This window comes from Schistocerca serialis, chromosome 3, assembly GCF_023864345.2.
Source record: "Schistocerca serialis cubense isolate TAMUIC-IGC-003099 chromosome 3, iqSchSeri2.2, whole genome shotgun sequence".
NCBI lineage: Eukaryota > Metazoa > Arthropoda > Insecta > Orthoptera > Acrididae > Schistocerca > Schistocerca serialis.
The window spans coordinates 193,834,919-193,907,007 of NC_064640.1; positions in this window are offsets into that span (position 1 = coordinate 193,834,919).

Genomic DNA, 72,089 nt, shown 5'->3' on the forward strand with positions numbered 1-72,089 from the left:
GTGTAATGGGTCTTCCCGGATTCCATGAAGAGTACAGGATGCAGCCAACTGCAGGTGGTTGCTCACGTCGGTATCAGTGATGTGTGTCACTTTGGATCAGAATAGATTCTCTCTGGTTTCGAGTGGCTAACAGAAATGGAAAGGATACCAGTCTTTCCTGCAAGATGAAAGCAGAGCTGACCATTTGCAGCATGGTCGACAGGACCGATTGCGGACCTCTGGTACAGAGCCGAGAGGAGCGTCTGAACCAGAGGCTCAAACGGTTCTGGAACTGTATAGGCTGCAGATTCCTCCACTTGCGCCAAATGGTGGTTGGGTTTCGGGTTCCGCTGGATATGTCAAGTGTCCACTATACGCAGGAGGTGGCTACACGGGTAGCAGGGGATGTGTGGCGTGGACTGGGCGGGTTTTTAGGTTAGAGGGTCTCGAAAAAAAAAAAAACAGAAAGGGCCTCAGTCACACAGGGTGCAGGCCGAACACAGGACTAATGTAGATACAGGAACCATCGGTATAACAGTTGTAAATTGTCATAGCTATGCTAGGAAAGCACGAGAGCTCCAAGCACTAATTGAAAGCACTGATGCTCAAATCATTATAGGCACTGAAAGCAGGCTGAAGCCGGATATAAGCCCAGCCGAAATTTCTGCCAAGAACCTAAGAGTGTTCCGAAAGGATAGGCTAAACACCGTTGGCGGTGGCGTGTTTGTTGCTGTTAGAAGTAGTTTAACTTGTCGCGAAATTGAAGTAGATACTTCCTGTGAGTTAGTATGGGCAGAGGTCATTGTTGGCAACCAGAATAAAATAATAATTGGATTCTTTTACCGACCTCCCAATTCAGATGATATAATTTCTGAAAGATTCAAAGAAAATTTGAGTCTAATTTCAAACACGTACCAGACTCATACGATTATAGTTGGTGGTGACTTTAATTTACCTGCAATATGTTGGCGAAAAAACATGTTTAATTCCGGAGGTACACATAAAATATCACCCGAAATTGTGCTAAACGGATGCTCTGAAAATTATTTCGAGCAGTTAGTTCACGAGCACACATGAATAGTGAACGGTTGTGAAAACACACTTGACCTCTTAGCAACAAATAATCCTGAGTTAATGACGAACGTCAAAACCGATACAGGGATTAGCGCACAGGGTTGTCGTAGCGAGATTGAATATTGTAACCCCCAAATCCTCCGAAAATTAACGGAAAACATACCTATTGAAAAAAGCAGATTAAAAATCACTTGACGGCTTTCTGAGAAACAATCTCCAATCCTTCCAAATTAATGATTCAAGTGTAGACCAGATGTGGCTTGAATTCAAGGAAATAGTATCGGCAGTAATTGAGAGATTTATACCAAATAAATTAACAAACGACGGAGTTGATCCTCCTTGGTACAGAAAACGGCTCAGAACACTGTTGCAGGAACAATGAAACAAACATGCCAATTTTAAACAGACGCAATATCCACAAAATTGGCCATATTTTGCAGAAGCTCGAAATTTAGTTCCGACTTCAATGCGAGATGCCTATAACAGTTTTCACAACTAAACTTTGTCTCGAAACCTGGCAGAAAATCCAAAGAGATTCTGGCCGTATGGGCAGTATGTTAGGTGCAAGAAACAATCAATGCCTTCCTTGCTGCCGGCCGGGGTGGCCGAGAGGTTCTAGGCGCTACAGTCTGGAACCGCGCGACCGCTACGGTCGCAGGTTCGAATCCTGCCTCGGGCATGGATGTGTGTGATGTCCTTAGGTTAGTTAGGTTTAAGTAGTTCTAAGTTCTAGGGGACTGATGACCTCAGAATTTAAGTCCCATAGTGCTCTGAACTGAAGAAACTGCAAAAAGGCGGGAATTTAAGGAGATGGGACCTGGATAAACTAAAAGAACCAGAGGTTGTACAGAGATTAAGGGAGAGCATAAGGGAGCAATTGACAGGAATGGGGGAAATAAATACAGTAGAAGAAGAATGGGTAGCTTTGAGGGATGAAGTAGTGAAGGCAGCAGAGGATCAAGTAGGTAAAAAGACGAGGGCTAGTAGAAATCCTTGGGTAACAGAAGAAATATTGAATTTAATTGATGAAAGGAGAAAATATAAAAATGCAGTAAGTGAAACAGGCAAAAAGGAATACAAACGTCTCAAAAATGAAATCGACAGGAAGTGCAAAATGGCTAAGCAGGGATGGCTAGAGGACAAATGTAAGGCTGTAGAGGCTTATCTCACTAGGAGTAAGATAGATACTGCCTACAGGAAAATTAAAGAGACCTTTGGAGATAAGAGAACCACTTGTATGAACATCAAGAGCTCAGCTGGAAACCCAGTTCTAAGCAAAGAAGGGAAAGCAGAAAGGTGGAAGGAGTATATAGAGGGTCTATACAAGGGCGATGTACTTGAGGACAATATTATGGAAATGGAAGAGGAGGTAGATGAAGATGAAATGGGAGATACGATACTGCGTGAAGAGTTTGACAGAGCACTGAAAGACCTGAGTCGAAACAAGGCCCCGGAGTAGACAACATTCCATTGGCACTACTGACGGCCTTGGGAGAGCCAGTCCTGAAAAAACTCTACCATCTAGTGAGCAATATGTATGAAACAGGCGAAGTACCCTCAGACTTCAAGAAGAATATAATAATTCCAATCCCAAAGAAAGCAGGTGTTGACAGATGTGAAAATTACCGAACTATCAGTTTAATAAGTCACAGCTGCAAAATACTAACACGAATTCTTTACAGACGAATGGAAAAACTAGTAGAAGCCAACCTCGGGGAAGATCAGTTTGGATTCCGTAGAAACACTGGAACACGTGAGGCAATACTGACCTTACGACTTATCGTAGAAGAAAGATTAAGGAAAGGCAAACCTACGTTTCTAGCATTTGTAGACTTAGAGAAAGCTTTTGACAATGTTGACTGGAATACTCTCTTTCAAATTCTAAAGGTGGCAGGGGTAAAATAGGGGGAGCGAAAGGCTATTTACAATTTGTACAGAAACCAGCTGGCAGTTATAAGAGTCGAGGGACATATAAGGGAAGCAGTGGTTGGGAAGGGAGTAAGACAGGGTTGTAGCCTCTTCCCGATGTTGTTCAATCTGTATATTGAGCAAGCAGTAAAGGAAAAAAAAGAAAAATTCGGAGTAGGTATTAAAATCCATGGAGAAGAAATAAAAACTTTGAGGTTCGCCGATGACATTGTAATTCTGTCAGAGACAGCAAAGGACTTGGAAGAGCAGTTGAACGGAATGGACAGTGTCTTGAAAGGAGGATATAAGATGAACATCAACAAAAGCAAAACAAGGATAATGGAATGTAGTCTAATTAAGTCGGGTGATGCTGAGGGAATTAGATTAGGAAATGAGGCACTTAAAGTAGTAAAGGAGTTTTGCTATTTTGGGGAGCAAAGTAACTGATGATGGTCGAAGTAGAGAGGATATAAGATGTAGGCTGGCAATGGCAAGGAAATCGTTTCTGAAGAAGAGAAATTTGTTAACATCCAGTATTGATTTAAGTGTCAGGAAGTCATTTCTGAAAGTATTTGTATGGAGTGTAGCCATGTATGGAAGTGAAACATGGACGATAATTAGTTTGGACAAGAAGAGAATAGAAGCTTTCGAAATGTGGTGCTACAGAAGAATGCTGAAGATTAGATGGGTAGATCAGATAACTAATGAGGAAGTATAGAATAGGATTGGGGAGAAGAGAATTTTGTGGCACAACTTGACCAGAAGAAGGGATCGGTTGGTAGGACATGTTCTGAGGCATCAAGGGATCACCAATTTAGTATTGGAGGGCAGCGTGGAGGGTAAAAATCGTAGAGGGAGACCAAGAGATGAATACACTAAGCAGATTCAGAAGGATGTAGGTTGCAGTAGGTACTGGGAGATGAAAAAGCTTGCACAGGATAGAGTAGCATGGAGAGCTGCATCAAACCAGTCTCAGGACTGAAGACCACAACAACAACAGTGCTCTGAGCCATTTAAACCATTTTGAACCTTCTCTGCGCGATAGCAATGGAGATACTATAGAAGACAGTGCTGCCAAAGCAGAGTTACCAAACACAGGCTTCTGAAATGCCTTCACAAAAGAAGACGGAGTAAATATTCCAGAATTAGAACCAAGAACAGGTGCCAACATGAGTAACGTAGAAGAAATTGTGCTCGGAGTAGTGAAATAACTTAAATCAATTAATAAAAGCAAGTCTTCTGGTCCAGACTGTATTCCAATGCAATAGCTTCATACTTAACAATCATAAACAACCGTCTGAACTACGAAAGGTCCGTACCCAAACACTGGAAAGTTGCACAGGTCACACCAATATTCCAGAAAGGTAGTACGAGTAATCCACTTAATTACAGGCCCATATCGTTAACGTCGATATGCAGCAGGTTTTGGAACATATATTGTGTTAGAACATTATGAATTACCTCTAAAATAACGGTCTATTGACACACAGTCAACACGGATTTAGAAAACACCATTCTTGTGAAACACAACTAGCTATTTATTCGCATGAAGTGTTGAGTGTTATTGACAAAGGTTTTCAGATCTATTCTGTATTTCTGGACTTCCAGAGGGCTTTTGGCACTGTACCACACAAACGGATTGTAGTGAAATTGCGTGCTTATGGAATATCATCTCAGTTCTGTGACTGGATTTGTGATTTCCTTTCAGAGAGGTCGCAGTTCGTAGTAATTGACGGAAAGTCATCGAGTAAAACTGAAGTGATTTCTGGCGTTCCCCAAGGTAATGTTATAGGCCCCTTACTGTTCCTTATCTACGAGGATCAGAATTTTAATAGTGGCAACTATTTATTTACAGCTAGTAAAAAATAGATACCTGTTTCAAAGTTTTACTGACCTTCAAAGTAGTCATCAGCATTGTGTATAACCCATTGTTAGCGATGTGGAAGTCGTTAGAAGTGCCAGTTGGGTTGACAGTTCGAGCGGCGCTGTCTATTACCCGACGAATTTGTAGCAGTTCTGAAGCGAATGCCGTGAAGTATTTCCTTCAGTTTAGAAATCGAGTTGAACTCACGAGGGCTTAAGTAAGGAGAGCTGGTATAGCATTTAGCAGCCCAATCAGTCAAACAAATCAGTAATAGCTTTCACTGTACGTACTTGAGCATTGTCCTGCAAAATGATGGTCAGGTCATGCAGAAACTGTCATCACTTCTGTCTCTAATCTGGTCGTAGGTTGTGTTCCAAAAATGAACAGCATAGAGACAGAAGTGATTCCACTTTCTGCAGGAGCTGACAGTCGTTTTGCAGGAAAAATCTCGAGCATACACGTCTACACTCTACACAAATACTTTCAGAAAAGACTTCCTGACACTTAAATCTATACTCGATGTTAACAAATTCCTCTTCTTCAGAAACGCTTTCCTTGCCATTGCCAGTCAACATTTTATATCCTCTCTGTTTCGTCCATCATCAGTTATTTTGCTTACGAAACAGCAAAACTCATCTACTACTTTAAGTGCCTCGCCGGCCGAAGTGGCCGCGCGGTTCTGGCGCTGCAGTCTGGAACCGCGAGACCGCTACGGTCGCAGGTTCGAATCCTGCCTCGGGCATGGATGTGTGTGATGTCCTTAGGTTAGTTAGGTTTAACTAGTTCTAAGTTCTAGGGGACTAATGACCTCAGCAGTTGAGTCCCATAGTGCTCAGAGCCATTTGAACCATTTAAGTGCCTCATTTCTAATCTAATTACCTCAAGATCATCAAATTTAATTCGAATACATTCCATTATCCTCGTTTTGCTTTTGTTGATGTTCATCTTATATCTTCCTTTTAAGACACTGCCCGTTCGTTCAACTGCTGTTCCAGGTCCTTTGTGGTCTCTGACAGAATTACAATGTCATTGGCAAACCTCAAAGGTTTTATTTCTTCTTCATGGATTTTAATTCCTACTCCGAATTTTCCTTTTGTTTCCTTTACTGCTTGCTCAATATACAGATTGAATAACATTGGGGATAGGCTACACCCCTGTCTCGCTCCCTTCCCGTCCACTGCTTCCCTTTCATGTCCCTCGACTCTTACAACTGGCATCTGGTTTCTGCACAAATAGCCTTCTCTGTAAATAGCCTTTCGCTCCCTGAATTTGACCCCTGCCACTTTCAGAATTTGAAAGAGAGTATTCCCGTCAACATTGTCAAAAGCGCCCTCTAAGTAAACGTAGGTTTGCGATTCATTAATCTATCTTATAAGTCACAGGGTCAGTACTTCCTCACGTGTTCCAACATTCCTACAGAATCCAAACTGATCTTCCCCGATGTCGGCTTCTACGAGTTTTTCCATTCGTTTTTAAGGAATTCGTGTTAGTATTGTGCATCCATGACTTATTAAACTTATAGTTCGGTAACTTTCACACCCGTCACCACCTGTTTTCTTTGGGATTGGAATTATTATATTCTTCTTGAAGTCTGTTATTATTTCGCATGTCTGATACATCTTGCTCACCAGATGGTAGAGTTTCGTCAGGACTGGCTCTGCCAAAGCTATCAGTAGTTGTAATGGAATGTTGTCTACTCCCGGGGCCTTGATTCGACTTACGTCTTTCAGTCCTCTGTCAAATTCTTCACGCAGTATCATAGCTCCCATTTCACCTTCGTCTACGTCCTCTTCCATTTCCATAATATTGCCCTTAAGTACATCGCCATTGTACACACCGTCTGTATCCCTTGTTTGCTTAGAACTGGTTTTCCAGCTGAGCTCTTGATATTCATACAAGTAGCTTTCTTTCCTCCAAACGACTTTTCAGTTTTCCTGTAGTCAGTATCTATCTTACCCCTAGTAATATACAGGGTGGTCGGAGAATTCCTGTTACAAACTTCTAGAACTTGTAGAGGGGAGTGAGTACATCGTATTTTGAACAGGAACCCTCATCCAGCGAGACTACAGAGCACCAAAGTTATATGCTCGGGCGTCTGTAAATGTACGTATACACGAGGTGATTCCGTGATGATGTTACAGACTTTCTAGGAGGATGGAGAACTTCAAATGTATTAATATGAAGTAAGGATCCCTGTACTGGAAACGAGCGAGTCGAAATTTATAAGCGAAAACCGTTCTGATACCTTTGACAGTTGAATACATGTACCGGTTCTTGTGTTGCGAAGAGTGTAGGGCTGGTAACTTTCAGTGGTGGTAGTGTGGACAAAAACGAGAAAAAATGTCCAATAAACGTGGGCTCTAAACTGCGTACTTGAGGAGCTATGACCATTCGTTCATATTCACTAATGTGAAACACATCTCCTCTACAGAGCAAGTGTTCATAGCTGTTAAGGTACGCACTTTAGTATGCCTCACGGTACCGCCTACAATTGATTTTTTCTTTAAGTACAATTTGAGACGTTTACATAAAATTCTTTGATAGCACATTAGGAAGAGCGGAGACCTGTATCTTATGTTAATGAAAATCAGTTACGGTCGCAAATGATGTTTTATTTCGTTACTGGCGACCGGTTTCCGTCTTTGTAGACCAAGGACTGCCAAGAACTGAGGACACGAGCGCTGCTGTCGCCCACGTGCCGTTGTAACTCTCGACAGACTGCACTCTTCTCCACCGTCATGTGGGGGGAGAAGAGGGGGAACTGCGAAAGCGCCGCATTTAAGTGGCAATGCAGTCGCACTTCATACGACTTGATTTATGTTTCAACTGCACAGATCACAAACAAAACAATTTTTCAGTACTATTAAATTATTTTTGGCACGCTGGAGACATAATATACATTTTATCTGGTACAAACTTCCAGCATACAGACAAGCGCAGACAATTTCACAGATTTCACCATTCGTGTTGCCACGTAATCGTGAATTATTTAGTTTCGTAATCGAAAGTTTTAAGGTAAAAGAATTTTTCTTTTAAACGGAAATTGCAATAGAGACTAATCACTTCCATCTGCCCGTGTACAGAGGCACTTTCGGATGAAATGGCAGACGGTCTCTAAAACAGCTCGAAAAAAGATGTAAGATTTGCAGTGTCCTCAAAAAGCTTAGAAAGCTCTCCTTGTAATTCTTTCAAGGCCACAACGAATTATCGCTCAAATCTTGCGTTTTATTTCACGCTATTGATCTTAGGTAAATGAACGACGATTTTAGTCCAAATGTGTCCCATCCACAATACGGTGCATCCCCATCGGCTCAGAAATAAGCTGTTTCTCATTTTGGACTGTGTTGCTGTAGGCAGTGTGCAATCAAGTCCACTTAAAATGCTAGCTCTGCAGTCCAATCCCGATGTTCCGATTTTCGTTCCTGCTCTCCTTTTTCCTCCAGAAATCCGACAATAGCAGGTTTCACATCTAAAAACTGTTCTACGTATGCCCATTAACTTAACCAGCGTATTATGCAGTGATATATAGTTTCCATTCTATTCGTTCAGTTCCACCGAAAACTGTTGCAACTGAAAGTGGAATTCAGAAAATTTACTACTCGTACCATCAATCTCATCACGTGCTCCATGCCCGAAATTTTAGCGCGAAGTAGTTCTTGACATACAGAGCGATGAACACCGTTTGTCGAGCGTTGTAATTTTTTGGTCTTTCATCGTCAACAAAATTTTTAAAATATGCAAATGATATATTGTAATGTCGTTCCACAGAAAATTTGTGATACCCATAGAATATGCAACTGTATGTTGCGTAACAGATGCTGAGAATTATTGTCCTTCTCTTCTGTCGTTCCTACTCATTTTTAAAGGCTTGTGGCGGTAGATCGCTAGACCGCCTCTTTTTGTGCAAAGAGCCAGTGCACCTGTGAACGTCTTTTATACCACGAATAAACAGCGAAAGGTAAACAGCACTGACACCACGATGCTGCGGAACTGAAGGAAGTCGTGCCGACCTAAACAAGCTGCACCACAATTGTAACTGAAATGTCCTGCTGTACTGACTATCTCCGAGAAGTAACGAACAAAGCCGAAGCAGGCCGAGTCTCGGCCCGCACGCGGCCCACGTCTACAGTTTGGCACTCAGTGGCCGACCCTGTAGAAGACCATCTTCAGATCGGAGGATGACACCATTGCTGACCGACGTAGACGATGAGCAGAGCTGTGGTACGTGCCAGTAATGAAATGCGAACGAGCCTCGTTATGTTAATTAAAATAGGTACACACGAAATCCTACTTCAGAGGCTTCTCTATCTCACATTATATAATAGTGTCACGTACCACGGCAACAGAAGGTACAGTGTAGGTGATTTTCCCAATCCTAACTCCTTTGATGCCTCCTCGAATGGCTACAAAAACTCTCATTTTTTAAAAGGCTTGCCATAAATTAAATGCTAACGTATAAGAATTATAGTTATTGAATAGCATACTACCGTGAGAAGCGAAACTTCCTTCATCAGCGTATTCCAGCGAATTCCAGCGAGTATCGTTGAACTGTTCCAGTGGTGTCTCAAGAGCACTGAGAAGGCCACTTCTCTTTGGGTAAATGACAAGTTCTTTCACCGCAGTCAGAAGAGCATAGAATTATGAGAAATTGACGCATATATCAGGTGGCGCTGCTAACAAGGGAACCTCCCCATCGCACCCCCCTCAGATTTAGTTATAAGTTGGCACAGTGGATAGGCCTTGAAAAACTGAACACAGATCAATCGAGAAAACAGGAAGAAGTTGTGTGGAACTATGAAAAAATAAGCAAAATATACAAACTGAGTAGTCCATGTGCAAGATAGGCAACATCAAGGAGAGTGCGAGCTCAGGAGCGCCGTGGTCCCGTGGTTAGCGTGAGCGGCTGAAGAACGAGAGGTCCTTGGTTCAAGTCTTCCCTCGAGTAAAATGTTTATTTTCTTCATTTTCGCAACGTTATGATCTGTCCGTTCATTCATTGACGTCTCTGTTCACTATAATAAGTTTAGTGACTGTGTTTTGGGACCGCACCGCAAAACCGTGCGATTAGTAGACGAAAGGACGTGCCTCTCCAATGGGAACAGAAAATTTTTGATCCCTAGGTCATAGGGCAACCGATTCCTCCACAGGAAAACACGTCTGATATATTCTATACGACACTGGCGACGGCATGTGCGTCACAAGACAGGAATATGTTGTCGACCCACCTAACTTGTACGTTTGGCGAATGGGTAAAAAGATTCTTCTACCTTGCCCGATTTAGGTTTTCTTGTGTATGTGATAATCACTCCCAAAAAGTGATGAAAACATAAGAGTTTGCCACATAAACTGAAAATAAAAAGTTAAACTTTTCACTCGAGGGAAGACTTGAACCAAGAACCTCTCGTTCCGCAGCTGCTCACGCTAACCACGGGACCACGGCACTCGTGAGCTTACCCTTTCCTTGATGATACCTATCTTTCACATGGACTACTCAGTTTCTATATTTTGCTTATTTTTTCATAGTTCCACACAACTTCTTCCTGTTTTCTCGATTTATCTGTGTTCAGTTTTTCAAGGCCTATCGACTGTGCCAACTTGTAACTAAATCTGAGAGGGGTGCGATGGGGAAGTTCCCTTGTATGAGTAATGAGGCGTATTTTGTCTGCGGTCTCGACAGATACTTGCAATTTAGTTTTTGGTTTGTGTACCTGGAGTCAGCCAAAATAATTACAGCTGGTGATGTCTTTCATCTGACGCTCATTGCAACAGAAAGCGTCGGTTTGTTCTCCATTACAAACAAAATTATTTTCAATTCGGAATTTTCCGCACCCATCCGGTAGAGGGCTCCCAATTTAGTCCAGTCCGATTTTCGTTTTATCAGCATGTATTAACAGAGACAGTAAAACACAAACCAAGTGCAGCAATCCTACAGTGACTCAGGAGCGCTTCATGCTTGGTGATAGTAATCAGCGCTAATCTGGGGCACGTCTGACGAATGGGCACGTAAAATTCCGCCTCAGAAACCACTTTCTTTGTAAGGTGAAACAAACCGACACTTTCCTTGACACTGATCTTTCTCACACATAGCACACACTTATCGACAATCATCTGAGCAGGTTTAGGAAGGTGTTTCTCCTCTATCAAGACCCCTGTTTATTAGACATGCTTGGACGGCGAGAGGTGTGTGAAGTGCCACTCGATCCTTTGACGTGGGCATCGATTTCGCTGCACAGCGAACAAAATAAACATTTTTCCCATCGCATCGCTATCCAGTATAGGCTTAAATACCATCCAAACGGAATTTTATAAGATTCGTTTCAGGTTGTTTTATTCTATATTAACCACTGATTAATTTTTCTTTTACTTCCCCTTTTCTTTATAAGCTCACCCACTAAATTTGCAGCAACATGAATGTGGCATGACACAAGCGTCAAATTGTCGTAAAGCGTACTTGATACTTGAATATGAAATTCATTAGCATATCAACGCGGCCGCACGAGGTAGGTATCAGTAATATGTAAGGAACGATTAAGCAAGGGATTTCTTGTTCAGAAATCGCATTTGGTTTTTGGTTGTTGGTGAGAATAACTAGAAAGTAGTTTCGCGATGCTGATTCGTGCATGCTTTGCTTTGTTCCCGGTTTCCCCTCCCCCATATGATGTCATGCACTGTTGCCAAATTTCCCACTCCACCGTATATCGGATGTAGGCAAATTGCCCTACGTATCAATCACTGGAAAATTCAAAATTTGGTGGGTAATTCAAAACTGGTTTTCCCCTGCTGCTATGATGTCACTGTGGAAGTAGGGCTTTTGTCCGAAGTATGGCAAGAAATTAAAAAATACAAGACTGTGCATTGGCCTGCTACAGTTCGAGATGATTGACTCGGAATGTGAGCACAGCTTGCGTTGTTACCAAATTACCTGGGTTTTATCCTACTGTCACTCAGCCAAAATAAAGGGTGCTTTTCCGGTATGCAGGTATAAGCCTGTCTGCTATTCACAGCCTGAAGATTTTTTCACACTACAGGTAGTAACCCTTTCAGTGAACGACTTGACAAGTTTCTCGCAAGCAGGGTGGTTACGATTAAACTTTCGCTACTTGAGCCAATGTAGACAGAAAATTATGTAACTTTAGGTACCCAACATTACAGAACTGATGATCAGACAGTGTGCTGCAGGACGTGCCACGACTTGCCGTTAGGCGCCAGTTTTAGTTTGGCGACGTCGGGTTGAAACACATGCATCACACTTGTAGACAGTCTACACGGGTCTGGACGAGATGAGCAGGGCCTTACTCGTAAAGCTGTGTTATCAAAACAATAGCAGTAGTGCTGCTGCTCTTTGCGAGTACTGGCGCGTTAAATAAAAACGAAGAAGTCCTCTTTCCACACCAGGGTTGAAGAACTCGATTAGAAATTTCGAATTAACTGGTGATTTGGGAATTACTCCTGAGAGAGGCCGACAGCCAACTGTGCCAAAAATTGTAGAAGAATTTACTGTTTCCACTGCAGAGAATGCTGGACGCAATGTGAAATCTTCAATCAGTGCTCCAGCTGCCACAGCCGGCCGTGGTGGCCAAGCGGTTAAAGGCGCTACAGTCTGGAACCGCGCGGCCGCTACGGTCGCAGGTTCGAATCCTGCCTCGGGCATGGATGTGTGTGATGTCCTTAGGTTAGTTAGGTTTAAGTAGTTTAAAGTTCTAGGGGACTGATGACCTTAGAAGGTAAGTCCCATAGTGCTCAGAGCCATTTGAACCAGATGCGACAACACCTGTGGCCAACTGTTCGAAATGTACTGCGATCAATTGTGAAATGTAATCTCTAGTTCAGTTCCAGGCAATTGTGAATGCAGTTGGTCATCACATTGAGCAACATTTATCAACTGGAACTGAAATTCGCAGTTAACGAATGTTACTCTGTCATGTGGAAATTAAAATGTGTTTCTCTTCTGCATGTCGTTACAAATATTTCCACAAAGTTTCATTGTCATACGATCAATCTTTTTTTATGAGAGCCCTCTCAAGTATCAAACGTTTAACCACAACCACGCTGCAGAATTCGAGATGGTCCCCGCGATGTCCTCCTGACGTTACACATCATCTGCCTCGTGTTAAATTCCAGCTGTCCACAGTTTAAACATTTCCGTTCTGATGTCACCTTAAGTTGTGAATCTTTGCGCTTGGGTTATGTCTATGTTTCTAAGATCGCCGGTCTAGTGAAGAAGTCCGCCACTGTCTCCGCCTCCGCGGTAGCATGGTAAGAGCCGAGTCTCCGCTCGCAGCTTCCGCCGGCAGAGGGTTGGGCAGCGCCAGGCCGTCAGCCGCAGCGTGAGGCGACTGAGAGAGCCACAGCACAAGGCAGGGAGCCGGTCTAACACGAAGTTTACAATAGTAGTTCTAATAGCTGTTTGTGCTAGTGGAGCAGCCACAGCACGTTTGACGTGAGTTAAAATGGCGGGGACACACAGGAAGTGCACTTGTACTTCAGCCCATATTAGACCGTGTCAGGGATTCAAAATTCACTTTAGCTGAAATTAACCTACATTCACACATACGATCTACAGGAAAATAGAAAATCAAGAGATGTACATTCATACTCATGAGGTGGAAGAAGGAGAAGAAGAAGCTATGTCAATAACCAACCGCACAAATGCATACTTTTCTTTCTTTGTTGTTATTTGCGGAGGGGGTGGGGGGTCTGTCAGCAATGCAGTCGTCCTGGTCTTCACCCATTTGACAACAAAAACTAAATGAGGAAAAAAACAAGAAAGAGAAAGAGATCTACTATAAATTCGAAACTTTTTAATGGTTAAAATCAAATGGAAGTTTTTACGTATGCAAGAGATATGACCTCTTGCACTTTCATTTAGAAACAGTAATAGTAAGAGGTAAAACGAACCACAATAAGAACACATTTAAAAACAATTAAAACAAGCGATCGCTCGCTCATACTTGATAGTTTGCATCCACTCGTAAGACGCCAAGATATACTGTACCTGAGAGTGGTACTATCTAGGACGATAATAAAATAAAAACTGTAGGTTTGTAAGTACTGTAGTATGATAACTAAATTTATAATGAATAATGTTTTGTTACATTTGAATGTTAATTGAGTTTCCATGCTGAATGTGTATAGTACTGTAAGGCATCTGGCATATCGAACGCAAAATAAATGAATAAATAAAATTTCAATGATGTACAGTGATATAACAGATTGTTAATATTTATTGCAACGAAAGTCCTCGGAAAATGACAAAAAATGTGACGATCCAGTAAACAGTTCCTCCAGCTGCTGCAATGTAGTACTTTCAAATCCCACAGTCGGATGAACGGAAGGTACAGGGTGTCCAGAAATGGGCTCCCTGATTACAAAATTAAATATCTCGAAAACAAAGATCGATAGAGGAATGCAGTAAGCGGTATGTGACTGATGATCATAGATGTTAAGTCCCATAGTGCTCAGAGCCATTTGAACCATTTTTAAACGGTATGTTTATTGTGAAAGCTGTAAGAAGTTTAGTGGCGCAGTGGTTAGCACACTGGACTCGCATTCGGGAGGACGACGGTTCAATCCCGTCTCCAACCATCCTGATTTAGGTTTTCCGTGATATCCCTAAATCGTTTCAGGCAAATGCTGGGATGGTTCCTTTGAAAAGGCACGGCCGATTTCCTTCCCAATCCTTCCCTAACCCGAGCTTGCGCTCCGTCTCTAATGACCTTGTTGTCGACGGGACGTTAAACACTAACCACCTACCTGCCCTGTAAGAAGTTTATACAGCAGTTTGAAATAATAGTTACAAAAGCTGCTAACAGATGGCACTGTACGCTTACAGCTCATATCAACATACATAAGTGAAATAATCGTATGAAAACAATCTTTGCAAACAATCACATCACAATGTTTTCAAAATGTTCACCATTGGCACTACAGAGGTGGCCCAAAGGAAGAATGAAATTCTCCATCACATTTCGTAGTGTCTCAACCGAAATGAATTCACATGCCACAGAGATCGCCGATTCAAGCTCGTCCAGCATGGCGGGATGCTTCGGGTAGACCATGTCTTTCACTGTGCACCACAAAAAAAAGTCACACGGAGTCAAATCCGGTGAATATGGAGGCCAATCCATGCCTGCACCAGAAAATTTGGGATATTCCAAAGGAATGACTCGATTCCCGAAGTATTCCTCAAGAAAGCGAAGCACTTGTTCGGTCCGATGTGGTCGGGCTCCGTCTTGCATAAACCATTCAGTACCTGGTCGATCCTCTAACGCTTGCTGTGTGGCGACAAACTGATCCAAAATTGCAACGTAACGTGCACCAGTGACCGTTTCTCGATTGAAAAAAGGGCCAATAATGCCTCTGCTGCATACTGCAGCCCACACAGTAACTTTAGGAGAATACAGGGGTTTCGCTTCACACCAATATGGCTTTTCGGAACCCCAAAATCGCCAGTTCTGCTTATTCACGTATCCATTCAGGTGGAAGTGTGCTTCATCTGTAAACCTGATGCAGCCAACATCAAATCCTTCACTATCAATCATTGTGAGCATCTGATTAGCAAAGGCAACCCTCTGTTGCACAGCTCGTACGGGTATGGCCTGGTGCGTTTGAATTTTGAAAGGAAACATGTGTACGCTCTTTCTCTGTATTTTCTGCGAGCTGGAACGCTTCAAACCAGTCTCAGATGCAATTCTACGGACGGATGAGATTGGATTTCACTGAATAATTCCGGAAACTGTGGCGATATTTTCAGGCGTAACTGCGGTTTGCTTGCGGCCAACATGCCCCACTAGATCATCAGTTACGCTGCCTGTTGGTTGAAATTTTGCGAAGAGCGTACGAATGGTTTTCGCATCGGGTCCTTTTGGAACATTAAATCGTGCTTGGAAACTTCACCTTGTTGCCGTAGGACTCTCTTCTAACCTGTAGTACTCTAGCACCAGAAAAATGCGGTGTTCAATTGAGTACATGGTTTTAATCTCTTCCTTCGGTACGCTAACCTCCTTTCACGTTTCAATAGTGGAACTGATCGCTCTGGGCTTCGGATCACTATTTATACTAGGCATTACGTATGGCGATTACAGCGCCATCTGTTAGCAGCTTTTGTAACTATTATTTCAAACTGCTGTATAAACTTCTTATAGCTTTCACAATAATCATACCGTTTACTGCATTCCTCTATCGATCTTTGTTTTCGAGATATTTAATTTTGAAATCAGGGAGTCCTTTTCTGGACGCCCTGTATCAGAGCAAATCAGAGGCATGTAGACATTTATTTCACAAAACATTAATGGTAAACGTCATAAAATCTATACTTGCGGAAGGCGCCAGAACGATTGACGTCTCACTTAATGACCTCACTGAAGTATCCTTACTCGATGATTTGATATGTTTTACCCAAAGTATAATGACATCAGGTGTTTCCACTGGATTTCTAAGTCGTACGTCGAAATATCGTTGGTAAAGCGGTATAGTTTTTTCTGAAGTCAGAAATTATATGAGATTTACTAGCAATTCTTAAAAAATGAGAATGGCTGTTGAATACCATATCTCTATACATTACAGCGTCGATTCTGTTTCACACAAGACGAGAATCTTGCTGATGCCAGTGCTATATTCGAATTTGTCACCCAAACGTGGAATCCATCCTTTAATGGGTTTCATTTTCCAGTAAATGGTGTACGTTACTAATTCAAAGAACGATTCCTCTGTAATTAGGAAACGTTTCAATGACCATAATCGTTTGCTGCATGTGGTACTTCTATTTGATGGCGGGATATGATTTTGACGAGTTTACATGGCAGACACATACGTAAAATTTTCAGGACTCTTAGACAAGCAGAGAAGATCCTAATTTCATATCTCTGTGTGGACATCACTATGCGATAATGTAGCACTTATATTCCGGTGATGATGACTAGAAAAGCCGTACGCATAGTGCTAACAGAATTTCATCATTTCCTGTCTCTGATTCAGAATCGCTACAGCTATGAAATAAACAGTTCGGATTATTTCAAACAGCCCACAAGTGTGGATGGAAAGATTCTTTTAGGAGTGTGGTACAGCTTTTTACAGCCATGCATTCCCTGTAATTCACAGAACACAGTTCGTTATACAGGACTGCCGTTGTCGCACATCTCATTATGCATAAACGACAGACATAACATGAAACATTACCGAGAGATTTCTAAATCAATTATGATGAACACCGTCTAAGATCGCAGTTTTGTAGCTGTTTTGTAACTAAGAATCGTGGAAGTCTTGTACACACAAGCACTGAAAGCAGTAATAGTGATATGTCCCCCAACAGCTGCACAAAAGGTATCCAGGCATCAACGACTGAACAAGTTTATTTATCAAAGATTCATAGCGCATCTATATTGATTTCCAAAATTAAAGCAACAAAACTGCTATTTGCCCGTCCTGTGTCTAATTCACGATGTAATCATACTAGTCAGATGTCGTTACGGTCGTATTCTGCACGGAAGATTACATTCCGATCAACAGACGTCACAGCACCTCTCAAGCGGGGTAGTGTTTTCAGGGTAGTTCCGCATCCACAATCGCTGCGTACAGTCACAGATGGTGCAGTATGACACAGAGAAGGCGCCTACAGACTTTCTGCTGTGGAGGGCCATAGGAAGAATGGAAGAAGGAGAGTCGCAAACTGATGTTGCCCGATGGCGAGAATTTATATAGACTGAAACTGTATCCCGGAGACAATGACAGGGCCGATCACGTGTGACATCAGAGAGAGTGGAACCGTCAACATGCCACCTGGACGGTCCAACGATGGGCCAATTTTCTTTTCACTGATGAGTCTCGATTTGGTCTGGAGAGTAACTCTCAAAGTATTCGCGTCTGGAGGGCACGTGGAACATGATTTCGGGAGCCAAACATTGTGGAAAGAGACCGATATCGAGGAGATCCCTAATGGTGTGGGCAGAGATTATGTTGACTACTCGAACACCTCTTTATGAAATTTTACGGGACTTAACTGCTGTCAGGTACCGTGACGAGATCTTGGGATCTCATGTGCTGTTGTTGCGAGGTGCTGTGAGCCCAGACTTCGTATTGATGGACGATAACGCTCGACTTCATAGAGCACGGGTGGTTGATGTTTGTTTTGGAAACGGAAGATATTGTACGCATGGCGTGGCCTGCCTGCTCTTCCGATATGAATCCTCCAGAGCATAACTGGGATGCACTAGGGGGGCAGGTTGCATCACGCCAGAGCCACCCAACCACTCTTCAGGACTTGTGACCAGCTCTGCAGGTAGATATGGCGTTATTTCCTTAACATGAAATTGATGACATCATTCATAGCATGTCCCGTCGCTGTCAGGCCTGTATTGGTGCCAGATGTGGTCACACCCCATGCTGAGCACATTAACCAGTTGTCAGCATGTGTGTACAAAACTATTATGTTGAAAAAAAAAGAAAAAAAAGAAGAACATTTTTGTCCTCCGTTATGCATGTTGCAGCTGATTACGTTTTGTATTATTTACATTGTCTCTACTTTACTATCCCCTGTTTATAAAGCTTTTTGTGGCAAAATAACAGCAACCTTGAGAAATTTCCGTTTGTTGCTTTGATTTTTGACACCAGTGTTCTTCGAATGTATGGAAAGAAAAATTTAAGCCACTACTTCAAATAAAACAGTAATATTTCTGGCTTCTGAAGGCCCGCTAGAATATCACTGAATCTAAGTTAATTTAACATACGCTTTATGGAAGTCAAAGTCCCACGGGATGCTTACTGTTAAAGTACAAACTGAATGAACATAATTTAAATCCCGTCTGGAGCAAAGTTGCATAATTCCAGCATGTAGCCATTTGACAGTTAACCAGGAATAAATTTAAAAGTTCATAATTCTGCCGCAGTGACAGAGTCCCCGTCTTCTTTGACGAGGAGGTCAAGTCTGCAATCGGCAGCTCCCAACATTGTGAAGTCAGATATGAATGACAGTGACGTCGCAGAGACGGCTCTCGATTGATAATCCTGATGTAATCCTTGCGGAATCGGCTCCTCACACAGGAAGACTCACTCGGAGGGAACTGGTCTGGTTTGAACTGAGCGACGCCCGAAATACGAGTCAGCGCTAGGATACAGCCTGGCCTGTTTTCGACTACGTGTCATGCGGAAGAAAATAGGTACGTGCTGCACTTGGCCTTTAGCGGAGCTTATGTCGCCTCCTGGTGAACGGTCGGAGCATGGTCATCTGTCCTCAGGAAGTCTATCATCTGTTTGTTAGTCATGCTGGTTACTGACACTGTACGCTTTAAGCCCTGGTACAGCAGCTAGATTTACTGACGATGTATCTTTCAAGTCTCTCCAAGTCTCTAGAATCTCAATTACATAGGTTGTTCAAACATGCTTTAGGTTTTGATCTTTGCCTGCAGTAAACTATCAGCTGTTTACAGTTCGTTACCAATTCTACTTACAAAAAACTGACTTTCAGCAATATGCATCTCACTAGCCAACACAATGGAAGTGACCTCCCTGGCGAAAATAGACAAATGAAAGACATCAGCGTTCGATGTGCAGACTTCGACAATGTGCTTCACTAACGTCATGAACAAGAACAGAACAAAAGATCACCACAATCTTTCTCTCTCTCTCTCTCTCTCTCTCTGTCTCTCTCTCTCTCTCTCTCAGCGAGAATCTCACCATTTCCTGTCACAGAGTTACAACGTTACAGTTGCAATGCCGCGACCCAGCCTTTGCTCGTAAATTATTACTCTTTCACATGAGTCGGCATGTGGGTAGCAGTATAAAACACACCAGTAGACTGCACGGCGAGGATAGCCGAGCTGAGGAGTAAATGGGCCTGCTGAGCCGTAACGCTGGAGCAACTGGGGCGGTGTCACCACACCAGAGCAAGTCTGCTTGTTTGGCAACGTGACTAAACGCCGGGTTTTAGTGAAACAAATGGGCACTTGAGGCATCTAAATAAGTCTGAATTTTAAAACAGGGATGACTTGTCAGCGTCGGAAGCCATCAATACCTCGACGACGCCAGAACGACACTGGACCGAGAGACAGCTGGGCTTTGCCAGCCGCAGGCGTGGGGTCGAGACTGGCTGCGCCTGTCGTTGGACTTGATGCCCAGGCAATCTTCCATCCGTGCCTACCGACTCTGACGATGAATTCCTAGTGGGACTCGGCACCAAAGCGCCAGCCACCAAGTCACTACTTCCCGAGGGCAGCGAGTCGCATCATGGCACATAACCTTCTGGAAGAACTATTTTGGAGTGACAACAATTCAGGCTACACCCAAATCCCCAGGTCCACTATCTCGCATTTGCAACGTCATTAATTATGCCACAAATCGCAATCTTGGATGCTGAACTTAAGAGTTATGCAGACTGCGCCAGTTGCCTCAGGATCGCTATCTTGAATTTATGGCAATGCAGACCGCATGAAAAGCGACAATGTGGACTGCAGTTGCCTTAAATTAGATATAAAACACTGGAAAACCTATTTAGAAGTAAATTCCATTGTTTCGGATGGAAAACTGAAAGAACAAATTGCATCCAGTCCATTGAACGACGATGTTTATGGGATAATGTGAAGTACACTATTTTCTTGTCAAATCTCGGATAAATCGAGTCGTTTAATTTCATAGACCTAGCGATTTTACGCCAGTGACAGGATATCATGATGTCCGGTCAGCTGTATGCGTACATTTCTCTAGCCATTTGCTTGGCAAGTATTGTGCGTGAGAGACAGAGAGATTTTGGTGATCTAGTGTTCCGTTCTGTTTTTGTAAATGAAATTAATGCAGTATCCTGTTTATCTTCTGACGTCAAACTTTGGTGCCTTGCACCTGCCTACTTCTACCAAGGAGCTAACTTACATCGTGTTGCCTAGTGAGATGAATGTTGATAAATATCAGAGTTTTGCAAGTCTGGTTGGTAACTGGTAACAAACTGGTAGTTTACCACAGGCAAAGGTTAAAGCCCAAAGCTTCTTTGAAAAACCTGTGTAGTTGAGATGACATTGCATTCTTGAGCCTTACATAGATTTTGAAGTTACATCATCAAATAATCTAGTGCTGTTTCCAGCGCTTGTGTGTGTACAACACTTTCATGATTCTAGTGTGAAGCTATTAAACTGTGATCTTAGACGATGTTCATCTGAAATTATTTTGAACTCTCACCTAAATCTTTGATGTCTATGTCTGTCGTTTGTGTACGAGGGCTATTCATTTATTATGATCTGATCGGTCGTGAAATGGAAACAGTCAGAATCAGAAATATTTATTTGCAGCATTTAGTTAGCTCTTCTGGGTACTTATCTACAAAGTCGCCGATCCGACTTTGACATTTGCCATAGCGCTGTGCCAACTTTCCAATACCCTTGCCATAGAAGATAGACACCTGCTTTCCATCGATTCGCTACTCTGGTCTGTAGCTCGTTGTCTGCTCTAAAATGTTGTCTCAATATCCAGAAATTCATGGAGCACAGATGAAACTCAGACGGAGCTAAGTGTGGGCTGTATGGTGGGTCATCAAACACTTCACATCGAATATGCTGCAGGAGTGTCTTCATTGCTACTGCAGTGTGCGGCCGAAAATTTTAATGAAGAGGGAAATTTATGACAATTACGTCATGCGAGCTGCATGGAATTGGGTGAAATCTCTCGAAGGCACTCACACTTGGCGGGACACGTTATTTGCTAGGCACCTTTGCGTGCTCAGAACTGAAAAAAGCAACGCGATGCGATCGACGTGCATACTAGAGACAGTGACCAACACAAAAATGCAACGCTTTGTCGCATTTTCACTTTGGTTTCCATTGCACGACCTATCCGACCTTAATAAACGAACAGACCTCGTATATTGAGATGCAGATCATTTGCAGTCCTGTATAAGAAAGTGGGTTCTGTTAATTGCAGGGAATGCTCTATTGTGGATCGCTGTATTGAACTCCTTAAAGAATCTTCTCCATCGCATCTGTACTTGTTGGCAGTCTGAAATAAACTGAATTGTTCGTTTTCTAGCTGTAGCGATTATGAGGCAGAGCCAGGAAGCGGTGAGATCCGATTAGCACTATACGTACGTTTCTCTAGTCATCATCGGTGGAATCGAAGTGCTACATTCTCGCATAGTGATGTTCAAACGAAGTGTCTGCTCGTCAAACGGTTCTGAAAATTTTACGTATGTGTCTGCCATTTAAGCTCGTCAAAATCATACCCTGTTATCTGATAGAAGCACCACAGATTAAGCTTATCCATTACGGATATTTTAGAATCTGTGACTGTCAACTGAATGTATATACATAAAACTGCCACCAGTCACTTTTTTGGACAGTTATTTATTATTCCACGAACCTGTTTTCGAAAGATTTCGTGTTTATCTTCAGATGGTTTTCTGGAAGTTTCATAACTATTTCTAGCATAACGCTGGATGCTTGCTCTGTGACAAGAAGATGGACTTTGGTACCCAATGCACGACCTATCCGACCTTAATAAACGAACCGAGTTCGTATATTGAGATGCAAATCATTTGCCGTCCTGTGTAAGAAAGTGGATTCTTTGAACTGCACCGAGCGAGGTGGCGCAGTGGTTAGCACACTGGACTCGCATTCGGGAGGAGGACGGTTCAATCACTCGTCCGGCCATCCTCATTTAGGTTTTCCTTGATTTCCCTAAATCGCTCCAGGCAAATACCGGGATGGTTCCTTTGAAAGGGCAAGGCCGACTTCCTTCCCCGTCCTTCCCTCATCTGATGAGACCGATGACCTCGCAGTCTGGTCTCCTCCCCCACAATGACCCAACAATTTGAACTGCAGGAGATGATGATGATGATGATGATGATGATGATGATGATGTTTGGTTTTTGGGGCGCTCAACTGCGCAGTTATCAGCGCCCGTACAATTTCCCAAACTTTGCCCAGTCCAATCTCGCCACTTTGATGAATGATGATGAAATGATGAGGAAAAAACAAACACCCAGTCATCTCGAGGCAGGTGAAAGTCCCTCACCCCGCCGGGACTCGAACCCTGTACCCCCGTGTTCGGGAAGCGAGAACACGACATCAACCGATTTAATTCGACTACATTCCAATATCCTCGTTTTGATTTTGTTGATGTTCATCTTATATCCTCCTTTCAAGACACTGTCCATTCCGTTAAGCTGCTCTTCCACGTCCTTTGCTGTCTCTGACAGAATAACAATGGTATCGGCGAACCTCAAAGGTTTTATTTCTTCTCCATGGATTTTAATTCCTACTCCGAATTTTAGTTTTGTTTCCTTTACTGCTTGCTCAATATACAGATTGAATAACATCGGGGAGAGGCTGCAAACCTGTCTCACTCCCTACCCAACCACTGCTTCCCTTTCATGCCCCTCGACTCTTATTACTGCCATCTGGTTTCTGTACAAATTGTGAACAGCCATTCGCTCCCCCTATTTTACCCCTGCCACCTTCAGAAGTTGAAAGAGAGTATTCCAGTCAACATTGTCAAAAGCTTTCTCTATGTCTACAAATGATAGAAACGTAGGTTTGCATTTCCTTAATCTTTCTTCTAAGATAAGTCGAAGGGTCAGTATTGCCTCGCGTGTTCCAACATTTCTACGGAATCCAAACTGATCTTCTCCGAGGTTGGCTTCTACCAGTTTTTCCATTCGTCTGTAATGAATTTGTGTTAGTATTTTGCAGCCGTGAATTATTCAACTGATAGTTCGGTAATTTTCACATCTGTCAACACCTGCTTTCTTTGGGATTGGAATTATTATATTCTTCTTGAAGTCTGACGGTATTTCGCCTGTCTCATGCATATTGCTCACTAGATGGTAGAGTTTTATGAAGCATGGCTCTCCCAAGGCTGTCCGTAGTTCTAATGGAATGTTGTCTACTCCCGGGGCCTTGTTTCGAATTAGGTGTTTCAGTGCTCTGTCAAACTCTTCAAGCAGTATCATATCTACTATTTCATCTTCATCTACATTCTCTTCCATTTCTATAATATTGTCCTCAAGAACATCGCCCTTGTATAGACCATCTATATACTCCTTCCACCTTTCTGCTTTCCCTTCTTTGCTTAGAACTGGGTTTCCATCTGAGCTCTTGATATTCATGCAAGTGGTTCTCTTTTCTCCAAAGGTCTCTTTAATTTTCCTGTAGGCAGTATCTACCTTACCCGTAGTGAGATAAGCCTCTACATCCTCACATTTGTCCTCTAGCCATGCCTGCTTAACCATTTTGCACGTCCTGTCGATCTCATTTTTGAGACTTTTTTATTCCTTTTTGCCTGCTTTATTTACTGCATTTTTAGATTTTTCTCCTTTCATCAATTGAATTCAATATTTCTTTTGTTACCCAAGGATTTCTACTAGCCCTCGTCTTTCTACCTACTTGATCCTCTGCTACCTTCACTATTTCGTCTCTCAAAGCTACCCATTCTTCTTCTACTGTATTTCTTTCCCCCATTCTTGTCAATCGTTCCCTAATGCTCTCCCTGAAGCTCTCTACAACCTCTGGTTCTTTCAGCTTATCCAGGTCCCATCGTCTCAAATTCCCACCTTTTTGCAGTTTCTGCCGGCCGTGGTGGCCAAGCGGTTAAAGGCGCTACAGTCTGGAACCGCGCGGCCGCTACGGTCGCAGGTTCGAATCCTGCCTTGGGCATGGGTTTGTGTGATGTCCTTAGGTTAGTTAGGTTTAGTAGTTCTAAGTTCTAGGGGACTGATGACCTTAGAAGTTAAGTCCCATAGTACTCAGAACCATTTGAACCATTTTGCAGTTTCTTCAGTTTTAATCTACAGTTCATAACCATCAGATTGTGATCAGAGTCCACATCTGCCCCTGGAAATGTCTTACAATTTAAAACCTGGTTCCTGAATCTCTGTCTTACCATTATATAATCTATCTGAGACCTTCCAGTATCTCCAGGCTTCTTCCATGTATACAACCTTCTTTTATGATTCTTGAACCAAGTGTTAGCTATGATTAAGTTATGCTCTGTGCAAAATTCTACCAGGCGGCTTCTTCTTTCATTCCGTACTTCTATTCCATATTCACTTACTACAGTTCCTTCTCTTCGTTTTCCTACAATCGAGTTCCAGTCGCCCATGACTATTAAATTTTCGTCTCCCTTCACTACCTGAATAATCAACTTCTTCGTCATCTGCTGAGATAGTTGGCATATAAACTTGTGCTACTGTGGTAGGCGTGGGCTTCGTATCTATCGTAGCTACAATAATGCGTTCACTATGCTGTTTGTAGTAGCTTACCCGCATTCCTATTTTCCTATTCATTATTAAACCTATTCATTATTACCCCTATTTGATTTTGTATTTGTAGCCCTGTAGTCACCTGACCAGAATTATTGTTCCTCCTGCCAGCGAACTTCACTAATTCCCACTATATCTAACTTTAACCTATCCATTTCCCTTTTTAAATTTTCTAACCTACCTCCCCAATTAAGGGATCTGACATTCCACGCTCCGATCCGTAGAACGCCAGTTTTCTTTCTCCTGATAACAACATCCTCCTGAGTAGTCCCACCCGGAGATCCCAATGGGGGACTATTGTGCCTCCGGAATATTTTACCCAAGAGGACGCCATCATCATCTAACCACACAGTAAAGCTGAATGCCCCCGGGAACAATTGCGGCTGTAGTTTCCCCTTGCTTTCAGCCGTTCGCAGTACCAGCACTGAAAGGCCGTTTTGGTTAGTGTTACAAGGCCAGATCAGTCAATCATCCAGACTGTTGCCCCTGCAACTACTGAAAAGGCTGCTGCCCCTCTTCAGGAACCACACGTTTGTCTGGCCTTTCAACAGATACCCCTCCGTTGTGGTTGCACCTACGGTACTGCTATCTGTATCGCTGAGGAACGCAAGCCTCCCCACCAACGGCGAGGTCCACGGTTCATGGTGGGGGGGGGGGGGGGGGGGGGGAGCACACAGCCGTATGCTTGAATATTTCTGGTATCTCAACTGCAGATTTTTCAGCGCTCATTTAACTTTAGGACTCTGTATCTCAATATGAACAAAAGTGGACTTGTACCACTATTGGAATAAGCCCTTCATATGAACTTCACATATTTGGATGCATCTGCGGGGTTCGTTATTGACATAGCTGCTGTCTATACCACACACACAACCTTTTTGTGATGAACGTTCTAAGCATAGTATGTGAACCAAAATTATTTATTTTGCTTTGGAGCCACCGCACATTTCTCCACTTGAGGAGGACGTCTGTACATTTGTTGTTATTCAGTTCCCCTGCGGAACGTACGTGTGGTCGTAGGTTATTTTCAGCTTATGGAAATTTTTAATCCCTGTCATTTTTCAATACGAGTTAAAGTACAAGTTTGTTTCCTGCAAGTTTCACGCCGTTTTAACCCGCATTGTGTGAGCTGTGGCTGCAGCGCTATCGCAAACAGTATAGTACTGGCAGAGACCAGAACTAGTATTCTGCGTTAGGTAGTTGAATCGACAGCATGTTTGTGGCTTCTCTTTTACTGGCAGATCGGGGGCTAACTTGTGACTTCTGGATACCTGACTCTTGTTTTTGCCAGAGTCGTATGTCTTGTGTGGCATGGCGACCCTAGCACCTGGCAGCTCGGCCCTGCCCGAACCTATGAATGTGTGGTGACTTGGGTCTCAGCATGTTACGACGCCGGCTACGGATGGGATGGACATTTCGACCGGTCCAGCGATCATGAACGTTCGCATTGTGGAAAGGAAGCTCTCCCTGGGGTAGTGTTTAAGACGTAGCCACAACACGAGTGGAAAGACCCAAAACTTAGGGTGACGCCTGACACGAATTGTTTACACTTTGGACAGCTGGACTTTTCTTGGGGTAGGTGATACGTGACGTCAGGGGAGACCCCAGTGGTCATGTTATATTCTATACCTCCAACAAGTGATCAGACAGCCATGACTACAGGTCCCTACATATCCGAGTGTTTAATAGCTTGGGAAAAACATGTTAAGTGATTTTTTATGTCACTGAAAGGGCTATTACATGTAGGCTGAAAAACGTCTTCATGTTCAAGCTGGCATTGTTGGTCTCATAGACAGGTTTGGACCCTCAGGGGAAACAAGCACCTTTCGTGGCGTGTCGCAAAAGCCGTCAAGCACGTCAACACACCGCTGTCGGGTTGGTTGCCAGCTCAGCTCAGCCCCTGTGGCTACATGGCGTGCCGACTCCTTCATTTGCAGCGCGACCTGCACAGCGCTTTCGCATACACCAGACCACAGTACAGAGGGAATGTAAACCAGCAAGAGATGTCGCTCATACCACGAACCTTTTGCTGCATCCGCCAATGTCACGGGCAGCCAATCCGGTAGAAGTGTACCTCCACCGTGCGGATATTTAGGACCGCGGTCTCTTTCGTACAGTCCATTATTACACCTTCCAAGTAGCGGATGTCTATTTCTATCTTCATTTATCAAGTACTGGTGGCCCTGCCAATCGATACCGGTTCCCCCATTACACTTATCGACTGACCTACGTATCAGATGGTTCAAATGGCTCTGAGCACTATGGGACTCAACTGCTGTGGTCATAAGTCCCCTAGATCCCAGAACTACTTAAACCTAACTAACCTAAGGACGGCACACAACACCCAGCCATCACGAGGCAGAGAAAATCCCTGACCCCGCCGGGAATCGAACCCGGGAACCCGGGCGTGGGAAGCGAGAACGCTACCGCACGACCACGAGATGCGGGCCTACGTATCAGAAGCTGGGTGCAATCTCCCTTGCAAAGTTTTGTCAACCGTCTCCATAGTTTCAGTAACGACCTCCTCTTTTCATGAGAGCGTTTTCTGCGCAGATTCGGTATGCATCGAAGACACTCATGGCTCGCGTGTTGGTACTAGCCCACTCTGACACTTGGAACCTCTTGGGGGCTTACAGATCTGCAACCCTGACCACACCGTTAATGTTGTGGATGGTGGCCGTTATGCAGAGGGTTTTTTTGACAAATAACCATCTGTTTCCTCAGGACGTTCCTGTGGGGCAAACAATTTTGAAGCACATCACCCTTTTGCCCTCCGAAGTTCCAAAGTTCTGCAAGGCGCATTCCATTCCATTTGCTCTGTGAGACAGGCTCTGCCAGGAATTGCAACGCCTTCAAGATGAGGGAATTCTAACGCCGGTTTCCAACAGCAGATGGGCTACTCCCATAGTGATTGAGGAAAAGTCTAACGGTTCTCTATGGGTCTGTGGTGATTTTAGTGCTACAGTTAATTCCCAAGCAGTGGTAGACTCATACTTTATCCCCGAATTAGATCATATCCATACTAAACTTGGTGGTAGTAAGGTGTTTGCCAAGGTTGATCGATGGGTGGCCTATCTACAGCTGCCATTGGATGCAACTTCTCGAATTGCTTGTAATAAACGCGCCTTTCGGGTTGTTTCAATACAATCGGCTGCCATTTGGCATCACGAGTGCACCATCCATTTTTCAAAGGTATCTTGAACTGTTAATCCATGTTGTCCCTGGTACAGCTAATTACCTAGATGACATCTTGGTCTCCGACGCATCTCTTGAGGACCTGGCATGCAACTTGCATGCTCTTTTTTCCATTCTTTATAAAGTTCGATTTTGGTGTAACAAGGACCCTCCTCGTTCGACAAGTGGAATACTTGGGACATCTGCTTAGTGCTTCTGAATTTCGCCCTACCCCTCAGTAAGGCTCTGAGCACTATGGGACTTAACATCTGTTGTCATCAGTCCCCTAGAACTTAGAACTACTTAAACCTAACTAACCTAAGGACATCACACACATCCATGCCCGAGGCAGGATTCGAACCTGCGACCGTAGCAGTCGCGCGGTTCCGGACTGAGCGCCTAGAGCCACTAGACCACCGCGGCCAGCCCCTCAGTAAGTAGGGGCATCTCAAAGATTAAAGATGCCCCAGATAAATATCAATTGAAGTAAGTGCTGGGAATAATTAATGGCTGTTTATTCCACACGCTGCAGCACTCGCCGACCCTTTACACCAGTTGTTCCGCAAAAGCATTCCCCCCTAGCAAGGTGGAGCAGTGGTTAGGACACTGGACTCGCTTTTGGGAGTACGATGGTTCAAACCCACGTCTGGCCATCCTGATTTAGATTTTCCATGATTTTCCTAAGTAGCTTTAAGTGAATTCCAGTATGGTTCCTTTGAAAGGGCATGACTGACTTCCTTTCCCATCTCCTTCCCTAATCCACTGGGGCCGATGACTTTGCTGTTGGGTCCCTTCCCCCAAATCAACCAACCAACCAACCAAAAATGATCCATAAAACTGGTAGCCACAATGTGACAGCGCATTTCCTGCCCTACAGTGCGCACTCCTGCAGCCCACACGCCTGATCCCTTACGACCCAGCTAAGTCTCTCATCTTGCGACTGATGCATCAGATTGCAGTGTATGGGCAACCTTCAAACACATGGTGGATGGCAAGGAATGACCCATTTATTTGGTTTCTATGAGCTTGAATGCTGTGCAGCGCAAATACAGTTAGATCGAGAAGGAGGCTTTAGTGATTATATTCGGAATAAAGAAGCTTCACGACTACATCTATGGTCGACAATTCACCCTTCTCGCTGACTTCAAGCCCCTGCACCTACTGCTCTGGTCCACCAACCCAGTCTCCACCAACACAGCACGACCCTTACAATGTTGGGCCCTCTTTCTATCAAGCTGCACAGGAGATCGAGTTCCGCTCCATGGCCCACACACTAATGCAGACTTCCTTTCCAGGGTGCCCATTGGACAAGACCTGAACTTCGAACTGGGACCTCAGGTATGTTTCCACATGGATGCAATGATAGAGGAGGCAGTCGTCCAGCTTCCACTGGATGTAGGGCTTGTCAGAAAACACACAGCCAGCGATCACATCTTCTGGGAAGGTCTCCACTACATCCATCAGGCCAGACCTTTCAACTGTAAGATACTGCCACATCCTAACCTCCAGGCATTCAGGGGGTGCCGACAGGAACTGTCTAAGCTGCAGGGCACCATTCTCATCCAGGGCAACAATGGTTGGATGTGCATGCTTGTTCTATGTGCCCTCGACATGTGCATCCTCTTCTCCCTGAGGGGCACTGGGGATGGTCCTCACCAAGAGGCTGGCACAGCAACTTGTCTACTGGAGGGACATAGGCACTGCAATAACCAACATGGTCGCTGCCTGCTCCATATTCTAGAGCAAGCAAGCTGCCCAGGCTTGACAATACTTCCCCTGGCCCACTACAACCACACCCTGGTCCCCATCTATCTCTATTTTTTGGGTCCCTTCCTTTGTGTATCCTGGCTCATTATCACTAATACCGGCACAGGGTTTCCCTTTGTAATTGAGATAAGCTTTACTTCTGCCACCCAGACAATCCTCCAGACAGTCCTCGCACACATTTTTGTCTTGGAAGGTCTCCCTGAAACCATTGTCACAACAGACAACAGAGCTTAGTTCCTTTCCTTTTGTGCCATGAATGGCATTTCTCTCATTCATATGGCTCCATTCCATCCAGCATCCAAGTGGAGCACTGAGTGGTTTGTCTGCACATTTAAGTCCCAACTGGCAAAACTTTGTCATCAGTACTTGGATGATGCACTTGTTCGTTTTTTGGGACCTACCCGTCGGTATGCTTACACGGTCTACTACATCGCTACCTTCTTTCCATCCTTCATCCCAAGAACAGCAGGTTAAAAAAAATGGCTCTGAGCACTATGGGATTCAACGTCTGAGGTCATCAGTCACCTATACTTAGAACTACTTAAACGTAACTAACCTAATGACAGCACACACATCCATGCCCAAGGCAGGATTCGAACCTGCGACTGTAGCAGCAGAGCGGTTCCGGACTGAAGCCCCTAGAACCGCTCGGCCACAGCGGCCGGCAGAACAGCAGGGCACCCATCCCACTCCAGATTGCACCACTTCTCCATGCAACCAATTCTGGGCCATGCACTTCACCCACAGTCAACCCTGCTGGCTCCCTACTACAGTATACCTCATCCTTGGCTGTAGAATTTTGGAAGCTGTATTCCAAGATATTCCCATCGTTGCAAACACATCAGTTAGGTCTGATTGCGGCATAGTTCTCTTCCACCACCTGAAAACTGATCTCCGTGTTCTGTTCCTGATACCCAGCATGATGTCAGATTCCCTGGACATGCCGACCTAGGCGCTTCTCTTCAGTGGGACGGGAGGCGTCCAATGTCACAGTCTGACACCCCAGTGGAAGTCAGTTCTACTCCGCATTCACTTCCCCAAACAAGCCAGGGGAACAGAAGTGACCTCTTCGAGGACTCTGACACCTGGCTTCGCCTCGCCTCTGCCACTCTGGGAGGGGGAGGAGGAATAGCTTGTGGATAAAGCCGTCAAGCACCGACACCACACGCCAATACATCACTATTGGGTTGGTTGCCAGCTCAGCTCCTGCGACTGCACGACGTTCCGATTCTGTCATTTGCAGCACGACCTGAAGGACCGTCGCATACACCAAACCACAGTACAGAGGACGCGTAAATCAGCAAGAGAGTTACCTCCTACCACGAAACTTCTGCTGCATCAGCTAGTGTCACAGGCACCAATCAGGAAGAAGTGTACTTCCACCATGCAGGTATTTAGGAACGCGTCCGCGACAATCGCGGCAGTTACGACGCAGCCAGCCAAGAGAGGAAGTCTGCTCTGGATCTAACGCTGCTGACCGCACGCCGCCGTTGCCGCCAAGGGACCTCGGGACCGGCTCACAGGAGAAAGAGAACTTAAACTTTTGATTATCATCTAGTAGAGAGCGAAGCCTGACTGTGAACGCCTTCCTTTTGTTGTTCCAAGTACTTGCGTGCAATTGAACTTGTTTCCCTGTTAGGAAAGAGACTCAAAAGACAATTTGCGTTGAATTCATTATGTTATTAACTATAGAGGATAAACTACAAGCTCGTGTGCTTCTTGCAGAAGTGTTCAAAGTTCAGGATACTTCATTTTGTCCTGGCTGTGATTAGCACACAGGTTTGGATCTTCATGGGGGATAACATCCATTGTCTCAGGTAAGTGATTCCAGAGGAAAATCCAGAAACTTCGGAAAGAATGCTGGGTGTGCTCGTATTCCACGTCGGTCATCTTGAATTCGAACAGGAGAATTTGGTATCTTGGATGTTTGATTTTCCCACCAATTTATACTTAGGAAAACAACACTGCTTCTACAGTCATGTCATAGGAGTGGAGGAAAAATGTGAATTTCCCACCACACTTTGAATTTCGTGCCATTTTATGGATAGGATTATTGACCTGTCTGAGAGGGAGTAGGGGAGGGGAGAAATCTGACACAGTGCATAACATCATAGCAGGGAAGGGGAACTCTGGCAACAGTGCAAAGCATGCCCAAAGTGACACTGCCTGCATACTTGCATACGTCTCATGTAAGAAGCAAAACTGTCGAGAGGTACGATGCTGAATTCAACAGCAGTAGGATCATTTCCTATTTATAATGCAATTTATCGTTGCGCGATATTGCTGCTCACGATATCACAAGATTGTTCACGATATCACAAGATTGTCGTCCGAATATCGCATGATGGGTTCATGAAGCCCATACCCAACTCCATGCGGGATCGCAGCTGCCCCACCGGACTAGCGACCGAAAGGACGAAACATATTGTTCGATTATCATAAAACTCTGCCACATACCTTCAGTCACGATACTGGTTTGTTTACAGCAAGACAAGTACCTACGCAAACACCGCGATCACCTCAGGTTTACTTAGTCGGTAATTTGGACAGCAGCCACTGCATTTTTGACTTGTTAAAGTCGTTAGCTCTGCTCTGTCTTAGAGGTCTACGTGGCGTTATTTTTGAAGGCCACATGCTACACGTGTTGGCCTAATCTACCTCGATGTAGAGGGCGTTCGACTGTTTCCCTGACCAGCACATTCTCCAGATCTCTCATCCACTGGGTTGCCGAGAGTCTGGCAGGTCATCACTCGCCAGGCAATACGATTGAGGAACCCTGGCGTAGAGCTGAAGCTACTTACAATGACATACCGTCGTCTGCCGTCCAAGCTCCGTTCGACTCGATGCACAGCCGGTGAGTCCCATTGTTGGTAGCAGAGCTGACACATTTCGCGCTCTCTATACCACACATCACCCAAAAATTCGATCCTGTATTCTTGCTACTATTCTGTAGACGTACATTAAGTAAATGCTATTCTTCCTGGCGTAGAAATTTTGAGTGTACATTGCAGCTGCTTTCACCATAGCCTAAGAAAACTTGTGAGTAAGTTCCAATGCTGCAACTATGATATAAACCTACGCAGAAAGACCGTTACTTTTGTCCTTAAACTAATATCAAAAATTCATCTCAGTCGTTGCGATCTTCTAAAGCAGATGTTTGTAACGAGAATGGACCGCCCTATTCTTTAGTGCGGATAAACCGATACAACGGCGGTACTAGTGCGGAAAATTATAGTAAGTTTTCAGATCAGCTTATCCAATAGAAAATTGTCCGTCTTGCGCGAATAATTTCAGCTTCAGTACTGTAGTGTTGTGGGACAGTGCTGTTTAACGGTGTTCGCATGTTGCTACTGTGAGCTACTTGTGAAATAAACTTGCATAATTGGGAGTTACGAGCGTAGTAGTTGGCCGCACCGGGTTGGATGGTTATTGTTGTCTTTCCCAGAGAAGGCTCATTAGCGTTAAGACCTTGTGATGTTAGCGATTGCCACATTAAGGAAGGGGGGAGGGGGTCCGTACGTCTGGTGTGAGGGCCGCCGCCCGCCACAAAAAGACACTTTGGACGAGAGGTGTGGCGCGTTTTTTGTGCCGCACTCAACATCTGGGTGCGCAGCCAGCAGTATTCACATTACGACTCGCTGATGATGCCAACTCGTTCCTGTTTCTTTCCACTGTTTGTGTTTCTTTGTCCTCGTTCCGTGTTTGGTCCCGTCCCATCACGCAAGTTCATGTACAGCGATTTTTGTAACTACTTCACTTAAACAGCATTTAAGACTAGAATTCCTCCATTTGTAGTGGACACAGATGAGAATACCTTCATTAACCTTGTTGAATATATTGAGAAGTCCTTAGGTGTAAAGGTAACTTCCAGAGTACTAGACGGAAGTGTTGTAGGGCCAATACTGTTCAAATTACGTATAGCAACTGAACTTGATGTGATATCTGAACAATTCTCTGTAGACTGCACGAAACAGCACCAGTTCATTGTAGATCAGTGGAGCAGCAACATGTCCCAAGAAACTGGAAGAAAGCGCGCGGATCATTACCGTTTCGAGAAGGACCGTTGGACAGTGCAGATAATTATATGCCTTTATCACCACGGTAGTGCAGTCTGCTGTTATGGAACACGTTCTATGCTCGCGTATTAAGATCTTTGTGGAGAACGAAAGGTCCCTTATAGGAATCGACATGAATTTCACAAACAGACTTTACATAGAAATCGAAATCTATACTAAGACACATTACAGTGCGTAGCGATGGGTACTTTTCGTACCACCATAATTTCTCCCTTTCCCTGTTATAATTGAGAATGGTGCAAGGAAGAACAACTGCCCGTAAGGTGACATGTGAAGTGTTGCTTTTACATGACCTGTGTAACAAGACAGAAACTGTATCCATAAATGGTGCATACAACTTGCTTTCCCATACAATAAGAACCATGATCAGCATTGCTGGAGGGCTAACTGGTAACGTTGTACTATTTTCCGTTTACGACGTGTTGTGCAAGAGAGTAAGCAGGAATGACGTTTTCACAGATGTAAACTATCATTGTGTTGTGGCTTGCGGATTTCATGTCTGTAACGCGAATGCAGTAAAAGCTATGGATCTTGTGTAACTGATAATCTCCAACATCAAGACGCATTTTTCGGTCGATGGCGAGGTTCAAGGAAGTAGGAAGTAAGCACACTGGAAAAAAGTGGTCAACTCTGGGGCTTCACTCTAACACCGCGTAACACTGCGTCTGGCGTTGGTAACGGCCTCAGTTCGATGATGAACCGAGTACCCAATATTTTCCAGATGTGCCACATCCAGTTGAAGCAAATCATTGCCGATTACGTGCCTTAGAGCTGTTCCAAATGCTCTCTGATCTTTTTTATGGTAGTAAAATCAGCTGATGTAGCGAACCAATCGAGTTGCGGTAGGCTGGTTGGGTGTTCGTCAAATCAGGGACATATGCGCGGAGCCTTGTGAACACGACTGATATATTCTTGGAAGACGTATCCACAGTGTAATCATCATGCAGATACGGAAGAAATGGTGTCCACCAAGAATGCTGAAATGAACATCCTGCTTCATCTTCACGCTAATCTCAATGAATGTGGCTAAGTTTTCGTACTTAAAGCACCCCCAATACGTCACAGAACCACCTCTGGCCTGAACTACACCCTCAGCCTACTCAGGGCTAAATGCATCACTGGACCGAAGGTGAAATTGCGCCACGTGTCATTTGAAAAGAGGAGAAATTGGGACAATCTTCACACACTACGCGACTCCCGTCAATTACTATCCTGACATTGCCGTGAGCAATGGACATTTGCGACGTACCCGACTCCAACGTCGCGTCCATATTAATCCCCGTCGATACCCCTACAATTCAACAAAATTTCTTCACGGAATGGCCATTGGCACGTAGAGATACAGTAGCTCATTTGAGTCATTCTGTTACATCTCCGTGTTGACCCATTGTACTGCGCAGATTTCATACACCGACAGGCATATACACACTGCTTGACTGCCACGTCTTATGTCCATCGTTTAGGACAACGCTTCAAAGCGACCAGTGTGCTCTTTTGAGTAGATGAGCTATATTTTGCTGGTAAGGTTATTTGCAATGACACGAGCAGCTCCAGACCGTCCATATCAGCTCAACTCGTGGAAAAGTTGTGTGATATCCCTTGCGACGCATTTCCAAAGCTCAGGTAATAGTGATCCCATACGCTCGTGACAGTGATGATCCCTCGAACTGTCTTGTGTAATACAATATCGTCAGTTTTGAATCCCTAGTAATACGAAACTAATACACATAAACAGTGGTTGAGCGCACAACGGGTAAATCATACTTGTACATGATGATTGCGCAGTATTTGTTTTGTCTGTGACTTCATCGTTCCAGTGTAGGCACATGCACGTGATACACTGAAGAGCCAAAGAAACTGGTACACCTACCTAATATTGTGTAGGCCCCCAGAGAGCATGCAGAAGTGCCGCGACACGATGTGGTATGGACTCGACTAATGTCTGAAGTAGTTCTGGAGGGAACTGACAGCATGAATCCTTCAGGGTTGTCCATAAATCCGTAAGAGTACGAGAGGGTAGAGATCTCTTCTGAACAGCACATTCCAAGGCATCCCTCATATGTTCTATAATGTTCATGTCTGGAGAGTTTGCTGGCCAGAGGAAGTTTTTAAACCCAGAGGAGTGTTCCATGGAGTCACTCTGTAGCAATTCTGAACACGTGTGGTGTCACATTGTACTGCTGGAGTTGCCAAGTCCATCGGAATTCTCAAAGGACATGAATGGATGCAGGTGATCAGACAGGATGCTTACGTACGTGTCACCTGGTAGAGTCGTATGTAGACGTATCGGGGGTCCCACACATTTACAGAGCCTCCAGCAAGTTTAACAGTCCCCTACTGATATGCAGGGCCCATGGATTCATGAGGTTGTCTCTATATCCTTACTTGTCCATCCGTTCGATACAATTTGAAACTAGACTCGTCCGACCAGGCAACATGTTACCACTCATCAACAGTCCAATGTCGGTGTAGACGGGCCCAGGCGAGGCGTAAAGCTTTGTTACAATGAAATGAATACCCCTAGCTGCATACAGGCGTTGATATAAGTCAACGGGGACAGTTGAAAATGGGTGCCCCGAACGGGACTCGAACCCGGGATCTCCTGCTTACATGGCAGACGCTCTATCCATCTGAGCCACAGGGGACACAGGAGATAGTGCGACTGCAGGGACTTATCTCTGGCACGCCTCCCGCGAGACCCACATTCGCAACTTATTGTCTCGCACTATATTCATAGTGCCCCTGACCATCATACTCATTACTCGTGGCTTTACTGCCGATTTCCGTAAGAGTTCGGGCACTGTTTGTGCATTCGCACAGAAGATGGTCAAACGGCCGGTGAGCCTCAAATATATATATATATATATATATATATATATATATATATATATATATATATATATATATATATATATATATGAAGATGCTATCTGTTCTTTCGGACATGTCCGAAATGAGTATGATGGGCAGGGGCACTATGAATATCGTGCGGGACAATAAGCTGCGAATGTGGGTCTCACGGGAGGCGTGCCAGAGATAAGTCCTTGCAGTCACACTATCCTCTGTGTCCTCGGTGGCTCAGATGGATAGAGCGTCTGCCAAATAAGCGGGAGATCCCGGGTTCGAGTCCCGTTCGGGGCACACATTTTCAACTGTCCCCGTTGACCTATATCAACGCATGTATGCAGCTAGGGGTATTCATTTCATTGTAATTTCCTTCTAACGAGCTGCATGGTCACCGATGGTATCTGTTCTTTCGGTCGTGTCCGAAAGAAGAGATACTATCTTCCTATATAGGTAAAGCTTTGAGTCGTGCAGTCAGAAAGGGTACACGAGTTGGTCTTCGGCTCCGAAAGCCCATATCGATGATGTTTCGCTGAATGGCTCGCACGCTGACACTTGTTGATGGCCTAGCGTTTAAATCTTCTGCAATTTGCAATTTAAATGTGTGTGAAATCTTGTGAGACTGAACTGCTAAGGTCATCAGTCCCTAAGCTTACACACTACTTAACCTAAATTATCCTAATGACAAACACACACACACCCATGCCCGAGGGAGGATTCGAACCTCCGCCGGGACCAGCCGCACAGTCCATGACTGCAGTGCCCTAGACCGCTCGGCTAATCCCGCAAGGCGTCTGCAATTTGCGTAAGGGTTGCACTTCTGTCACGTTGAACAATTGTCTTCAGTCGTCGTTGGTCCAGTTCTTGCAGAATCTTTTTCCGCCGCAGCGATATCCGGGGATTTGATGTTTTACCAGATTCCTGATATTCACGATACACTAGTGAAATGGTTGTATGGGCAAATCCCCAATTCATCGCTACCTCGGAGACTATGCGCCGACTATAATACCATGTTCAAATTCACTTAAATCTTGATAACGTTCCATTGTAGCAGCAGTAACCATTCTAACAACTGCGCCAGACACTTGTTGTCTTACATAGTCGTTGCCGACCGCAGGGCTGTTTTCTGCATGTTTACATATGTCTGTGTTTGAATATGCATGCCTATGCCAGTTTCTTTGGCGCTTCAGTGTAGATGACAATGTAACAGCGCCAGACGAGTATTTATCACGATCAACAAATAACTCTAAATGAACCTGTGATTTATCCATTCTATAATCATCAGCCTACTCTGGGTAACAGTTATATTACGATACTGATAGTTAAATTACAGTTTAATACGAAACACTTGTTATGATTTTATCCTGAAGTTTTCACGAACAATGCCCAGCACGGACGCGAACTGCAGACATACAAATTTTATCCTCCCACCTCCAGTACCTCGACGTCGGCATAAATGTCCCAGTAACCAGACCGTTTAATTTTTTGTGCTCATTCGCATTTTCCACTTTTCTCTACACTGCCACTATTGCACTCAACTTGCGTCTCTCGTTGAATTGTTGGTTTTAGGTGAAGAGTTGGGATGGATGCGGGAGCGAGGTGTGTGTGGGAAGGGGGGGGGGGGATGCTGAAGGTGCTTGATGTGATCGAAGGCGACGAAGCTTTCTCACCACAATGAGTGTATTTATCCGCTGCAGTCTCAAAGACGTGATGCAAACCTGCATTTATGACTTCTTTGTCTTCATATTTTCCAGTTCATATCAAACGGAGTTTTCACTTCTACATGTCCTGTGGAGATCTCCACGTACGTTGACTGAATATAACCGTGTACTCGCGGGTACTGATAGCACTTGTAATCACGTACCGTTTTCCGTTATTTTGGTATGACAAATCTTACCAAAATCAACGCGTTTGAAGATTATTAATAAGTTGCTGGTGCTTTTAAACATCATTTTTAATAGCACATAAGTCCTAATACAAACACAACCAAATACGACTATTTGCCCTCATAAATGGGTTTTTCAGTATTGTGTCTCTTCGCTTCAGCTCCTGACGCTGAAGGCGACGTTGTATCGGACTATTTCATGATTCGCAATACCTGTAGAAAAACCGACGTTTTTCCCACTCAGAAATGCTTCGAGGCGTCAAATTCCACATATGCGATTGGCAATATGAATTTTCGCAAGTCTTAATCGCTGGTATTCTCCATTTATACTGAAGGAGCTCAATGCGTAGTGGCAAGAATCGTATGTGAACCCTCCGTGCAGCGGTACTACGGACGTGTCCTGTCTGGTACAGCTGTGAAAAACGTAGTAGGAAATGATCGACAGACGAAAACTGCTGTTTCTATAGAAATAAAAGAAAGCTTTAAGAGGCATCACATAAAACTGGAATGACAAATATGTGAAAAATGTTACAATCGATGGTCTGAAACTATTCCTGAAAATCAATCTCCCTCATTCTACTCTTCACCGGTAATGTATGCTAGTATGTTATCCTTGACAGCTAGTGTTCATCATAGACAAGGGTATCTTCAAGAGTGCCCCAGGGAAGTGTAATAGGACCACTGCTATTTTCTATGCATATAAAGCATATGGCGGACAGCATGAGCTGCAATCTGCGGCTGATGGCTGAAGACGATGATGACTGGGGAGGTGTCGTCATTGAGTGGCTGCAGGATGATACGGAATGACTTAGACAAAATTTCTAGTTGGAGTGAAGAATGGTAGCTAGATCTAAATGCAGAATGATGACGAGAAAAAACAAACCTATAATATTCGAATACAGCATTAGTAGTGTTCTGCTTGAGACAGTCACGTTCACTAAATATCTAGACGTAACGTTGGAATCCAGTATGAAATGGAATGAACGTGTAAGGACTGAAGTAGGGAAGGCAAATGGCCGACTTTGGTTTATTGGGAGACCTTTAGGAAAATGTGGTTCATCTGTAAAGGAGATCGCATATAGGACACTAGTACGCCCCTTTGTTCAGTACTTTTAGAATTCTTGGGATCCACACTCGGATTGATTAAGGGAAGACACCAAAGTAATTCTGAGGCGGGCTGCTAGATTTGTTACCTATAGGTTCGAAGAACATGCAAGTATTACGGAATGATTCGGGCACTCAAAGAGGAATCACTAGGGGGAAGGCGACATTCTTTTCCAGGGACACTATTAAGAAAATGTAAGTAACCGACATTGGGGCATTTACCGCTAACTGCAGAACCATTATACTGCCGCCAGCATACATTTCGCGTAAGGACCATGAAGATGAGATTGGAGTGATCAGGGTTCGCCTGAGGCATATGGACAGTCGTTTTTCCCTCCCTCTATTTGCGAGAGGAACAGAAAAGGAAATAACTAGTAGTGGTACTTGGTTATCTCTGCCACGCACCTTACGGTAGCTTGCGGAGAATATCTGTAGATGTAAATGTAGAATACAAACGACGGTTTTTTCTAGATCAGCTATTCCTGATTATATTGTTTTTGTCGTTATTATTTCCGGATGTTAGATTTCATGCTGTATAGAAATTTATACATATTATACATTTATACATATTAAACGATATAGATCTCATACAGTATACAAACGAACGTTTTTCAAGTATTGCAGAGACGTTACAGCAAAAATTCTCCAAAACAAATGTAGCACCAGTAAATAATGTTGCACTAAACACAATGATGTTACTTCCAACCACAGAAATGAAGCCAATAAAACTATTCAAAAACTAAAAAATAAAAAGTCACTAGGCTTAGATAAAGTACCAATGTGTGTATGAAACAATGCATAGGGATTATACAAGGTCCCATAACCAATATATTAAATGAATGCTTCACATCAGGGACATTTCCAGAGCAGTTAAAACAGACAAGAAACCTTTGTTTAAGAAAGGTAATGCAGAAGACATAGAAAATTACCAACCCATTTCCCTGCTGTCAGCATTCTCAAAAATAATAGAAGCAATTACGAAAGACAGATTAATGAATTACGTGAATAAACACAATCTTTTAAGCTAATCACAGTTTGGTTTCCGAAGAGACAAAAATACGGAGCCAGTCATTGTAGAATTCAAAAAAGTTGTACTTGGTGTTCTTGATAAAGATGAGTGTGTCACAGGCATATTTTTGGATCTCTCTAAGGCATTTGATACAGTCGACCACAAGGTTATACTAAATAAATTAGAAACATTAGGAATAAGAGGGGTAGCTAATGACTGGTTTCGATCATACCTAGCAGACAGGGTACAAAGAGCAGAGATAGCACATACTTCAAATAGATTTAAACATCTAACATTTAGTAAAACACTTATCAGAGCCAAAATACATTAATATAGGGGTTTCACAAGGTAGCATATTAGGACCAATACTATTCCTGATATACATCAATGACTTTCCCAGTAGTGTTACTCAAGGTGAAAAAATCCTCTTCGCTGATGACAGCAATATTATTGTCAGTGAGAAAACAAGAGAACTACTTGCAGAGAAAGCAAATGAAACTCTCAAGGAAATTTATGATTGGTCAGTAAGCAACAAAGTGACATTGAACATAAAGAAAACTAATGTCATGAATTTCAGTTTGTGGTTGTAAAATGACAATATTAAATTAAATGTAGATTTCATCTTTATAGACCTTGCAACAAATGCAAAGTTTCTAGGAATGAATATTGATTCTCAGTTGAAGTGATGTGCACACACAAAGGTACTTGCAAACAGAAAGTCATCAGCTGGTTATGCCCTTAGAATCCTATCATCACTGTGTAACATACAGTGTCTTTTAGTTACGTACTATTCATATGTACACTCAATTCTTTGCTGTGGCATTCTTTTTCGGGGAACAAACGCACCAAATATGAACACAATTTTCAAACTTCAGAAAAGAGCCATAAGAATAATAACCAAAAATACTAGTCGAGCTCATTGTAGACATCTGTTCAAAACAATGGAGATTTTAACTGCTCCATGTGAATATATTTACCAATCAGTTGTACACATCAAAAATAACATTGGTAATTACTGCACAAACAGCTCTGTCCACGACCATGCACCAAGAGCTAGACTCAACATATATTTACCAAGAAAAATAAACATAAAACTCAAAACAGCATTTTTTACCAATGAATAAAACTATACGATAAATTACCAAAAGAGATTAAAGAAATTGCTAAAATACATTTTTTTAAAAAGGCAGCTAAAAGGTACCTTTTATGCAATGCGTTTTATACATTGAAGGATTACTTAGATAAAACAGAGTACAGGTTTGATAAACAAATGTTATACAAATAAATAATAATAGTGATTTTAAAACATCCAACATTCCACATAACAGCTTCACATTATGTTTTATACGTTCTTTTTTTCTTTCTAGAAATACTTTTTCCAAGCTATGCATAGCAGAATACTGACACCTCTTACACCTCTTTCTCTTTCTGAGCTCAACATCTCACTCATTATAGAGGGATGCTGACTCAGTTTTTCAGGATAGCAAATGGGAAGTTGTGGTACACAAAATGGCCCAGAGATAACCAGTGTGTGTGTGTGTGTGTGTATGTGTTTGTGTGTGTAGTGAATGAGTGATGTGTTATGAAACAATGTGTGTATAGTGTGTGCAGTGACTGATAGTAAGCTATGAGGGAACAGTGTGGCATTACATTGTTTAATAAGTTATTTGTAAAAAGAAGCATTTTGTACCAGGAGTAAATCTAATGATTGTCTCTAAGTAGAGGTCTGTAAATGTATGTGTATACGAATTAGCTTACTGTAAATTGGTTTAAACTTGTAAATAATTTGACATGTCCCATATCCTTGTAAAAAGAGATCTACGGGTGAACAAAACTGTTATTACTACTACTACTACGAAGTCTAAAATGAGATTTTCACTCTGCAGCGGAATGTGCGCTGATATGAAACTTCCTGGCATATTAAAACTGTGTGCAGGACCGAGATTCGAACTCGGGGCCTTTGCTTTTCACGGGAAAGTGCTCTATCATCTGAGATACCCAAGCACGACTCACGACACGTCCTAACAACTTTACTTCTGCAAGTACCTCGTCATCTACCTTCCAAACTTCACAGAAGTTCTCCTGCGAACCTTTCAAAACTAGCACTCCTGGAAGGAAGGATATTGCGGAGACATGGCTTAGCCACGGTCAGGGAGATGTTTGCAGAATGAGATTTTCACTCTGCAGTGGAGTGTGCGCTGATATGAAACTCCCTGGCAGATTAAAACTGTGTGCCGGACCGAGACTCGAACTCGCGACCTTTCGTAAAAGTTGTCTCATGATAAATGTAACGACAGGTTATTAAGAAAAACTGAGAAAGGCCCTTATGACTCTAATTTTACAACAATAAGTAAATATAAAAATGAAGTTATTATAGATATTAAATTACTAGCATTGGAACCATCTTCAACAGAAACTGTGAGGGCGATTTGATATTTAACGAACAGAAATTTTGAACTCCGATTGCTCAATGTTTAGGAAGGATAGGGCGGGTGCTATGGGTGTTCATTGCAGTTAAAAGCTGTTTAAACGCAGTTGAGATCTATACTGGGTCGGACTGTGAAATAGTCTGGATAAAGCTGTCAGTCAGACAAGGAGTGGGCATTGTATTAGGATGGTTTTATAGACCACTAGCATCCGCACCAAACGTCGCAGAACGTTTCAAGGAACGTCTTGAGTGCTTATGAAATAAATATCCAAATTATTCATTAGTTATATCCGGAGACTTTAATCTGGCATCCATTGACTAGGAAAATTAGACGTTTATCGCAGGGGGCAGAAGCAATAACTCGTGTGAAGTTATTCTTGGAGCGCTCTCAACTTACAGCCTTGAGCAATTGGCTAGAAAACCAGCTCGAGGTGGAAACATATTAGATATCTTGGCGACAAACAGACCTGATCTTTTTGAGGAAGTTAATCTAGAAGAAGGTATTAGCTACTATAATTTCGTTGTGGCCTCTGTGTCAGTGTAAGTTGCAAAAAAACAAAGAAACAGAGTACAGGTTTCTTGTTTGGGAATGCAAATAAAAGTGTCATTAATGAATATCTTCATAGTCAGCTCCAAGAATGTACTGCGGGACAAAAAAGACATTGAGCATCTTTGGTCGGAATTTAAATGTATTGTACACCACGTGCTAGAGAAATACGTGCCTAGCAAAAATATATGGGATGGTAAGGATCCACCTTGGTTCCACAAACATGTTAGGAAGTTGCTGAGGAAGCAGAGAATTTTGCGCAGTTGTTTTAAACGTAGTCACTGCTCCGCTGACAAACATGACTTTGGCGCGAATAGTGTCCTCCGCCAAACACCGCTTGGTGGCTAGAGGAGTATATATGTAGATGTAGATATGAATATGTAGAGGATCCAGTTTTTTTGTCGTTGTGTAGTATTCAGTAGGAAGACTAGTTTGTTTGATTTTGTTCTCCCCTTGTCTCTGTTGTTTGTTTGGCTTACAGACAAATAGATCCAATTGACACTTCCTAATGTTACATTTATATTCGATAGTGGAAATTTCTGTTTCCTCCAAAATTAATTTTTAGCTTTTACCAGTTTGTGTTGCACATCCTCCATTCTTCGATCATGGTCAGTTATTTTGGCGTCAAAATAACAAAATTCATCTGATTTTTTTAGTAACTTGTTTCCTAATCTAATCCCTCCAGCGTCGTATGATATTCACTTTATAACCTATTTTCAAGTCACTATCAATTTCGTTAAGCTGTTCATCCAAGTTCTCTGCCATCTCTGACAGAATTACAATGCCATCAACAAACTTCAAAAAGTTTTCATTTCTTGTCCTTGAATTGTAATTGCTTCTCGAAATTCATCTTTGATTTCCTTTCTTGCTTGCTCACTGTACAGATTGAATAACGTCTGAGGTAAGCTATTATCCTTTCTGAAAATCAGCTCACCTACATGAAAGCTGACTCTTGTAACTACAGTCTGCTGACTGACTGTACATGTAGAAACCTTTTCCGTCCTATATTTTATGTCTGCCACTTTTATTAGAGTTTCAAAGAGAGTATTGCAGTGAACATTACCAAAAGCTTTCTGAGAGTATACAAATGCTATAAAAGTAGTACTGCCTTAAGTATATCCACTAAGCATCACCAATGTCGGCTTTTACCAGTCTTTTACCGTTCTGTCGTAAATAATTCGTGTCAGTATTTGGCAATCCTGACCTATCAAACCGTAATTCGGCGATAACTACACCGCTGATTTTGCACCCGTCCTTTTTGAAACTGAAGTTATTTCATTCTTCTTTAAGTCTGAGGGTGTTTCTCCACTCACACCAGGTGAAATAACTTTCTCATGGCTGTTTCTCTCAAGGATATTAATAATTCTGGGAGAATATCTTCTACTGTAGGTGTCGGTCCAAAAAATGTGAAACTGTGTGTGAATTCCTAAGCGACCAAACTGCTGAGGTCATCGGTCCCTAGACTTACACACTACCTAAACTACCTGATGCTAAGAACAACACACACGCCCATGCCCGAGGGAGGACTCGAACTTCCGGCGGGAGAGGCCGCGCAATCCGCGACATGGCGCCTCAAACCGCGCGGCCACTACGTGTGGCGGGTTGATCCCACTTAGGTCTTTTAGTGTTATGTCGAGCTCTTCTCGTAGAATCTTAGCTTCCGTCTCATCCTTATTTACTTCCTCTTTAGATTCTGTAATGTCTTCAAGCTCTTCTGTGTTTTCCTTACATCTTTCAGCTTTCCTTCTGTACTTAGTACTTGCTTACCATCTGAGCTCTTGACGTTAATACCACTTCTCTTTACTGCGAAGGTCTTCTTAGGTTTCTTCTAGTTGGCGTATATCTTTCCTATCTTTCCCTCAGTCATGCATGTTTACACAGTCTTGCATTTGCCCTATAGCCATACGTGCTTAATTATTTTGCACTTTTTTAGTCTCTTTTTTTTAGTCGTCTGTATTCTCTTTTCTCTGTTTCGTTACCTTTGCGTTATTCAATGATTTCTACTTGGTCTTCTCGTTTTGCCTATTTCATCTTCAACTACGTTTACTATTTCATCTGTCTCTCTCATTCGTGTTCTATCGTATTTCTTCCTTCGTTTTTCGGTCAGACGTTGTCTCATTCATCCTAAGAAATTTTCAGTAACCTCTGGTTCTTTCAATTTATTGCAGCTCTATGTCTTTGATTTCCTATCTTGCTCCAATTTCTTAAATTTTTATCTTCAATACATTACCAATAAATTACGCTCAGAGTCCAGTTGTATCCATGGAAATGTTTTGCAGTTAAAAATCTGTTTTCCAAATCTGTGTCTGGCCATTGTATAATCTATTTGAAACCTTCCGGTATCCAGTTTTTTTTCGCTGACTGTCCAATGAGGCGTTTAATCAGCAGTGTATGAAGGGTGTAGTTTAGGGCGGGATGTGTTATGTGATATTGCGGGTTGGGGAGAGGTTTGAGCACAGCGCTCAGATCGATTCAGCTGCGGTGTTTTCCGTATTGTGACTTGGCTCCACTCATTCATGCGCACGAATCAGAACGTTTATTTCAACATTATCGGTGACTAAGTGTTACCCTTTCTGCTACATTCTCATCATGAGTTTGCTGTGCTGGCAAGTAAACAATAGCAGTGATGACGGTCTGTACGTACACATTCATGCTTTGCCGAACACAAAGGCACCCCATCGTCCATCGAATAGACCGCTAAATTAGCCGACATCAACCCCCTACAACGTGTCAAGAACTACGGATGACACGTAGCAATCAACTTCACTGCAGTTTGGTAGCTCTACGTGATATGGTATCTCTACGTGAGACACATCTTACGACGGGCGAGCGCGGCCGTAGCGCCAAAGAAACTGATATAGGCATGCGTATTCAAATACAGAGATATGTAAACAGGTAGAATACGGCGCTGATATCGGCAACGCCTATATAAGACAACAAATGGCTGGCGCAGTTGTTAGATCGGTTACTGCTGCTACAATGGAACGTTATCAAGATTTGAGTGAGTCTGAATGTGGTGTTATAGTCGGCGCACGTACGATGGGACGCAGCATCTCCGAGGTAGCGATGAAGAGGGGATTTTCCCGTACTACCATTTCACGAGTGTACCGTGAATATCAGGAGTCCAGCAAAACATCAGATCCCCGACATCGCTGCGGCCGGAAAAAGATCCTGCAAGAAAGGGACGAACGACTACTGAAGAGAATCGTCCAACGTAACGGAAGTGCAATCCTTCCGTAAACTGCAGGAGATTTCAGTGCTGGGCCATCAACAAATGTCAGCTTGCGAATCATTCAACGAAACATCATCGATATGGGCTTTCGGAGCCGAAGACCAACTCGTGTACCATATGCGAGTGCAGGCTTTCTCGGCGAATTTCATATATCAAGTCTTCACGAGTTGTCAGCCGAGGAACATCGTCGTCTCGTGGCAACGTTTCGATGGAATGCGTCTCCATCATCTTCAGGCGAAGTGTCGGGATATCGTCGGTCGCGGGCTTATATCTCTGCTGGACCGCTCTCCGCCTCCCGCGGCCGGCCAAACACGCGCCCGCGTAATCGCCCGATGCGCCTGGACGACGATGCTACGAGACGACGATGCTACTCGGCTGACAACCCGTGAAGACTTCATATATGAAATTCGCCGAGAAAGCCTGCACTCGCATATAACATACCTCTACGGGGAGGATATACATCGCAGTTACAAGACGCTGCAGAAGCTACGGAGCAAGAAGGGAAGCTGCTCAGCAGGTTGGCCTTCTTACTCCGATTTCGGGATAAAGAAGTGATGCCTAAGTTAGCCAACTTGCGGCATCCTGTCAATACCAACAGGACGAGACACATCTTACGACGGGCGAGCGCGGCCGTAGTACGAGAACACATCAGGGTCACAAGACTGGAACTCGATAAGAACGGTAGAAGCCTGCTTTCTCTACATCTCCGATTGGCTTCCTGTCTCCCAGAATACACCTGGGACTGGATAGAAGGCAATACCTTTGCCAATGGCGAATTGTCGAAGAAGAAAGCCACCGAAAGGCAGTGCAATGAATTCCTTCGACTTTCGGAAGTGCGACAACAGAAAGAAACACGATCTCACAACAAGGTGGTCATTAATGTAACAAATAAGGAACTGGATGGGCCAACACAAGATGTGCTGTCCAAGCGCCTAAACATCGCCCCGGTTCCGGGCACCCTGCCGAAACGGGTCATCATAAGTGGGGTAGAGCAAGCCATAAGGAGACTGCCTGAAGAAGCTGCAGAAGAGGTAAAGAGACGTCTGCAGAGTACTAGACAAAGCAAAGATGCCAAAGAATAACATTTCGGCGGCAGAACGAAAGGCGCTAAGGGCACTCAGGGAAGACCAGGACACAGTGGTCTTGGCAGCGGACAAAGGCTGTAAGTAGGCTGTTTATGTTTTCTTATTGGCAACGTTACGTAGCGCTCTGTATGAAAATCACTGGCTGTGCTGTGTGCAGTCTGTGGCTAGTTTGCATTGTTGTCTGCCATTGTAGTGTTGGGCAGCTGGATGTGAACAGCGCGTAGCGTTGTGCAGTTGGAGGTGAGCCGCCAGCAGTGGTGGATGTGGGGAGAGAGATGGCGGAGTTTTGAAATTTGTAAGACTGGATGTCATGAACCGCTATATATATTATGACTTTTGAACACTATTAAGGTAAATACATTGTTTGTTCTCTATCAAAATCTTTCATTTGCTAACTATGCCTATTAGTAGTTAGTGCCTTCAGTAGTTTGAATCTTTTATTTAGCTGGCAGTAGCGGCGCTCGCTGTACTGCAGTAGTTCGAGTAACGAAGATTTTTGGTGAGGTAAGTGATTTGTGATAGGTATAGGTTAATGTTAGTCAGGGCCATTCTTTTGTAGGGATTTTTGAAAGTCAGATTGCGTTGCGCTAAAAATATTGTGTGTCAGTTTAGTGTTGAGCAGAATAGGTAAAGAGCGAAATGTTTGAGTGCGTTCAGTTCTGCTCAGCTGTTTGAAAATCAAATAATGTAAGAGGTTTATCAGCACAGTAATTAATTAATTTTTCTAAGGGGACGTTTCATATGTCGACCCTTAGCCGAGGATACCTCACTGGAATCTTCTGATTTTTTCTTGTAGTTTGTGTAATTAGTGTAGATTTTGTTTATTGCTAGCGCGTAATTGTAGAGAGAATCTCCTTTGTAGTTGCAGTCTTTCATTGTTGTACAGTAAAACAGGTGTGGCACGCATGTAAATTTGCACCAAGTATTTCGCAGCTGCGCTTGCAATTAACTACATATTATTTTCAGTGCTATGTTAATGTGTTCTCTTATTTTTGCTCTTCAAATTTTGTTTTTCTGTGTTGTCGTGTGAAATATTGTGACAATAATGGCGTGTGAAAAACGTAATACTAGGCTCCAAAGTAAACTGAGAAATGACAGTGAAGACGAAAGCAGTGTGTTAGCGCCACCATGTAATGAATTAACTAATGTTCAAAGTAGTAATTTGGTAATTATGCATAGGGAAATGGATCGAGCTGCAAATAATGGTGTAGGCAGTGAAACAATTAGTGAACAGGGAAGCATTATCGACCGATCGGTCGGCAACAGCTCGCCTCAGGATTCCGAAATGACAGGACACAATCTTGAAAATACTGTAGATTCAGGTTTTGCGTCCTCACCGTTTTCTCAAATAAATCAAGACACATTTTCTGCTTTTCAAAATGCGAATATTGCCGGTTTAAATGCACTGCCGAATAGCACTGAGGAACATGTTTCAGACACCAGTGCACTGTTATTACAGATAATGCAACAAATGGGACAAAGGCTACAAAAGTTAGACACAACGCTTGAACAAAATCAGAAACAAATGGGACAAAATCTTCAAAAGTTAGACACAATGGAACAAAATCTTCGGAAGTTAGATACCACACTTGAACAAACACGTGAAGATTTGACTACTGAGTTACATAAGATTGAATCGAAACGTCAAAAAGTCTGTAATGACGTAAAAACACAAATTTGTGAGCATTTCCAACCTATTTTTTCGCGTCATGAAAATGCAGCCATAAAAGAACTGCAAACTATTGTTCATGAAAATCACGACACCTTGCAAGCTAAAATTGACTCAGTTGCATCTACCGATTCGGTTACGCAATTTGCAAAAACTCAGGAAAACTTAAAGGACACAGTAGATACGATTTCAACACAAATGGACACTCTGAAACTTGGTTCAGACAAACACACAGAGGAAATAATTTCACTATCGGATAAAGTAGACGAACTTTCAGATCAGTTCACTAACTTATCTACAAAGGTAGATGATGATCTGAATGACACAAGACCTGTAGCCTTCACGGACACTGAAGAGTATGAACAAATTAGAAAATTCAAACAAAATCAAAATCAAATCAATACACAGTACAAAAGAGAAATCCGGGAAGTACAAGATCAGTTGGCACAAGTAATACAAGAATTACATATTTCAGAGGACACTCGCGCTCCAGTACGGGAAGAGGGACATAGAAATACGGAACAACCACAAAATAATAACACAGGACACTTCGGAAATTATGAAAGAAATTGGCAAGGCGCATTGGATTTTGAGATGGAACCGCCGAAACGAAGTAACAATGAGCGATGTGCGACTCAACGACACGATGATTTTGACTATAAGCTGTTCATTACTACACGTAAATTCAAAACATTTAAGAATTCTGGCAACGACATTCATCCACGAGCATGGCTTCATCAATTCTCTCATTGTTTTCCTCCCAACTGGTCATTAGAGCACAGATTAGAATTTATGTGTGGCTACTTAGAGAATGAACCAGCTGTAAGAATGCGATCGGTCATTCACGATTGTCACAGTGAAGGAGAATTTTATCATGCCTTCCTTTCAGCGTATTGGTCTCAAGCTACACAAGACCGAGTAAAACATAGCATCATAATGATGAAACATTTCGAACAATCTGAATTTTCCAGTCTGTCAAACCCATACAGCCCCTCAGAACTCATCCGCATTTGCTTAATCAAATTGCCTGAACATTTACGACATATTATTTTGGCAGGACGTTGCAAAGACGACATTGAAGCTTTTCAGGGACTGTTACAAGAATTGGAAATTGACACTGACAATCGCGGGACGCGAAAACAGGAGCACAACAATTACAGGTCACATCCGTCACAATTCCGCAATGGAAGAAATAATAACTGGATACGACAAGGCTATTCTTACAACGCAAATCGTGACCAAAACAGACACCACCTGTATGACAACCGTTGCCAGAGTAGTAGTAATTACAGAGAAAGATCGCATTTCCGTAGTAATGAATATGACATGGATAACCACAGAAACAGACAATATGGAAACCAAAACAATTACTATCATGGGAGACAGAATAACTTCAGACGCAACAGTTCAGAGCGCAGTTACGATTCAGGGGGACATTCTAGACCATGTGACCAACAAGAAAGAAATTACGGAATCTACCGTTATGACGACAGACGATATAATCGTAACAACAGACCAGAATTTAATCAGAACTGGCGGGTTTCAAACAGGGCAGGGCCCTCTCGACAAGGTGAATTTGTGGAAGTTAGACCTCCAAATCCCAGTAACGACGCGCGGCAACAAAGAGACAGACAATGACTCGCACCGCAGGCAGACACGTGCGCCGGCTGGCTCCGAGTAAAATAACGTAGACGCTAACCTTGAGAAAAATTTTAGCATTCCTTACTGACGTATACCACACGATAATTGCGTTGAAGTTGAAACTCTGCGTAGTAGGAAGAGTAAAGGTTTACACCACATTTCACATGTACAACCGTTTATTGAGAGATAATCTGCTTTTTAACTTAGTCTTTGCTATAAAATTTTTTCACTTCACGTTACTAGTATGCTTTGTCAGACTTAGAATCTGTTAACATGCTACAATGTTTGAAGTTAAATATCCAGTCAAGAACCAAGAGAACTTATTTAAACAGAAATTACGAATGCATTGTTATTGTGAACAGATGACACAGTGTTATTGTGTGTGTACATTCTCGCTTGTTAGTTGCACGATTACGTAACGACTATAAGGCTCACATGCTTAGACCATTTACCAGTACTGCAAATGAGATTTTAATGCAACATTTTGGTTTACTTGAAAATACATTCTGGATTTAAAGTACTTTCTGTGAGATACCAGATGACACAGTGGTTAGTTTATGTGACAGCTACACGATTTTATCACGACGCTACTAATGAGTGACAATTTACAATGTTGCTTTTGCGGTGTATCTGTTTTATATCTGCACAGTTTTTCTGAATTCTTCCGGAAAGTAAAACATGTTTTAGTAGTAACTTTTGTGGTATAGCTACAAGGAGACAGCCTTTTCCGTAGCACAACAATACGTTACAGCACAGTACTTTCTTCATCACGGCAATAAGCGTAATATCTAAGATATCTATACGCAAAGCATTTCACTTTTGTTTATCATGAGGTAAGTACATTGACTTCAGCAGAACTTAGCTTTCAGAGGACGATAACTATGACACTTCCACAGAGATTATCTTACAACGAGACGTACAGTTTAGTGCTACAGTGCACGTATTTGAGTGATTAATTTTGTACTTAAAAGATTTATTTTTAAAGATATTTGAAGTACAATAATACAAAGGTTTCCCGTGATACATTTCATTCCATTGCTGTAATCTGTAACACCTGAGGGTATAATTACATTAATCCTCAAGGGGGTACACGCGTACTTTGTGTACCATGTGTTTGTCAAGCACAAGGAGCCCTAGCTAATATGGTATTGGCTTATACAACTTTACACGTCGGTATCATATTTCTCTAACACATAAATTACACAGCTATCTGATCATTTAACTGGAAGAGACAAACATTTATTTTACTATATCAGTGACAGATGCTTACGTAATTACACAGTTGAATAACTTCACACTTATGAAACTGTATTTTGTCTGTACTTTGTGAACTGTTCATATTTCTTTTTGGAAGCATTGTGATACTACAAGAGCTTTGAATGATGTATTTGGCATGGGATCATGATTTTTAAAGTACGTTTGAGGTAGATGACACTTTTGACATGAGCAGAGAATTTTTTTAGGTTTTGAAATTATTGAAGGAAGCTACGACGATTTTGAGATTTGGCTGAGGTTTTATGATGTTATGATGACGATGTGTATTACGCTGTTGCGGTATGTTTATGATCAATAAGCTGATGCTATATGAGGAATTTGATTATGCTACGTATTTATTATGATGAAATGTTGAAGAAGTGTCTACAAATATGTATATGTGTAATAAAGCAAGGAATCATGAGTAGTGGTTAGGGACTCTGGTTTGTGAAAAAGGATGTTGGAAACCGAGAATCGTACTTTAAGAGTTATGAAATGTGAGTAAATGCGTGAATGTATCATTATGCTGCCGAAAATTTTTTGGACACATATATTTATAGGATTTTGTTTCTACACATTTGCAACGCAAATTCTCGATCTGTGAAATTTTTGATATGAGACTGTCACTGTAACGCAAACTGGTCTCGTAAATGTTTCGGTAAGAAAGTTAAGTGACCACCTGCACGTAATGCGTCGTGGGCAACCAGCTGCGCGACGGTCACCTGGAAAAAAGGCATTAGTGTGTGCCTTTCAGAGGCACAGGCGGAGGAAAAAAAAGAGGCCATTATCCTCGCTATTGACATTCCTTTGTAGAAAGCATCGCAAATATGACACGCTCAATGTTGAAAACATGATTATACTGTGGAGCTCTTAATTTATGATATCTACTAAAATGCCTAATGAAACGATGAGAAACATTTCATGGCTATTGTCTTGCTAGTTGAGAGAAATGCCATATGGCTTGCTTTATGTATTTATTTACTCATTTTGTTTAATATCTAGTTTCTAGCTGCACTGCAGCATTGGTTAAAATAAAATTTAATAGATGTACTAATATAGCTATTTTATGCCTACAGATCCAGTCAATAATAAATTTATGATCTACTTCCAAGAAAACGAGGGCACATAAATAGACATTTCCCTTCACAGGAATTGCATAAATAATTTTTTTACGATTTGGTAACAAGTTCTCGTGATGCATCACCCTAATGTTAAGATGTGACATAGGTATTAAACATAGCCATTTTTAGTGTAATATTTTTTCTCCTTGAGCTTTGTCATGTTTAGATATAAGTTATTGCATTTGCTGCTGCTTGCTTTGCCAATTTCCATTTTTTTGTCATTGCTGTTTGTGTTAATTGTTTTGTGCTGCTGCATTGCCTCGTCCCTTAGTTTAGCATCAGAGCTCAGTAGATTTAAGTTAGCTTAAGATGGGGTAGGCCATATAAGAGAACAAGTTGTGATGAATTGGAAGAAATGCATTGAGAAGCTATAAGAAAATGGTTTGGCCAAAAAAGTATTTTGAAAGAGGATATGAACCAAAAGAGTAGGGTTTAGGGACAACAGGTTTAGGTAGGATATTCTTGGAAATAAATGATGAGGTAAGATAATGGAAATAAATAATGAGGTAAGGAATGTGTGAACATATAAATACAGAAAGCATGCTTGGATAGAATTTTTTTGGTGGGAACAAATGTTGAAATAAGAGGAAAGATATACGGAATGAAGTTTTGGGGTGGACTGCAGTACCAATTGTCACACTGAAAACAAACCCTGTCCTGTATTTTTGTGTTATTACACTATGTGAATTTGTGTTTTTCCTGTCTTAATGTGTTTAGCTAATAAGAGTTATGTTGTAGAATTTTTCTGATAATATGTTATTTTCTTTGTAAAGATGTTTAGACATTATTTATTCTGTTCTGTTTTAATGTTCATGTGTGAAGTTGATGTTTCGAAAGTTATTCTGATCTTTTATGTATGTACTCATTTCATAATTCCTGTAACACTGATGAATATGTTATTTCGATTCTTTTGTAAAGCTTGTACTACAAATGTGACCTGTATTGTTATGTTCTTTAATGATGTATTTTGTACCTTTGTAATTGTATTCTTATGTTGTAAAATTGTAATTGACACCAGTTCCTCATATTATTAACTTGTAAGTTACATTTCACTGCACACGTTTCTGTTGGTCATAGTATATGGACAATATGTGGGAAGTAGGGACTGTTAGTGTTTGCACGTGTGTTAATAATTCAGCAAGGGACTGGATAACAGCATTGCTGGTTCTAAGGACAATTCCAAAAACTTTGTGAGTGCACAATTGGTGGTTAAGGACTTGCTATATTGTCCGCAAGACTCTTCGATGGTGATTGTGCACGTGCAGAGTCGCAGCAGATGGCTGCTGGCCATCTCTATAAGGACTACAGTGGGTCTACACCATTCATGATCCATCAATACCATTATTTCTACAAGGACTGCAGTGGGTCTGCACCTTTGGTGGCCCACCAATACCATAATCTCTACCAAGACTATAGTGGGTCTGCTCTGTGATGACCTATCTACCAATATTCTTCAAAACGTCGAATGACTCTGCTGTGGGTTTGGTCTGTTGTGACCCATTACCTGACTGCATGTCGAGAGTCATCACTGTCTTTCTGTTGGAAGGACAACACTACTTCTTCAAGACTGCATGGAAATCCACTACTTCCGTGTGCATTTTCTTTTACTGCTCAGCCTTTGAGAACAACACTGCAATTTTACTGTGATGAATAATCAGAACTGTCTTTATGGACTGTGAGAAAATTTTAGCTTTTGACCAACATTGTGTCAATAAGTGTGTGCATTTGATATCTTTGTTATTGTAATTATGAAAAATTTTATCAAATCATTATTGGCCACTGCCCAAAACAATTTGTAAAATTTTTTGTGGGGAGCATGGGGGCTATGCAAGTAGGCTGTTTATGTTTTATTATTGGCAAAGTTACGTAGCGCTCTGTATGAAAATCACTGGCTGTGCTGTGTGCAGTCTGTGGCTAGTTTGCATTGTTGTCTGCCATTGTAGTGTTGGGCAGCTGGATGTGAACAGCGCGTAGCGTTGCGCAGTTGGAGGTGAGCCGCCAGCAGTGGTGGATGTGGGGAGAGAAATGGCGGAGTTTTGAAATTTGTAAGACTGGATGTCATGAACTGCTATGTATATTATGATTTTTCAACACTATTAAGGTAAATACATTGTTTGTTCTCTATTAAAATCTATCATTTGCTAACTATGCCTATTAGTAGTTAGTGCCTTCAGTAGTTTGAATCTTTTATTTAGCTGGCAGTAGTGGCGCTCGCTGTATTGCAGTAGTTCGAGTAACGAAGATTTTTGGTGAGGTAAGTGATTTGTGAAAGGTATAGGTTGATGTTAGTCAGGGCCATTCTTTTGTAGGGATTTTTGAAAGTCAGATTGCGTTGCGCTAAAAATATTGTGTGTCAGTTTAAGCGCAGTCATGTATAATATTTCTAAGGGGACATTTCAAGGCAACGCCACAGTGCTGCTTAAATCAGAAGACTATTGGCAGAAAATCGACGCCCTCCTTCAAGATCCTGCCTATAAAAGACTGAGGAAGGACCCCACCACAACAGTGACCCGCAAGACCGTTGAGATGCTCAACAACTCGGGTCTAGAGAAGGATATCATCAGGAAGCTGTACCATAGGGCACCAGCACCACCATGTCTCTATGGCCTCCCAAAGGTCCATAAAGAAGGTGTCCCATTACGACCTATTTTAAACACTATTAACTTGCCGACATATGGTATTGCTAAGCATTTATCACAGATGCTAAAACCGTTGATGGGTTACGGTCCACATCACGTGAAAAACTCGGCTGAGTTTGTGAAAGCACTACAGGGAATGCGGATGAAAAATGAAGGCCTACTAGTCAGATTTGATGTGACATCCTTATTCACATGAGTACCAATAGAAGACTCCCTGGCTTTACTCGAAGAACACACTTTGAGGAGGATATCATCAAGCTCTTTCGCCACGTTGTAACCACCACCCACTTCAAGTCTGGTGGGAAGTTCTACGAACAGATAGATGGTGTAGCCATGGGCTCCCCCCTAGCATCAGGCATAGCCGACCTATACATGGAGCACTTCGAAAAGCTAGCACTGGACACTGCTAAACACAAGCCAAAATCCTTCTACAGGTACGTTGACGATACCTTTGTAGTTTGGCCACATGGCAGGGACAAACTGCTAGAATTCCATCAACACCTCAACAGCATACATGGAAATATCAAATTTACCATGGAGATTGAACAGAACAGAAGCTTACCCTTTCTGGATACCCTGATCACAAGAAACATGGACGGCACGCTGGGACACACAGTGTATAGAAAGAAAACACACACGGACCTCTATCTTAACGCCAATAGCTGCCACCACCCTGCGCAACGCAATGCTGTACTGAACACCTTAGTGCACAGGGCCAGGTCCATCTGCGTTAAGGAAAGTTTGCCAGGGGAATTGCAGCACCTAAAGGACACATTCAAGATAAATGGATATATTGAGACACAAATTAGGAGAGCTCTAAAGACCGACCACAAGAAGAGAGAAGAGAGACCGGAAGAAGACGAAGCAATGGGCTGTGCGTTCTTGCCATTCGCGGGTCCTCCGACGTCCAAGATCGCGAGAATTCTCAAGAAACATAAAGTGAAGACCGTTGCCCGCGCAGCAGGAAAAATCAAAGACCTTCTCTGTTCAACCAAGGATCCACTAGGTCTGACGGCACCAGACGTGTACAAGATTGGATGCGAATGTGGGATGCAGTATATATAGGACAGACGCAGCGTTGCATCTCACAGGGCCGCAGTGAACACATTAGGCATGTACGCTTGGGTCACACCAACAAATCTGCTGTGGCGGAACATAGTAATGACGAGAAGCACACCTTAGATTTCGAGGACACAAAGAAAATATGCAGTACAAACGTATTTTGGGACTCAGTAATCAAAGAGTCCATAGAAATAGGATTACTCGACAACCTAATCAACCGCGACAGTGGCTACCATCTCAGCACAGCCTGGGAGCCTGCAATCAGGAAAATTAGAGAACGTTCCGTTCCACCAAGGGCCGCGGACGGAGCAGACAGAGACGGACGCCGGGACTCGAACCAGGCGCACGCATCCCGGCCACCACCGGCCGATCCAGGCGCATCGGGCGATTCCGCGGGCGCGTGATTGGCCGACCGCGGGAAGCGGAGAGCGGTCCTGCAGAGATGTAAGCCCGCGACCGACGATATCCCGACACTTCGCCTGAAGATGATAGAGACGCATTCCATCGAAACGTTGCTACGAGACGACGATGCTACTCGGTTGACAACCCGTGAAGACTTCATATACAAAAAACTCGTGTACCGTTCATGACTGCATGACACAAAGCTTTACACCTCGCCTGGACCCGTCAACACCGACACTGGACTGTTAATGACCGGAAACACTTTGCAGGTCGGACTAGTCTCGTTTCAAATTGTATCGAAATGATGGACGAGTATGGGTATGGAGACAACCTCATAAATACATGTACACTGCATGTCAGCAGGAGACTGTTCACGCTGGTGGAGGCTCTGTAATGGTGTGGGGCGTGTGCAGTTGAGTGATACGGAACCCTCGATACTTCTAGATACAACTTTGACAGGTGACACGTACGTAAGCACCCTGTCGGAGCACAACCTCATAAATACATGGACACTGCATGTCAGCAGGAGACTGTTCACGCTGGTGGAGGCTCTGTAATGGTGTGGGGCGTGTGCAGTTGAGTGATACGGGACCCTCGATACTTCTAGATACAACTTTGACAGGTGACACGTACGTAAGCATCCTGTCTGAACACTTGTATCCATTCATGTCCCTTGTGCATTCCGATGGACTTGGGCAACTCCAGCAGGACAATGCGACACCCCACACGTCCAGAATTGCTACAGAGTGGCTCCAGGAACATTCTTCTGAGTTAAAAACTTCCTCTGGCCGCCAAACTCCCCAGACATGAACATTATTGAGCATATATGGGTTGCCTTGAAATGTACTGTTCAGAAGAGATCTCTATCCTCTCGTACTCTTACGGATTTATGGACAGCCCTGCAAGATTCATGGTGTCCGTTCCCTCCAGAACTACTTCAGACATTAGTTGAGTCTATGCCACATCGTTCTGCGACACTTCTGCGTGCTCGCGATGGCCCTACACGATATGAGGGAGGTGTACCAGTTTCTTTGGCTCTTCAGCGTATATGCGTCTTCACGAGCCTTAATTGCTCTTATATTTTCTTCGCAGCTGTTATGCTAAATGGACGTTGGCAGCAGTAGAATCGTTCGGCAGTCAGCTGAAAATAGCTATTCTCTAAATTTTCTCAACTGTGTTTCGCGAAAAGAACGTCATATTGTTTCCAGGGATTCCCATTTGAGTTCACGAAGTATCCTCAGACCATTTGGGTGCTGACTGAACATCTATCAGCACTCCTCGTAATTGACCTATAATCAGACCTGGTGGGAATTCCAAACACGCATGCCGTACTCGAGAGTGGGTCACCCAAGTGTTCTTTACGCGGTGTCCTTTGTGTGTGACGTATTGTTTCCTAAGACTCTACTAACAACCAGAAGTCGACCATTGGCCTTCCTTACATGTTCGTACCATTTCATATCGCTTTGCAACGTTACGTCTAGGTATTCATACGAAGCGACTATGTCAAGCAACACACCACTCATACTGTGTTAGGACATGACAGGAATGTTTTTCGTACTCGTCTGCATTAACTTACATTTTCCTACTTTTAGACCACGCTACCATTCATCACATCAACTAGAAATTCTAAGTCATCTGGTATGTTCCTACAGTCACTCGGCGGCGACACCTTCGAGGTCAACACTGTGTCATCAGTAAACAATCTGAGATTACTTCTCGCCCAGTCCTTCACATAATTTATCTATATAGATAATAAGAGTAGTCCTGTCAAACTTCCATGTGGCACTCCTGTCGGTACCCTTCTGTCTGATGAACACTCGCCGTTGAGGGCAACGTATTGAGTTCTATTACTTAAGAAGTCTTCAAGCCATTCCCATATCTGGAAACCTGGTCCTTATGCTCGGACCTTCGTTAAGAGTCTAGAGAGGGGCACAGTATCAAATGCTTTTCGGAAATCAAGGAATATGCTATCTGTGATTTGCTCTTCATCCATGGATCGCAGCTTATCGTGTAAGAAAAGGGCATGCTTAGTTTCGCAAGAGCTATACTTTCCAAATTCATGTTGATTTGTGGACAGAAGTCTTTTCGAACTTAGAATTTGCTCAAGAATTCTACATCACACCGATGTTTAAGGTATTGGGGTGCAAATTTGCTGGACCTTTCTTTTACCTTTCTTATGTCTGCCTAGAGAAGTCCTCTGCGCCTTTCTCCAGTCGCTGAGGACGTACCGCTGGGCAAGAAATTCACAGTAAATGCAAGCTAAGTAAGGGGCGAATGCCGTAGAGTACTGTCTGCAAAAGCGAATTGGAATTCCATCTGGACATGGCGACTTATTTGTTTTCAATTCTTTCTGCTGCTTCTTAACGTCAGGGATGCCTGTTTTTATGTCCTCCATGCAGGTGTGCACGCGACAGTCAACCGATGATTATGCCTGTGCGATCCTCCTGCGTGAATGACTTTTTAAATGCGGAATTTAAAAATTCAGCTTTCGTTTTGCTGTCTTCTATAGTCACACTACACTAGGCTACCCACGTAGTGATTTGATATAGGATCAGAATTGTGTCGGGTTCTCAGCAAGATGTTTTGCTGATGTGTGACAGTGCAAGGCGTTTGCTTTGTGCATCGATCTTTTTACAGACGCATGAATTTCTACTAACTTTAGCCTGCAGACTTTTCCACGTTCCTTTTGACCGCAGAGCGCAACATTCTCCGTTTCCTCGGCATTTTACAAAGTTAGTTGTTAAACAAAAGTGGGTCTTTTCTGTCTTTGATCCACTTCCTCGGCACATACGTCTCCAGAGTGCGATTTACAGTCACTTGAAATGTTGCCCTTAATTCTTCTCCGTATATTGTATCGGAACTAAATAACGTCCATTCATTGTTTAAGTAGGATGCTAACAGCTACGTTTCTGCTCTTTCCAGCATAAATACTCACCTAGTTCAAATGGTTCAAATGGCTCTGAGCACTATGGGACTTAACTACTGTGGTCATCAGTCCCCTAGACTTAGAACTACTTAAACCTCACTAACCTAAGGACATCACACACATCCATGCCCGAGGCAGGATTCGAACCTGCGACCGTAGCAGTCGCGCAGTTCCGGACTGCGCGTCTAGTACTCACCTAGTCTTATCTGATGGTTTTATTGTCTGTAATAACCATCGTCGCTATTATGACATCATTATGACTAATCTCTGCCACTACACAAATATTTCCATTGAGTGTGGGTTGTCGAACCGGCTGTTCAAGATAGTTTTCGGAAGACGTGTTCACACCTACTTCACAAGATTGTCTGTCCGTACCACCTACAATGAATCCATAGACTTTTCAGTCTATACTCTATAGGTTAAAGTCGTCTCCAACTTATACTGCACGATCGAGGTATATACAGGGCGTAGACTTTCGGATGTGATTTTAATGAAATAAAAGGTACTTGATATCTAAACTGAGGTACTGGAGTGCATGCATCGTGCCGATGAAGCAGACATAGCATATGGTGTTGTTGTTGTTGTGGTCTTCAGTCCTGAGACTGGTTTGATGCAGCTCTCCATGCTACTCTATCCTGTGCATCTCCGAGTACCTACTGCAACCTACATCCTTCTGAATCTGTTTAGTGTATTCATCTCTTGGTCTCCTTCTAAGATTTTTACCCTCCACGCTGCCCTCCAATACTAAATTGATGATCCCTAGATGCCTCAGAACACGTCCTACCAACCGATCCCGTCTTCTATTCAAGTCGTGCCACGAACTTCTCTTTTCCCCAATCCTATTCAATACCTCCTCATTAGTTATGTGATCTACCCATCTAATCTTCAGCATTCTTCTGTAGCATCACATTTCGAAAGCTTCTATTCTCTTCTTGTCCAAACTAGGTATCGTCCATGTTTCACTTCCATACATGGCTACACTCCATACAAATACTTTCAGAAACGACTTCCTGACACTTAAATCTGTACTCGATGTTAACAAATTTCTCTTCTTCAGAAACGCTTTCCTTGCCATTGTCAGTCTACATTTGATATCCTCTCTGCTTCGACCATCATCAGTTATTTTTGTCCCCAAATAGCAAAACTCCTTTACTACTTTAAGTGTCTCATTTCCTAATCTAATTCCCTCAGCATCACCTGACTTAATTCGACTACATTCCAGTATCCTCGTTTTGCTTTTGTTGATGTTCATCTTACATCCTCCTTTCAAGACACTGTCAATTCCGTTCAACTGCTCTTCCAAGTCCTTTGCTGTCTCTGACAGAATTACAATGTCATCGGCGAACTTCAAAGTTTTTATTTCTTCTCCATGGATTTTAATACCTACTCCGAATTTTTCTTTTGTTTCCTTCACTACTTGCTCAATAGGCTACAACCCTGTCTCACTCCCTTCCCAACCACTGCTTCTCTTTCATGCCCCTTGACTCCTATAACTGCCATCTGGTTTCTGTACAAATTGTAAATAGCCTTTCGCTCCCTGTATTTTACCCCCGCCACCTTCAGAATTTGAAAGAGAGTATTCCAGTCAACATTGTCAAGAACTTTCTCTAAGTCTACAAATGCTAGAAACGTAGGTTTGCCTTTCCTTAATCTAGCTTCTAAGATAAGTCGTAGGGTCAGTATTGCCTCACGTGTTCCAATATTTCTACAAAATCCAAACTGATCTTCCCCGAGGTCGGCTTCTACCAGTTTTTCCATTCGTCTGTAGAGAATTCGCGTTAGTATTTTGCATCCGTCACTTATTAAACTGATTGTTCGGAAATTTTCACATCTGTCAGCACCTGCTTTCTTTGGGATTGGAATTATTATATTCTTCTTGAAGTCTGAGGGTATTTCGCCTGTCTCATACATCTTGCTCACCAGATGGCAGAGCTTTATTAAGCCTGGCTCTCCCAAGGCTGTCAGTAGTTCTAATGGAATGTTGTCTACTTCCGGGACCTTGTTTCGAATTAGGTCTTTCAGTGCTCTGTTAAACTCTTCACGCAGTATCGTATCTCCCATTTCGCCGGCCGTGGTGGCCGTGCGGTTCTAGGTGCTGCAGTCCGGCACTGCTACGGTCGCAGGTTCGAATCCTGCGTCGGGCATGGATGTGTGTGATGTCCTTAGGTTAGTTAGGTTTAGGTAGTTCTAAGTTCTAGGGGACTGATGACCTATGATGTTAAGTCCCATAGTGCTCAGAGCCATTTTTTTTCTCCCATTTCTTCTTCATCTACATCCTCTTCCATTTCCATAATATTGTCCTCAAGTACATTGCCCTTGTATAGACCGTCTATATACTCCGTCCACTTTTCTGCTTTCCCTTCTTTGCTTAGAACTGGGTTTCCATCTGAGCTCTTGAAATTCATACAAGGTCTCTTTAATTTTCCTGTAGGCAGTATCTATTTTACCCCTAGTGAGATAAGCCTCTACATCCTTACATTTGTCCTCTAGCCATCCTTGCTTAGCCATCCTTGCTTAGCCATTTTTCACTTCCTGTCGATCTCATTTTTCAGACGTTTGTATTCCTTTTTGCCTGCTTCATTTACTGAATTTTTATATTTTCTCCTTTCATCAATTAAATGCAATATTTCTTCTGTTACCCAGGGATTTCTACTAGCCCTCGTCTTTTTACCTTCTTGATCCTCTGCTGCCTTCGCTATTTCATCCCTCAAAGCTACCCATTCTTCTTCTACTGTATTTATTTCCCCCATTCCTGTCAATTGTTCCCTTATGCTATCCCTGAAACTCTGTACAACCTCTAGTTTAGTCAGTTTATCCAGGTCACATCTCCTTAAATTCCCACCTTTTTGCAGTTTCTTCAGTTTTAATCTACAGTTCATAACCAATAGTTTGTGGTCAGAGTCCACATCTGCCCCTGGAAATGTCTTACAATTTAAAACCTGGTTCCTAAATCTCTGTCTTACCATTATATAATCTATATATCTCCAGGCTTCTTCCATGTATACAACCTTCTTTTATGATTCTTGAACCAAGTGTTAGCTATGATTAAGTTGTGCTCTGATCAAAATTCTATCAGGCGGCTTCCTCTTTCATTTCTTAGCCCCAATCCATATTCACCTACTACATTTCCGTCTCTCCGTGTTCCCACTACCGAATTCCAGTCACCCATGACTATTAAATATTCGTCTCCCATCACTATCTGAATAATTTCTTTTATTTCATCATACATTTCTTCAATTTCTTCGTCATCTGCAGAGCTAGTTGGCATAAGACTTGTACTACTGTAGTAGACGTGGGTTTCGTGTCTATCTCGGCCACAATAATGTGTTCACTATGCTGTTTATAGTAGCTTACCCGCACTCTTATTTTTTTATTCATTATTAAACCGACTCCTGCATAACCCCTATTTGATTTTCTGTTTATAACCTTGTATTCGCCTGACCAAAAGTCTTGTTCCTCCTGCCAGCGAACTTTACTGATTCCTACTATATCTAACTTTAACCTATCCATTTCCCTTTTTAAATTTTCTAACCTACCTGCTCGATTAAGGGATCTGACATTCCACGCTCCGATCCGTAGAACGCCAGGTTTCTTTCTCCTGATAACGACCTCCTACTGAGTAGTCCCCACCCGGAGATCCCAATGGGGGACTATTTTACCTCCGGAATATTTTACCCAAGAGGACGCCATCATCATTAAACCGTACAGTAAAGCTGCATGCCCTCGGGAAAAATTACGGCTGTAGTTTCCCCTTGCTTTCAGCCGTTCGCAGTACCAGCACAGCAAGGTCGTTTTGGTTAGTGTTATAAGGCCAGATCAGTCAGTCATCCAGACTGTTGCCCCTTCAACTACTGAAAAGGCCGCTGCCCCTCTTCAGGAACCACACATTTGCTGGCCTCTCAACAGATACCCCTCCGTTGCGGCTGCACCTACGGTACGGCTATCTGTATCGCTGAGGCACGCAAGCCTCCCCACTAACGGCAAGGTGGGTTAGTTACATGATTTTCCCGCACGCAAAAATCGTAACCGGGCGTATGAGGCATTGACATGGTGAAACAGACAGTGTTGGAAATGCAACGCGCACGTGCATTTATGGATTGATTTATGCATCTAGAGTACTCACTACCATTGCCTTTTACGACCACATTGCAATTGTGGAGATCCGGTAGAACGAGTTATAGCAAAAGTGTACATTTAATGTGCTACGGAAATATATTCCGAATATTGTGGACGATTCAGAACTCTTTCTGCATATCGCGATAGCTTCTTCTTCCCAGTTCAGGTGTTCATGAAAAGTTCATCGCCGGATTATTTTAAGGTACTGGGATAGAGCCGATTACAATGTGAGGAAATCTTTCGCTGAGTTCAAAACTAATAAATTTTTGCTGTGATACTAAAATTACTTGTGGCTTCTTCACATTTAGTTTAGGTCCTCCGTTTTACGCCCATCTTGTCATGGAAGACAGATGGTCATTGATGATTTACGATCGGAATATTAATATCTTCATGTCTGCGTCTTAATTAAAGATGGAGGTAGTCGGCATAGAAATGATATCTACAAGAAAACATAATCGACGGGATGTGGTTGACGTAGATTGAGCACTATGATACTTGTGGTGGAACATGCTTCCAGGAAGACACGACGCTGTCTTGCTTCTCATGCGCTCTTCAAGCCACCCCAGCGCACTATCTGAATATTTCAGCTATCGCATGTTTATGAGCAGTGCGTCACAGTTGACCATATCAGATGGTTTGCCGAAGTCTGCTACTGTCAGTATTGTCTCACCGTTTTCTGTGACATATTTCAGGTCATCGACTACCTTAGTGCAGTGATTGTGCTATGGTGTATACGAAACCTTTCGGTGTGTTTAACATATAAACTGAATTTGCGTAACTACTCGGTAATTTGGTCGTAGACAATATGTTACAAAGATTTGCATACAGCGGGTAAAGCCGGCCGCGGTGGTCTCGCGGTTCTAGGCGCTCAGTTCGGAACGGCGCGACTGCTACGGTCGCAGGTTCGAATCCTGCCTCGGGCATGGATGTGTGTGATGTCCTTAGGTTAGTTAGGTTTAAGTAGTTCTAAGTTCTAGGGGACTGATGACCGCAGATGTTAATTCCCATAGTGCTCAGAGCCATTTGAACCATTTGAACAGCGGGTAAATCTCTAATTGACTAGTAATAACAAAATGATTGCGGGCTTCTGATCGTAGAAAATCGTCGGAGAAATATTAAATATGCCTGTCGAGACTGTTGGTAAGCTACCAATAACGTTTTTATGAAGCTAATTCTGATACTGCTGTTGCCTGTCGCATCAGAAAAGAGTGTGAGTACAGTCTCTGTTGTGTTTATTGTAGACGGTTTTAGGAGTAAATTATCAGAGTTGGATATATATGTAGTCTGGCGTTCTTGCAGGAGATTTCTCTTTGCAACGTGGAGGCTGACTGGTACTGAAAAATATTCATTTAGTTGGTCTGCTGACACGTGGGAAACAATATCATATTTTGACTTTCTCGTGTTCGAGCTATTGAGATTCGTCTAGAGAATATGGGGCTCGTATCTCTTCATAAAACGGAACGAGCGGAACTGATTTTGGAATCCGAACGAATTACTTTACACTTTCACAGCTTTATGTGTTCTTCGTAGCATTCAGGTATCAGATTTAACTTGAAACTCCTGTGAATAGAATCATTGTTGAAACTTCCTGGCAGATTAAAACTGTGTGCCCGACCGAGACTCGAACTTGGGACCTTTGCCTTTCGCGGGCAAGTGCTCTACCAACTGAGCTACCGAAGCACGACTCACGCCCGGTACTCACAGCTTTACTTCTGCCAGTACCTCGTCTCCTACCTTCCAAACTTTACAGAAGCTCTCCTGCGAAACTTGCAGAACTAGCACTCCTGAAAGAAAGGATATTGCGGAGACATGGCTTAGCCACAGCCTGGGGGATGTTTCCAGAATGAGATTTTCACTCTGCAGCGGAGTGTGCGCTGATATGAAACTTCCTGGCAGATTAAAGCTGTGTGCCTGACCGAGACTCGAACTTGGGACCTTTGCCTTTCGCGGGCAAGTGCTCTACCAACTGAGCTACCGAAGCACGACTCACGCCCGGTACTCACAGCTTTACTTCTGCCAGTACCTCGTCTCCTACCTTCCAAACTTTACAGAAGCTCTCCTGCGAAACTTGCAGAACTAGCACTCCTGAAAGAAAGGATATTGCGGAGACATGGCTTAGCCACAGCCTGGGGGATGTTTCCAGAATGAGATTTTCACTCTGCAGCGGAGTGTGCGCTGATATGAAACTTCCTGGCAGATTAAAACTGTGTGCCTGACCGAGACTCGAACTTGGGACCTTTGCCTTTCGCGGGCAGGTGCTCTACCAACTGAGCTACCGAAGCACGACTCACGCCCGGTACTCACAGCTTTACTTCTGCCAGTACCTCGTCTCCTACCTTCCAAACTTTACAGAAGCTCTCCTGCGAAACTTGCAGAACTAGCACTCCTGAAAGAAAGGCTGTGGCTAAGCCATGTCTCCGCAATATCCTTTCTTTCAGGAGTGCTAGTTCTGCAAGTTTCGCAGGAGAGCTTCTGTAAAGCTTGGAAGGTAGGAGACGAGGTACTGGCAGAAGTAAAGCTGTGAGTACCGGGCGTGAGTCGTGCTTCGGTAGCTCAGTTGGTAGAGCACTTGCCCGCGAAAGGCAAAGGTCCCAAGTTCGAGTCTCGGTCGGGCACACAGTTTTAATCTGCCAGGAAGTTTCATATCAGCGCACACTCCGCTGCAGAGTGAAAATCTCATTCTGGAAGAATCATTGTTGTTAATCGCTTCACGTAGTTCTCGTTATCTGGTATGTTTGTACGTCATTTTATCAAATGAATTGTGTTGCAGTGTTCCATTATGGTCAGCCGATATAGATTTGTCTCTGCCAAGTTGAGTATTCGATAGTTTCAGTGTATCTTCCTGAAGTTCGTAAGCAAGGTGATTGCAGATTTAGAGGTGGCAGAACAGTGAGAAGCTTGTTTGTTAATAACTATAGTGTCTAGGAAGCGTGCATTCTCGGTCCGCTAGACAATCATTCAAATAAGTCGTATTAATAAGTTTTATTACAAAAAGAAAATTATAATACTTAATTTCTGCTGTTACACGGATGTGTCGCAAGCAAAGGGTGACATACAAAAAGTTAATCTTCTTCAGTATAAACAATCTAAAATCTTTGATACATAGAGAGTACAAGTGAAATAACTAGAGTTGACGCTGCTACAGAACTGGGCTGCCACCAGTCGGGGCGCGGCGCTTATGTCGTCTTCACATAGGGGCCGCTGCTGTAGTATTGTCGTCCTGGAGGGAGGTAAGGTCAGCATGAGATTGGCTGAGTTCTTCTCACAGCCATCCCTTCTTTTTCGTTCCAGACTTGCGTGCCGGCGCTTGACTTTACGCCATAACATTCCTCCTCCCCCCTCCCCAAAAAGCGACGAACCGTCGTCGCGTATGGAGCGCGACAACGGTGAGGTAGGCAGAAGCGTGGACGTCATGATGGACTGGAAGGTGTGACTGCAGTGGACGTTAGACTTCCGGTCGTACCCCGCCATCCGGCCTTCGCTGTGGTGGAAACGTCCGGAAAACGCCCAGAAGGGTATGCGTTCACCTCCTGAAGCCCATAACCAGATGCAGAAGGCCTCGATTGCTGCGGTGTGGGTAGGTCCAGTTCCATCCGTAGGACGAGAGAAGGCGAAGGAGGCAAAGGCTCCGTCTCCATGGGGTCGTGACGACACCCTCTAGGGCCGCTGTGGCCGCACTGCCCTCGGGACCGTTGTATCTGGAGGAAGAGATACAGAAGGATCACCGTGCGCATGAAAGTGGCGAATTTGGTTGTGATGTCGGCGTTGCAATCCGTCTGGTCCAGAAATGAGAGACATGCATGCGCCACTTCGATGAACGCTCTCGCCTCGCGCCGACCGTGTGCTGCCGCTAAAAACCATGTAAAAAACCATATGTTGCGCGGAGCGATACTTGCGGCCTTCCTACGGCGCCGGGTGCTGAGGAGGGTGGAGCAGGTGGAGCAGTGTCCGATGGCGGCGGCCGTGAAGCAATTCCGCCGGCGATGGTCCATCTCGTGAATGCGAACTATAGGAGGCGAGAAACAGCTACTTGCTTGATGCGTGGTGTGTGCTGTGTGAAGTTTGGCTATCTTCTGCTTGAAGGTGCTGACAAAACGTTTCGCTTCGCCGTTCGACTGTGGATGGAACGGTTCACTAGTTAGATGCTCTATGCCACTGCGTTCACAGAATGTTTCAGATTCATTTTACGTGAACTGAGGGCTGTTGTCCGGTACTATGACTTCAGGCAAACCTTCGAGGCAAAAAGTAGAGGACAACGCCTGGACTGTGCTACATGACGTTGTCGAGTTCAGTGGCACAGCAAAAGGAAACTTGCTATAACAGTCTACCACAGTCAACCAATGAATGTTCCAAAAACGTCCCGCTAAGTCTATGTGCACACTTTGCCATGGTGATTGCGACTTAGGCCAAGCAGAGAATTTTTGTGGCCGAGCGGAGGCATTTTCCGCACATATGTGACACAGTGACGTCATCCTCTCTATTTTGATGTCCAACTCCGCCAAGCACAGTGTCGACACTCTAGCTGTTTCCTACGAGCACCCCCGAAGTGTCCTTGGTTTTTTTAATCGTGTGGCTAGGGCCCCCCATCGTGCTGGCCGTTCGTCGGGTGGTGGTCTTTCAATCTGACGCCACTTCGGCGACCTGCAGTCAATGAGGATGATAGGATGATGATGAGGATAGCACAACACCCAGTCCCTGGGCGGAGAAAATTCCCCGACCCAGCCGGGAATCGAACCCGGGCGCTGAAGATTGACAATCCATCACGCTGACCTTTCAGCTACCGGGGACGGACAGTGTCCTTGGTGAAGTAACTGCAACACTTCTTCTTACAGAGCTTTGCGGATCAACACACGTGACTGCCCACTGTCATTTTAAACTAGAATCACACATTGGTGTATAGCGAGGCTATGGCGAAGTGCAAAATATTGGCGCACTACAGAGCTCGTTATGCTATGCAATGAGAAGGCCAAGATGTGGGAATATTTGTTAGAGAAATGTTCAAATTTGAATCAGTCTCCGTGGCTTGTGCAATTTTCCTATAGCTCTGAGCGAAGGACTGAAGCAATTCAGAATCCTGAGCATCAATGTAACAACGAGTAGCAGGAGAAACGTCAAAGCATGTATCAGGGCCAATCGGAAGACATGAAAGGGCGTCCGCGTTCATGTTGAGCTTTCGGACGATACACAATCTCGTACTAGTATTGAGACAACAACAATGCCAATCTATGCAATTTTTTGGGCAGTTCGTACAGGAACAGGCTTTATCGGATGAAACAAGGACTGCAATGGCTTGTGATCCGTGACTGAGTAGAATTTTATGCCATACAAATAGTGGTGGAATTTGGTGATGGCATAGACAATAGCTATTGCCTCTTTCTCTGTTTGTGAATATTAACACTGAACTTTGAACAACACTTTTGATACGAAAGCAATAGGTCTGTCTTTATCACCAATTCTGTGGGAAAAAGCACTGCACCGTTTCCGTAAGAGCAAGCGTCAACTTGCAACACAAGTGGTTCACCAGGATCATAGTGAACCAAGGATTGATCACTGAACAATGCATCTTTAAGTTTTTGGAAAGCTTCTTGACACTCATCTGTCCAAATAAAGGGAACGTTCTTGCGACGCAAGCGGTGCAGTTCAGCTGCGATTGTCCAGCATTCGGTATAAACCGAATACAATAGTTCGGCCGGCCGGTGTGGCCGTGCGGTTCTGGGCGCTTCAGTCTGGAACCGCGTGACCGCTACGGTCGCAGGTTTGAATCCTGCCTCGGGCATGGATGTGTGTGATATCCTTAGGTTAGTTAGGTTTAAGTAGTTCTAAGTTCTAGGGGAATGATGACCACAGATGTTAAGTCCCATAGTGCTCAGAGCCATTTTGAATACAATAGTTCAGTTTCTCCAAGACTGACTGCAATTCGGTACATTGTGAGGAACTGGCAGGTCTCATATGGCTAACAAATGTGACTGAAGAGGATGTACCCCTTGACTATTTATGACATGATCAAGATATTGCAACTCAGGTGTAAAAAAAAAAAAAATCACACTTGTCCAGTCTACACTTTGGTCCTGCATCAGATAACATACGAAACAAAGCACGCAAATTTGCAATGTGTTCTTCAGGTGTACGACCTGCTACGGCAGTATCGTCCAAACAGTTCGAACAGTTTGGTACTTGAGCAGTCAGCTGTTCCAAATACCGTCGGAAAATGGCGGGTGATGAAACACTGCCAAAAGGCAGACGAAAATATTTAAACAAGCCCAAATGAGTGTTCACGACACACACGGTTTGAGATTCTTCATCTAGTTGTAAACCCGTGGACTTGCCAACCGACTAGTTTGTGTGGGCGCAATAGCTCCGCTATCTTGCAATTCTCTAAGTTCAGCAGCCACTTTGTCCCGTAACGCAATGGGAAAAGTTTTGGCCCGACAAAATTTCGGCTGAGCACTGTCTTGCATAGTAATATGCGCAATAAAATTGTTAACTTTGCCTAAACCTTTAGAAAAGAGTTCAGGGAATTCTTTCAGCAAGCTACACCATCTTTGGCATTGAATGCAGTCACTGACAACACATTGTCCTGAACTTGAAAGCCAAACAAATTAAACGAACCAAGGCCAAATATTTTCTCACTATCGTAGGTTCACTCAGAGTGGCGTTAGGGAATAATTTCTGAATGAGGCGAAAGACTGCATTTCCTACCTTTGACAGAAAGTAACGTAGTTTTGCAGTACCTGGTACATTGTGAGCAATGATGTGGGCTTCATGCTGTTGCAGCCACTCCAGCCATTCCTTTTCTTTTTCGCTAAAGTGGCGAAAAGGTGGTGCGGCAGTGGGAGCAACAGAAGTTTTAGTTTGCGCTGCGTTGGTCGCTTGATTGGGTAGTAGTTACTGTACCGTGTTTAGCTGTGTTACTATCTGCTGCGTATGAAAGTGAAACATCTGTGCTCTCTGCGTTGCATCTATCGCTTGCAGCCGAGGCGCCTGAGCAGGGTGTGGGAGAGATGGGTTACTGAGTTTGGAATAGGAAAATGCAATAAACAGACAATGCAA